General features: G+C 41.4%; 1 protein-coding gene across 1 annotated transcript; it reads left to right on the forward strand.

Annotated features, from left to right (window-relative positions):
* Positions 1-8,360: 8,360 nt before the first annotated feature.
* GYPC (glycophorin C (Gerbich blood group)) lies at positions 8,361-53,576 on the forward strand. Its single transcript, XM_089520321.1, has 3 exons — positions 8,361-8,628; positions 47,011-47,061; positions 51,732-53,576. Exons 1-3 carry the CDS (start codon positions 8,595-8,597, stop codon positions 51,926-51,928), a joined length of 282 nt encoding a protein of 93 aa, XP_089376447.1. The 5' UTR covers positions 8,361-8,594; the 3' UTR covers positions 51,929-53,576.
* The last annotated feature ends 18,513 nt before the right edge of the window (positions 53,577-72,089 follow it).

Here is a 72,089-nt window from a genome sequence, read left to right on the forward strand (position 1 = left end):
CATTTTCCTTAATGAACAAAGAAGGCCCTTGAATTTGAGTTGTTTGTGGGGAAAGTGACATGGGGAACAGAGGTCCCGAACCAGCAGAGATTAGAATGCATCTGAATGCTATGCCAGAGCTCAATACCAGCTCTAAGGATGAGGTGTTTAAAAAAATGCCGTGCCAAATATCAGATTTCCTTCAACCTTCCTGCACAAACAATCTCTGATGTACAAGTAGCAGGGTTTTTTTTAATTTAAAAAAAATTAAAGGAAGATTGGAAAGAGAGACAGATGAATTCAGGAACAGTCACAAATTCTAACCCATTTGCAGAAGGAAGAAGAGTGATAACTGTTTCTTGGAACACTATATATATTAATATGTGAGTCTTCATGACTAAACATACAACAAAAGAATTACTCTCAGATAAGTTTCCACCTTCAAGAAAACTGTACATTTATTGCTATCACACTTCAGTTCTAACAGACCTGAAAGACCTGAATCATTTTACAAACCTGTTTGAAAATGTATGGCCAGGGTTGCAATTTGCATCTTTCAGTATCCTATTGTACTCTGTTGTCACTCCCACAGTGCTTAAATCAGTGGTTCCCAACCTTTGGTCCTCCAGGTGTTTTGGACTTCAACTCCCGGAGGCCCCAGCCAGTTTAGCCAGTAGTAAGGCATTATGGGAGAAGAAGTTCAAAACATATGAAGAACCAAATGTTGGGAACCACTGGCTTAAATACCTGTAGCTATTGTAATCTTGTACTCTTATCGGTTCATCTGAAGAAATGAATTGCTATTCATGAAAGTGCATGCTGAAATAGATCAGTTAGTTTTAAAGGTGCTACTAAATTGCTCATACACCCTATTTTCATTTTTATTCAGATCTGTGTAGAAGCTTCTAACATTTTTCATTTAAAATATTTCCATTTTCAGCAAGCTAAATAGAAACCCATTGATGTCAGGGTTTGGGAATGGCAGTGACCACACACAACTCAAGAGAACAAAACATGGATGTCACTGTAGGTGATTTCCTGGCAGTTTCAAGGCAGTGAAAGATAACTGCCAAATAACTAAATATGAGAAAGGTGGGAGTTAGCAGAAAAAGGTAAATGTAAATTGCATCTTTCAAAAGATACATATCTGAATTCTCTATGCAGTAATACTAGATTTCCCTATCTCAACAATTGTATTGCTAATGTCACATGATGTACACATGGGTTTCCTGTGAGAATGGCTATCAGTATTGGTTGGTTTAAAACAATACTCATGCTTGACAAAAGAATGTTGATAACTGTGATAATGAGTTTCCCTTGGTAACAAAGAAGGCTAAATGATTATCAGATGGTCAGTAGTACTCATCCAGGACACACATGCAAACTAGCCAAGGAAGGAATACAGGGGTGTAGCTACAGGGAAGGGCAAAATAGAGACATTGCTCCTGTGCTCCTGAAATAAGAATTATGCACTGTCGAATTATTATTTTTCTCCTCCCCCCCCCCCCCCCACCAAACCTATTGCATTGCAGTAACTTAAAATTTCAGTTGAGCATTTTGAAATACAGTTTAGGTATCCAGAGAAAAAGATCAGGCAAAGTGACTTTGGGCCTGAACAGACTGACAATAAACACCGGTCTCAGGGAAGTGGGGCATGGTGTCCACATGACGCACACCCTGATGCTGCCCTGATGCTGCTGTCATGCCGTGCACCCAGCCACACAGCAGGCAATATGTTCAATGATGCAGCACCAAAAGGAGTACCAGAAGGTGCTGCCACCACAGCAAAGGCACCCTTTCAGAAGTGCAAAAAGGAACCACTTTTTGCATCGCGGAAATGCCAGACCGGGGCCGCAGCATGTAGTTGGAACAGCCCCAATCCGGCGCTAAAAGAGGTGGCTGCAGGCCACCCTTTAGGGGTGGTCTATTCATCCCCTTAGACACAGAGGAAGCAGGGGTGAAGATTGGAGGAAGGAACATCAACAAGCTGATATGCAGATGACACCATACTACTAGTGGAAAACAAGGAACAATTGCTTTTAAAAACTGCTAAAGTTAGCTTAACAATGAACATTAAGAAAACAAACCTGATGACTACAGAAGATCTACATGAATTCATCCTAGATGACAAGGTAATCAAAACAGTCAAAGATTTCCCATAGGGAGATTGCAGTCAAGAAATCAGAAGAATACTAAGATTGGTTCTAGTTCTAGTTCTGGGTGATTTTCAGTGCCCATTCTGCAATGCTAGTAATTTGGAGACTACAGGAAAATTGGCCTCCTGGTGAACAATGTTAGTTTGGGAAATACTGGAACCTCAAAAAGTTCCTTTTTAGGATGACAGCTCCTGGGTTTCCCACTGGCCATGTGGCTGGGGGATTGTGGAAGCTCTAATACAAAAATCCAAGCTCTATCAAATACTAGGGAGTGACTTCCTCCTTGTTGATACATGTTTGTCTCTGTATTCCTATTACAGCCATGCCATTCTTTTTCAACCTGTCCAGGTTTTGCCAGTTCCTTCCTTGGAAATATAGCCAAAATACCTGGTATTCATTGGCACTCTCCCATCCAAGTATTAATCAGGGCTGACCCTGCTTAGCTTCAAAAAGCAGACAGGATCAGGTGCCTTTAGGATATTTAAGCCATAGAGATAGTATTAATGTAGTCATCTCACATCCTGTGCAATTGAATTATGTTTGTTGTTGTGTACCTTCAAGTCATTTCTGACTTATGGCAATCCTCAGGCAAACCTATCACAGGGTTTTCTAGGCCTGAGAGTGTGTGACTCACCCAAAGGCACCCAGTAGGTTTCCATGGCTGAGTGGAAAATTGAACCCTGATCTCTAGAGTCATAATTCAATGCTCAAACCACTACACCATACTGGCTCTCTTAGGGCAAGTTACCCCTTGAATATTTTATTTCCCAAAGGTTTTAACTTTTGTTGTTGTTGTTGTTTAACTCTAAATCTTGGGACTGTCCTGGTTTGCTGTGAGTTTCCTTTTGACCTTGATCATGGAAAGATATAAAATTGTTGTTGCCGTCAAGTTGGCTTCGGCATATGACAACCAAACCCTAAGAATGAGAGACCTCCAAGACACCCTGTGATCAATAGCCTTGCTCAGGTCTTGTAGTCTGGGACTTCCTTGATTGAGTTTATCCATTTGGAATATAGTCTTCCTCTTCTCCTATTGCTTCCACTTCACCAAGAATTATTGCACTTACTAATGAGTCCTGTTCTCTCATGATATGTCCAAAGTACAATAGCCTCAGTGTAGCCATTTGAGATTCTAGAGAGTTCAATTCATTTATTCTCAGACCCATTTATTTGTCTTTTGTGTTGTCCATGGTATCCATAGAACTCTCTTCCAGCACCACATTTCAAATGATTCAGTTCTCTTCTGGTCAGCTTTCTTCACTGTCTACTTTTCACAAGCATAGCATAAATTATTCTAAGTTTGGCAACATTACATATTAGAAGTATGCAAAAGGCTTTTAAAAAAAAACTCCATCTTTGTTATTAAGTACTTGAGTTTCCAGAGTTGCTCACTGAATTCATGTTCTTTCATAATATATTGATTGTACTCACATATTGTTTTGCCATTGCTCCACCATATGGAAGAAAACAATGGATACATTTAACAAATTAAATACATGTATTAAGCTTATTTGGGTGTGTGGATTTTTTCTCTTTAAAACATTTTTGTTTTAAAAATAAAACTTTTGAAGATGATATTTTAACTTCACTTCTTGTATTTTACTTTTCACTTTTTTATTTTTTGGAGCTGTTTATCATTTGGTTGAAAGAGCAGGGTGTGTTCAGACTCTACGCAGACAAGACAGAAGTGGCTCTGTCTGACTGGTTATGTGGTGTTCAGCTTGTCTTGAAGGGTGCTGCAAGCTCTTTAAAACAACACCAGGAAGTCAGAGGGCCCATTTTGTACTCAGGACCCTTCAAATAAGGCACACAGACTTCCAAAAATGCAAAATAAGCAATAATCCAGAAGGAGCCAGACATCTGTGTATGGCCTAGAAAGGCAGGTGTGTGCACGCCTGCACTGTGTGCACTGAAAGTAATGGTAAGAATTGTGATATAAACAACTAGCAAAATTAAAATCATACTTTTAAATTGCAATATCATACTCACAGTCTAAATATATTTAGATATACATAGTTTCATATGGTTTACATGAAAATTCACTAAGATATTATTTTTGAAAGGTTTTTAAAATTATTTTTAAATTAAATTTAAATTTTTATTTTTTTTAAAAAAAAACTGTTGTCTTTCTTTTCTCCTCCCACTGAGCTTTGCCCCATTCCCACTCTCTCTTCAGTGTTTTAAAGAGACACAGGTGAAGGCCACAGCCCATTTGTGCTCAAAAGCAGATGTTTGGGGAGCAGAGGTGTCACTTCACCTTAGGGTGTCACCTGGTGCAGTCTGTACCCCCTTCACCCCCTAGTGACGCTTGTGTGTGTGTGTGTTTTAATCTTAAACACTTTCTAAAAAAAGTGGATACTTCCAGCTCTTTGGACTTCTTATCCTAATTTGGACAGAGAATTGTGTGTGCTCTCTGGTAATGACTCAGTGTGGTATTGTTCATGGGAGCCAGTGTGCCATTGTGGTTTGAGTGCTGGATTAGGTCTGCTGGAGACCATTCTTTGAATATCTCTTCAGCTATGGAAACCCACTAGATGCCCTTGGACAAATCACATTCTCTTGGCCTCAAAGGAAGATAATGGCACACTTTATCTGACTAAGTCTTGCCCAAGAAAACCCTATCAAAGGGTCACTATAGGTAAGAATTGACTAGAAAACACACTGCAACTACAACAACATTTCTGACATATCTTGTAAGCCTGGACTAGAAATGGAAGCAAAGCAAGAACCCTTGATAACATGAGCTCTCTTTTTGTGATTTTAAACTTCCCACAACCTCAAACTTCCCGTGTAAACATTGGTCTGTATAAATCTGTAGTGGTTGTACCTTGTTGATTTCCCTTTTTTATGGAGCTACATTTTTCCATATAATACTCCCCTGAAGAAACGCCATGCAGTTTGAAATGAACTGAGAAAAACCTTGGATACAGTTATCTGCCTTATATCAGAACAGGAGTCAATAGTGTGATGCGGCAGCTAACAAGGCCAATGCGATTTTAGGCTGCATCAATAAAAGTATAGTGTCTAGATCAAGAGAAGTAATAGTACCACTATATTCTGCTTTGGTCAGGCCCCACCTGGAATACTGTGTCCAGTTCTGGGCACCACAATTAAAAAAGGACATTGAGAAACTAGAGCGTGTCCAAAGGAGGGTGACCAAAATGGTGAAAGGTCTGGAAACCATGCCCTATGAGGAACGACTTAGAAGTTTATCGCATAGGGGTTAAACCGCTCCCCAGCGCGTTCTAACGGGGGCGAGCGGGGGCGCGCACGGAACGCGATGGGCACCGGATGGGGCCCAAAACATGACTTTATCGCACGGGGGGGCCGCCGCTGCCGCCGCCACATGTTCCCATCGCGTCCCAATTCGGTTCCAGAGGGCGCCATTTCTGGGAACTGTTTCAAAGCATCCCCAGAAATGGCGCCCTCTGGAACCGAATTGGGACGCAATGGGAACGCACGGCGGCGGCGTCCCCCCGTGCGATAAAGTCGCGTTTTGGGCCCCTTCCGGTGCCCATCGTATTCCGTGTGCGCCCCCGCTCGCCCCCGTTAGAATGCGCTGGGGAGTGGTTTAACCCCCATGCGATAAACTCTTTAGGGAGCTGGGGATGTTTAGCCTGGAGAAGAGAAGGCTAAGAGGTGATATGATAAATACTTGAAGGGATGTCATATTGAGGAGGGAGCAAGCTTGTTTTCTGCTGCTCCAGAGAATAGGACCCGGAGTAATGGATGCAAGCTCCAGGAAAAGAGATTCCACCTCAACATCAGGAGGAACTTCCTGACAGTAAGGGCTGTTCGACAGTGGAACAAACTCCCTCGGAGTGTAGTGGAGTCTCCTTCTTTGGAGGTCTTTAAGCAGAGGCTAGATGGCCATCTGTTGGGATGCTTTGAGTGAGAGTTCCTACATGGCAGGGGGTTGGACTGGATGGCCCTTGCGGTCTCTTCCAACTCTATGATTCTAAGTAAGATGATTGGTTTACCTAGCTCAAGATTCTCTAGAGTAACTGGCTTTGTTTCTCCACTGTTCTAAGACATAGAGGTCTTTCCCAATCCTACCCTGAAATGCCAAGAAGTGATCTTGGTATAAATGAGCTCCAGTCAATCCACATTCTCCCCACTTCAAGGAGAGGTTTGGGTTGAAGGGTCAAAAGGTGCTTTCCACAGGGTGAAGGACATTCCTTTTGAGATCCAAAAAAGTGGGCAGCACCTGTCTCTATCCTACCAGCATGATTTGGGCCCAAGTCCTAGGGGCTGGAACCCCAACATGCTGCCCTTACCTTCATTCACTCCACAGCAGGGAATGGGACCAATGCAGGTGATAAATGCTGCAGACTCTAAAGCAGTGGTTCCCAGTCTCTGGCCTTCCAGGTGTTTTGGATTTTGGCTCAGAATTGTCCACAATGGCTGAGGCTTCTGGGATCTAAAATCCCAAACACCTGGAGGACCAGAGTTTGAGGATCACTGATTTAGATGAAGGTATGGGGATAGATGTCTACTGTCCTCCTCTTTCTATGGACAACCTAAAAAGATAAGTAGCTTGTTTGTTATGTGTATGGCAGCAGTGTGGGACTCCCAGCCACTGAATTCTGGGACCCCTTATTTCAAGCACATCATTAATAATCCAGCCTTGACCACTATCATTGACCTGTCCTTCTTCCACTCTGTACATTTCTTGTACATTTTCTGAAGTCATTTTGCTATTTTAACAATGAGATAGTGTGGAGTGGCTGCAGTGTGGACTTTGTTAGTGGAAACCAGAGGCTCAAATCTTACTTGGCTGGACACTGGGTTTCCTTTGACAAGCCAATCCATCAGGTTAATTTATATCACAGGGTTGTTGGGGAGATGAAATAGTTTTCTGAACTTCTTAGACCAGGGTGAGAAGCCTCACGCCCTCCTTGGTCTAACCCTAGGTGTTACATAGATGACCATGCTCCTTTCCCCATGACATCTTTCTTTGGTAGTTTTCTAAGGTTTGTATGCTTTTTCACCATTGAAAATGTTTGAAATGAATCTCCTAATGGCTTAGTAATTAACAGAAAGAGATGTGAAGCACCATGCATTCTAACCTAAATTCAATGAAGAACAGGTAGGACAGAAGTGAAACTAATAACTGCATGCCATAGAAGGTACAAGGAATGATGCCCCAAAGGGAGAACACAAGGAACAAATGCTATCATCATCTTTAATTACTTGTAGAGAACTGAGACAAATGTTAAACTGGGTGGCTAAGACTACAGGCAGGGATATATTAACCCTCATCGACCCAGGTAAAAGTGATTTCTGATGTATTTTCTGACCTATTGGAATGACAATGTACAGTTATCCCTTCCAATTCATGGGGGATCCGTTCTGCCTCCCCCATGCATGAATCAGTAAAATCACCAATATTAGGGTCTCATTGATTTCAAGGGCCGCATGCACCATTTTGTTCCCTCCCCCTTGCCATCCATGAATAAGCAAGACCGCAGATCCCAAGTCTGAGAACACGGGGGATGACTGTATTTTATAGAATAAAAATATTTCACATTCACAGGAGCACCAATGGGTGTAGTATGAATGGTATTTCACAGTTTCCAAGGACTCAGAGCCAAGAGACATATTTTCTCATGAGGTGGAACACCTGGATGGAGTAGCTAATAGACCTTCCTTTCTGATTTCATAGTACAGGAGTTTAGAACAGAGAACATCTCTTTATGAATATGAACCTCTAAATTGCACTAGTGCACCCAGCCATTTCTTTGTCCTCACTCTCTCCCAACCAAACCTATGAAACCTGTTTAATTGAATGAGGACCCAAGCATCCTTCCAGCTCTCTCAACACAAAACCAAATACAGTGGTATATCCTCAGTCCCTCTCTGCAGAAAGCCTGCTGCCATAAAGCCAAAGAAATCAAATCAAATGAAATAGTAAACATCCCATTGTTAATTCTTCTCCTTGATTTGACCAAAGCAACATCCCTTCCCCCTTCAACTTCCCTCTTGCTTATGTTCTGATCTGTTCAATTTTGTTCTATACATTGCTGGCATGTGATGCATGTAGCTGTTCAGTTTGGCAGAAAGCTCCTTTTGCCTCAACTTGTTGCTTCCTGGAGGTGGAAAGGTCCGCTGGCTGGAGGACAGGAAAAAGAAATGTAAAAAACAAAAACAAAAAACCCACACACCAGTGAGTGCTTATCTAAAAAACCAGAGCCCCTCCCCTCCTACTGTTGAGTTGGAGAGGCCAAGCGACATGACACATTGGGCTGCTTCCTTTTCCAGGGGTAAATGGTCAAGAACCAGAGCAAGAGCCTCTGAACAAGAGCTGCTTTCTCCTGCTTTCTCCCCAGCCCTTCCAGCTGTTCTGCTTCATCCATCTTTGGACTGCGCCTAGGGGAGCAAATTCTCTGTACAAAAACAAAAAAGGGGGAACATATTTTTTTTTAATTTTTAATTTATTTTTTTATGAATGCATAAAGGATGAATTCCTATAACAGTTCAACATCTGCTCCGCGTGAGTATTGACTTTCAATCCCCCCCCCCCCTTTTCCTCTGTGCAGCTCTTAAGGTGAATGTTCAGTTTCTGAAAAGAGAAGAGAGATCCAAAGCACCCCTCCTTCTCTCTCTCTCTCTTTCTCTGAAGGGATCTCCTTGCTACAGTGGGTTTTTGAAACTTTCTGCCTCCTTTTCTTTCCTGCCTTTTGCAAAAGGAGGGCAAAAAAAGAAAGAAAGAAAGAAAGAAAGAAAAGTCAAGAAAAACTGTAAGCATGAGTGCAGAAGTCAAGGCAGGAACTGAAAGGCAAAAGTCATTTCCGTTGATCTGAATGCTTGGGTGAAAAGTTTTCAAGCTTTTAAGAAAGAAAGTGCAACTAGAAGTAGAAAAGGATTGATTGCATTTATTTCTTTGCTTATTTATTTTACTGTTCAGTTGTTGTTTTTTCCCCTCTGCTTCTCTTCTGGGACATTTTCCTACTCCACTCATATACAGTCAGGGAACTGTCTCTGTGTAACATGAGAACCAAGCCCTAAACTGTCAGTCTATATTTAGCCACAATGCATTTTTGTTTTCCGAACCTTAGCAAACCAGGGATTGGGGGGGGGGGGGGGAGAGGAGAGGCATGTTTCCTGTTTTCATAGTTCCATATATATAGTGAGATTTTATACCAAAGAAAGAAGTTTAATCAGGGATACTAGTGTGGGCAAACATTGCAGCAGAAACTTTGTTAATGCATACATACATACATACACACACATATATATTACAGCACAAACTTTGTTGGGGTGTGTGTGCGCGTACATATATATATATATATATATAAAAAGTTTCTGCTGCAGTCTGTATATATATTGTAGCAGAAACGTTGTTGATTCTCAACATAGTTTCTACTACTGCTACTACTTCTCTCTCTCTATCTATCTATCTATCTATCTATCTATCTATCTATCTATATCCACAAAGTTTCTGCTGCAATGTTTGTGAATTCTCAGTGACTCTTTCGAGAACTGAGAAGGAGCTCTGTGTACCAGTTTCCAGCAAGGGTCGCTGAAGTAGATTCCAAGTTAGAGATGGAATTACGAATATGGGCAAGCCTGGAATTCAGCTGGAACCCATTTGGTAATATTACAGCACATCTAGAATCAAGGATGGATAGCTTGATTGCATAATCATATTGTTTATTCATTTTGCATGGTGCCATCAATATATTGCTGCATTGTGTCAAAGGTCCCATACACACTGCAGAAATAATCCAGTTTGAGACCACTTTAACTGCCCTGGCTCTGTGCTAGGGAATCTTGGGAAATGTAGTTTATTGTAGCCTCTGACAGAGAAGGCTAAATGTCTCACAAAACTAATGTTCCCAGAATTCCCTAGCATCAAGCCAGGACAGTTAAAGTAGTCTCAAACTGGATTATTTCTGCAGTGTGTTTTCTACCAATGTCTCATGAGTAAAAATTGCCCTGCCAAGGTGCTTACAATCTAAAACCATGATGAAAATAAGCAAAGAGAAGGAAGGAAGGAAGTGAGCAAGGAGCAAGGCAAGAATGTGATCATCACTCATTCATTGTGTATCCTATACAAACTACATGGCTGTCCCTTAACCAGCAGCCTTTGTACCAAAGTCCTGGCATAAAGCAATTCTTAGAAATTTGGGGCAATCAGTTTTTAAATAATTGGTAAAATCTGAGAACATGCATTCTAGATACAAAAGGGGAATGTAGACATAACCATGCTTCTTTCTTTTCCTACTTTTCTTTTAAGGAAGCTTCTGTATGGTAGGTTGCCAAAAACATAAGGTGTGCATAAATGGCCTACACTGGGAAACGATGAGTCATATTTTCCAAAAGAAGTCTATGTAGAAGTAACATTCTCTCTAATTTTGCTTGGTGAGTTTTCCAAATGTAATCAATTTTTACCAAAATGCAGACCCAGAAAGAATTCCCTCTTTCTTTGACCGTTTTAATTATTGTAAAACACGGCTCCATCTTACATGCCCTTGAGGTTTTCTACATGTGACCAAGAATGCAGAAAATGCTTGAATGTGCCACTGATGGCCTTTGTGCTGATTAGCTATATCTGCATGGACAGATGGTGTCATACTCATGTGCTATGGTTAGGACCTTAAAAGCAGACCTTGGAACAGTCACTTCTTCTTTGGTCTCAGTCGCTCACTTTTTGTATTACAGCTTCTAGAATTCCCCAGCCATCATGGCCACCAGCTGGGAGGTTCTGGAAGTTGCAATAATAAAAAAGGTCACTTTTCCAAACTCTACTTAAAATTATTGAATGGAAGGAAGTGTGTGCTGGAGGGTCAAAAGGAAAGTGGAAAGTGGAGGGAATAGGAGAATCATCGCCATTCCACCATATTTTCAGGAGGCACAGATTGTTCCTGGGGCAAAGTGAGAGAAGGGAAACATTCTCTGAACTTCAGCCTATGTTCTTAGTGTCCACAGCAATAAAACCAGACCTAAGTATTCCTCACTTCAGAAACCTTAAGTATTCTCCACTTAAGAAAACCTTATGAAATTCCTGGGGTCACCATAAGTTGACAGGTGGCTTGAAGGTTCACACACACACACACCCCTCTTCTGGGGTCAGTGTAGTGACTGAGACAGATGTAGAGGGTGGGATGTTAATCAACCTAATGCAAATGTTTTTGCATTCACAATGTAAAATAAGGCTGCCTCTGCACTGCAGAAATAATCCAATTTAACACCACTTAAACTGCCACAGCTCAATGCTATGGAATTCTGGGAAATGTAGCTTGCTGGGGCATCAGAGATGTTACATGCAGTGTGTGGTGCACAGACCACCCGGCTAACCAATCAGAAGGCAGCTGAGGACCAGCCAATAGAATGTGGGCTGGGACTTTTAAAAATTCCAAGCTGACAGTTGGGAGTCAGTTGGAATTGGGACAGTTTAGAACTTCAGTTAGGGTTTGGAATCTTGAGGGAGGAAGCTGGTGTTCAGTTGGAGAACAGTAGAGTCCAAGAGAGGACTGTGTTCCAGACGTTCTTGAGGGAACACCATTTTGTTAAAGAGGGGCGTTGATCATAGACCAAGGAATGGTCTGATAGGTCCAGAGAGGGACAATATTAGTTTGGGAGTCTAGAGAAGAGAGACTCAGTGTGGCCAGACTCTGGAAGAGGGGTTTTGGTTACAGAATTTCCTGAGGGATATTATAGCCTGTGGGGCTGAGTTATTATTTGATATTTTAAACCAAACCTGTATATATTCAACCAAGAAAGACACAGTAACAACTTCACATCCAAGTTACCTTTTTCCATCCTGTTGTAAAATAAACTTTTATTCTTGTTTAAATATCCACTTGGCCTGTGTTTTGAAATCAAACCACGCTACTGATATATATAAACACAGGGGTGTTGGGCCATCATAGGAGAATATATTGGGGCCCTTCACATAAACTGGTGGCAGAGGTGGGATAACCAATAATAAAATAATAATAACAATAAAAACTTTATTTCTAGCCCGCCTTTCCAAAGATCAAGGTGGGTTACAACAGATGCTCCAATACATTACAATTCAATACAGTGCCTGCCATCATAGAAAAGGACTGTGTTGTGGTAGGGGATCGTTACACAGTCCCCTTGCCAAGGTTTTTTTCCCCAGCACTTAGCCCCCTGCCTGACTGTTTTGTTGTACATTTTCACAAAAATGGGGAATGTGACTTGCTTATCCTCAAAGTATCCTGAAAGTATCCTAAAATCACCTTTTAGACTGCAGTGTCATTTTTCATATGCTGTCTTTTTTTCAGTCTGGAACCCAAGGTGGCTTACAACCATTAAAAGAAACATAGGTAAACAATATACCAAATACAATAGTTAAAAAACTAGCTGTAATATTGAAACCATTTAAAATATAGGTATTAAAACAACAAATAAAAAATACAGATAGTACTGCACAATTCTTCAATGCCCACTCCCCTTGAGCAGTAACATTATTATATATTTTTTATTATGGGCTTCAAGCTATTGTTTAACATGGAAAACTACCTATTTTTCAAATAAGTATTACACAAGGAAGCAAATAGGTGTGTCACCCAAAGAGAAAGAAGAATGATTTGTGGAATGACTTATTTACAACTAGGAACTTGACAGACACCACTAGTGATACATCTGCCATGCTTAACCAACAGACAGCAAACTAGAAATCCATATTAATGAAGTTCCTCCAAGAAACCTCTGTAATTACTGTCATTGAATATATACTCAGTGGTGATCACATATCAATTAGGTCAGATGCCTGTTTATTGGATGACAGTATGTGGACTTTCAGGAAAAACAGTGGGCTTTGAGTAATCTCTAGAGTAGACAAATCTCTCACATTATTTGTTCTCCATCATATGTTACACCACAGGGGCCCACTAAATTAAAATGAACAATTCTGCCATAAAAGATTGCTGGTTCAACATTTTTGTACAGATAGAACCTTAGCATTGTAAAGTGATTTCCACTGCTGCCACGTACCTTTCTTAATGCTTATTTCTGGAAAGTGTAGTTCCCCGGTAAGTTTTGAAGTTGTCTTGTTGTTGTGTGCCTCCAAGTCATTTCTGTCTTAAGGCATCTCTAAGGTGAACCTATCATAAGGTTTTCTTGGTAAATTTCTACACAGGCAGAAAAAAAAATCATACTCACTTTGTTTTCAGATCTTTCAAAAATTTAGGATTTGGGTTCTAGGAAGATGTCTTAAGAAATCTCAGCCAGAGAGCTACTCTGCTCCTTCAAAAGATTGCAAACCCCAAGATTACATAGAATGCAGCCATGGCAGTTAATCATAGTGCTGTGATTGCAGAGTGTGAAAGGGCCCCAGTAAAATGGTTCCACTGGCAGAACTGCTTTCATCAGCAGAAATGGGTGACTCCTCAACAGCATGTCATGGGGTTGGACTGAATGGCCCTTGTGGTCTCTTCCAACTCTATGATTCTATGAATAGCAAGTACCTTTCTACACCACTTCCCAATGTACTAAGCGGTTTACAAAGTGTAAGCTAATTGACCCCAACAAGCTGGGTATTCACTTTAGCGACCTATGGAAGGATGCCAGGCTGAGTTGATTCAGAGCCCCTGGCTGGTATTGAACTCACAACCTTGTGGTTTGTGAGTGAGTGGCTGCAGTACAGGAATTTAACCACTGTGCCACTAGGGCTCTTTGTTCTGCAGCAATGCATGGATCCCTAAACATCCAGATCTGGCTGGGAAACTCTTTTCCCCTGGTTAATTTTCAAAGAGGAAGGCATGCAACTGAAGTCCTGTTGAGCTAGTTGTCAGATGTTATTGAAATTTAAGCGTATAGAATATAGGAATGTTGAGTTATACTGAGTGAAGACTATTGCTTCATGCAGCCAGGATTGTAAATTCTGATTGGGAGAGTTTCATCAAGGGAGTAGCAAATTGGGCAGCAAAATGAGAGAATCCTCCAAATAAGAATTCTACCTCTTTCAAATTACCCCAAATTTCTGATGGTAAGAGCTATTCAACAGTGGAATATACTGCCTCAAAATGTGATGGAGTCCCCTCCTGGGAAGGTTTTCAAACAGGCTGCTTGGCTATCTACCCAGAATACTTTGATTGTGTATCCCTGCATTGCAGAGGGGTGAACTGGATGGCCCCTATGGTCTAGATGGCTGTCAGACATCTAGCCTAATAAGCAGCCTATATTTGTATTTTCTGTAATGCCCAGACATATACATATAGACAAACAGACACACACACACATATACACACACATCACTATGATGTGTGTGTGTGGGGGGGGGGGAGTAAACTAATGAAGTCATTACCCTTCAATCAAGAATTCTGCTCCCCACAATGATTTTTTTTTTATTCTGCCCCCCAAAATGAAATTTCTGGCATTGCAGTAACTGAGATATTGAAAATTATTCACATTCAGAAGTCTTCTATTGGTTGTGTTCACCTTCTCTTCATGATTTTGTATGTTCCTTTTCTTTGGATGCCCATGGCACTGTACAGACGGGCCCTACGGGCGCTGTCGTTACGTGTGAGGGGCAGCGCTTCCAGACATGACTCAACCCTCGCAAGTGACAAAGGCGTCAAAATGGCGGCACCCTGTACATACGGGCGTCGCCATTTTGATGTGATGGACGCATAGCATCCACATGTCCTGCCGCCTTTGTGACGCCACAAGTGCGCCCTTGGTGCCTTGCGGCATCACAAAGGCACCACAAGGAGAACCTGCTTTTTGCGGGTTCTTTTTGCTCCGTGACGGAGCTGCTCGGTTTGTCCGCTGCGGCTCCCTCGCGGAGCAAACCAGCAGGAGACCACCCTTTTTGGGCGGTCTGTATCCCGCCCATATTGTATTTCTGAATGGTAAATTGCAGTTATTGAAATGCTAGAAATTTGGGGAGTGAAGGAAAGTTTCATTTAGCAAAATAGTTGTTTTGGTGAGGCAATGCCTATATTTTGCACAACCACCATTCCCAATAGTTGCACCCCTGCACATAAATCCTCAAGAGGTATTGTAAATTGCATTGTGAAATACTCTTGTCTGTTTTTGTGAGAGACTCCAAATTCACCAGACATTGCGTGTATACAAAATTGTGTCTGATAACCAAAAACAGCAAGCAGACTCTGGTCAGGCTGTCATCAACCTGTGTGGGTGGTAGTGTGCATGGAGGCAGATGGGCATGCTATTAGTACAGAATAATACTAGGATTGACTGCAAACTCCTGAGCTTTAGATGGGGTTTCTCCTGAAAATGAGATGGTACAGAAGCTGCAATTGGTGCAGATTGCTACCATGCTCCTTCAGATGGTTATGATAAGGTAAAAAGGAGATCCAAATAGTTTTCTGGCAGCATTACCAACTATGAGTTTCTGCACCTAATTGGAGATGCTGCTAATTACCTTTAACATCCTTCTAAAACCCTGGAAGAGCATACTGGCTAATGCACTGTATATATTCATGCATAAGTTGACCATACATATAAGCTGAGGTCAGGTTTTGGGACCAAATTAAAGATTTTGATAATAACCTATGGGCGAGTCAGTATGGCATAGTAGTTTGAGTGATGGACTAAAACTGGACTGGACTGGAGACCAGGGTTCAATTTTGGGTCAGCAATGAAACCCACTGGATGATCTTGGGCAGCCTCAAGCGGAGGCAATGACAAATTTCTTGTGAACAAATCTTGCCTTAAAAATTCCATGATAGGTTCTCCTTAGGGTTGCCATAAATTGGAAATGACTTGAAGACATACACAACTATCACCATGATCTGTGGGTCAAGGTAAACCATAGGGATATATAACAAAGGATGAAAAGGATGAAGCAAAGGAAAATGTGCTCACTCTATAAATGTCATAGACGAGGAGGGAACTGTAGTAAATGGTGGCTGTGCAATGTGCTGGGGAGACGACCAGTGCAGATGGGGCTAAGGAAAAGTGCACCTATCAAAAAGGATGTAAAGACAAGAGTTATGGAACCGTATGAATACTTATTAAAAAGCACCCTCTTCTCTGAGTAGTGTGGTAAAAGGCAAGAGCTTAGTCAATTCTGAGAAAACCCACTGAGTCCCTCTACCCCCCAGCACTCTTTTAAGGAAAAGTGCCAAAGAGACAATACCTCCATTCCTTTCCCACCAGACATTTCAAAAGATCAGAAACTGCACAGCAATGAGAGAGTAGAGTCAGGGAGGGAGGATGTCAGTGCTTCTCCTAGGTTCTTGTGGGATGGACCAACCTCTCACCTTTCACCAGTCTGCTCAGAGAAGAGGATGGTTTCATTTTTGATAAAAATTCAGTACTTATGTTGATCTATGGATAAACTGACCCAGGTTTTGGGGGTCAATTTTTTGACTAAAATTTCTAGACTTATACAGTAAGCATAAGAATCAGATAATTAGGCTCAGCAAAATATAGCTATATGAAGAGAACAAGTGCACTAAAATATAGCAGGGGGACAAGTATTTCATTATTTTGTCCAAGATGTTTAATACTAGTTGCAGTCTTATTTATGAGCTCAATGGCCCATACCATTATGTGGTATGATTAAATAGAAAGATAATGAAAATGCTGGAGTGTTGGAGAGGGCCTCTTGGTTGGTGAGCTTTAGGTCAGTATACATTACTTTTCCTTTAGGTGTCAGTACTCATCATGTGACTGCTCAGATGTATGCAGGATCTGATTTTGAGTCTCCTCTATCTGAAAGGGATGTGCTTTAGCAAGACTGCATCAGATGTTGAGATTTTCCTGTATATGACTGTTATTTAATCTCCAAGCAATGCCAATGGCTTTACTTAATGACCTCAAGCTTGCCACCACACAGCAAACTGGAGAATTGATAAAGTTTATCATCTTAGGGGGGAAACAGACAGCCGCTTTGCAGCAGCTTCCCAACAACTTGAGGGCACATCATTTAGATGACATATGCCCCCCAAGCCAGCAGGAAGTTGTCATGAAACCGCCCACCTGACCAGATAGCAGCCAGCTTTGCAGCGCTTTGGCAATGTGGCATTCACACGCTGCACACTGCCAGAGCACTACAAAGCTGCTACGGCAGCGGAAAGGGTGGCCGTTTGCCAGCTCAAAAAGGAGTGGCATTTTGCTGCTCCTTTTTGAGCTGGCAAAAAGCTGAATTGAGGCTGCAGAGTACGGTTGCCACAGCCCCAATCCAGCTTTCTTTAGGGTGGCTTCAATCCACCCATCAGGGCCATCTGTTTCAGCTCTTAGTTTTCTCCATCGCTAATTGTTCATTTTTCTAAACAGCAGCTCTATCTTCTTGTAACACTGAAAGGATGAGGTGATGGTAGGCTTATCATTCAGCAGAGTGCTCTGAAAGTTGTGGCCTCAGTGATAATATGAAATAGTAATTAATGTTCTACAATTGGGTGTGTGGGAGGCAAGGAAAAGTATTCACAATCTGGATATTTCTTACTAAATCCTTATGGGATGCTGTTTTTAACATTGCATGCACTTCTTTTTTGCATCTCATTTTCTCTCAGGGTATTTTAGAAGCTTTGTCAGCAGGAAGGAAGGGAAGAGACAGGAAAGGAAGGAAGGAAAGAAGTTATGGCCACAGGGCAGAAAAAACATAAATCTTTCCTTTTCACCTTATGGCCTGGAGTGCTTTGTGTGTATGTATGTGTATAAGGGGAATCTTTTTTCCTGTTCAGAAGTCACTTCCTTTCTAAAAAGATCTCTTGCCCTTCACACTCCCTGTCTACAGCTCTCATTTTTGAAGTTGCAAGAAATGGATTGCTTTCCCTTCCATTTTAGGAAAACTCTGGGGGGTGGGAAAACTCTCCTTAAAAGAGTTTATCTATCTCTTTTTAATGTTTTATTTGCTATTTGAATTGTAGATGAACATAGGGACTTAAGTCTCATGCACCTTGCTTCATGTTCTGTGCATCTGAATAGGAATGTGGAGTGAATATTTGTGTGCTATGTGCATGTTGACTTGCCACTAAAGATTTGCCTTTAGTATTTGGACACATACTGTCCTTACCAGTGGCATCTCTGTGCTGCTCATTTGCTAGGGAATGGGGTAACTTTTACAGCCTAGAGCACAGACAGTTCTAGAGCCCAGTGGAGAAGGCATTAAAGGCAAAAGCTTCCATAGGGGATAGGTTGCTTCACCTTTTTGTAAAAACTGGCTTCCTTCCTATTGTGTGCTTAGCTCAGCAGTCACTAAAATTCTTACATGTAACAAAATCAGATGGAAGAGAGCCATAAGTTGCAATCCTTCATCCAGTGCTACATCTGTTTGATCCCGACACAATTCCACTCCTTTCCCCAGAAGCTGAAACATTCGTTTGAGCCCTGCTTCAACACAACAACACATTTCCTCTTTTTTTTAACATACTGAATGTTATTTTTCCTATCAACTGGGGGGGGGGGGGGGCTAAATATTGATGTAATACTTTAAAGAATCTGTATACTGACAATTTTCTTACTGAGATATTAGATTTCTTCAGTAATTTCTGTTAACAGAATCTTTGTGCTTATCAGGATATCTGTCCCCATAAAGAAGAGTGATGGGGATGAAATGTTCTATATGGATATTAGAGTCCTGGATAGGTGCTTTGTTGAATTTGGAAGCCAAGGTTTATGAAGCCACTGGGGAATACAGGTTGAGAATCTCTTAAGTCCAAAATGCTCCAAAATCCAAAATGAGTGACTGAGATAGTGATACCTTTAATAAACCTATTTAAAGTATTGTATAGAATTACCATCATGATATGTGTATAAGGTGCATATGAAACATAAATCAATTTCATGTTTAGACTTGGGTCCCATTGCTAAGATATCTTATGAAGTACTGTATATGGAAATATTCAAAAATCGGGAGGAAAAATATCCAAAATCTAAAACACTTCTGGTCCCAAGCATTTTGGATAAGGAATTCTCAACCTGTACCTCCTTTTCAGAAGAATTCTTGAGATACAGAGAACCTTTTTCTGAAGGCTGTTGGTTATGCTATCAAAGACAGGGGGCTGTGAAAAACAAGGACATTTTTTTTGCTCAGAAAGGAGTAGGAACATAGACCAGGAGACTCAGGGAGAAGTTAAGGATCTGCTGGGACTAAGAGTAAGGCAGGCCTGCTTAGACCACAGGGGAACCATCACAGTAGGATATAAACTAAATAAGTAAATGAATAAATAGCTCTTGTTCATATTCCATGTGTTCATATTCATTTCTCTTCTCCTTTTTCTTTTTCTTTTTTTCCTGTGTACTTTTCTCTATTTCTTTCTTCTCTTTTGTAATCATACCTTTAAAATGCAATTAAAAAAGAAAGTGTGGCAGCGAGGTCTTCAGGTCGTAGATTTGATTACAGTTTCCTTCTCTGAGATGGTTGACCTTGCAGGGTTAGACGAGCACCATCTGCCCAGGTTTGGGATTAGAGTTTTTCTTCTCCTAGGATGGTTGCCATAAGGCTAGAGAGCCCATCCTGCCCTTTGGCGCTCTTGGTCAGACCCTTCGGTTGTGACCTGTCTGGCATGGGAGGCCCTGCCGGTGGCTATTATACCACCGCCAGCATAGTGCACAGCTTCATTAGGGTACACAAGCCTCTCCCCCATGTCAAGAGGGCGTCAATGGAGAGGCTTGCGTACCCTGCCACTGCCACTGTCCATGCTTGTCAAGGCCTCAGCAGACGAACCTCTGGTTTAAAGGGTGAGGCCAGTTCTGTGCACGCTGCGCTCCACCAGAAAAATCCATTGCACAGGCTCGAAGGACACATCCAATCTCCGAAAAAGCCCTGTAATGATAGGCGAGGGACAAAACGGCAGGTGTAAAGTTGCACTGGAAGCTGCAGACCCAACCCTGCATGCAGGCGGTTCAGGACTTTGGTCGCTCGAGACGGACTGGGGATGACAGTCTTGTTCGGCAGCATCCTGAATGACCAAGCAGCCTTTTTTAAGGAGAGTACTGCTTGCTCCATATGGAGAGGGGCCTAGAAAAGGTGGCCTAAAGAAAGCTCATCCCCAACAACCCGGTTGGCTATCCGCGGCCAACGGGAATCTTCTGATGCGGTCGAACAAAGACAAAGAGACAAAGGCACACACCAGCCTCCAAAGGTGCAAACAGACTAACGCTTGCATGCTGGAACATCAGAACCATGCAAGATTCTGCAGACAGTGGACGTCCTGAGCGTCGTTCTGCTCTAATAGCCCACGAATTGTCACGACTTAACATCGACATTGCTGCTCTTAGTGAAGTTCGTCTCCACAAGGAAGGCAGCCTTAAAGAACACAGTGCCGGCTACACACTCTATTGGTCTGGCAAACCCAAAACTGAAAAACATCTTTCAGGTGTAGGCTTCATGATCAAAAACTCCATCGCCTCCAAACTCGAAACCTTGCCAACAGGACACTCTGATCGCATTATCTCCTTACGCCTCCCACATGTTGTTCTCTTCAGTATATATGCCCCAACTATGCAAGCCGACCCTGCGGAGAAAGACAAATTCTACTCAGACCTACGCCACCTTATACAAAAAGTCCCTGCAGAAGACAAAATCATTATCCTAGGTGACTTCAATGCCAGAGTAGGAAAGAACTTTGAAGCCTGGGAAGGTGTTTTAGGCAAGCATGGTGTTGGAAACTGTAACGATAACGGACGTCTCCTGCTAGAATTTTGTGCAGAACAGCAGCTGACTATTACAAACACCATCTTTCAGCAGAAAGACAGCCTGAAGACAACCTGGATGCACCCCAGATCCAAACACTGGCACCTCATTGACTACATCCTAGTGCGCCAGAGAAATATTCACGATGTCCGTCATACCCGAGTGATGCCCAGTGCAGAATGTCAAACAGATCATCGCCTCATAAGATGTAAACTAAATCTTCATTTTAAGTTTAAACCTAAGAGAGGTGGCATCCTAAAGAGGAGACTCCAAGTCAACAATCTTCAACAAGCTGCCATGAGAGACAACTTTCAGGCAAATCTGCAAACAAAACTTGAAGACCACCCTATAGACTCTTCTCCTACAGTGCTTTGGCAACTTATCAAAAAAAGCATCCTGCAGTCTGCGGAAGAATCCTTGGGGTTCTCCCTCAAGAAAAACCAAGACTGGTTTGATGAAAACAACGAAGAGATCCAGGAGCTGTTGGCAAAGAAGAGAACTGCTCACCAGACCATCGCCTACCCAAAATAGTATTCTACAGTGAACTCACCATGGGTCAGCGTAAGAGGGACGCCCCAAAGAAGAGATATGGACTCCCTGAAACAACATCTCAGGCTTGGCCAGATAGATCACCAACAATGGTCCTCCCTGACCTCGCATTGGGAGGCATGGAGACGCACTATCCATGACGCTGCAGCCTTCTTCGAAAGCTCACGCCGAACGAGCCTCAAAGAGAAACGACAACGCAGAAATTACCACAACCTGGAAACATCACCCAAGGAGACTTTCTGTTGTGCTTTCTGCAACCGGACCTGTTTATCCCGAATTGGCCTTTTTAGTCACCAACATGCTTGTACAAAGCGTGGGATGTGTCCTTCCTGAATCTTCGTTCGCGAAGCAAAGCCAGAGAGAGAAAAAAGAAATCCAAGTGCTCTCAAGACCTTGTGTAGATGCTGTACAACCTATAAATGACAGTATAGGAAACACTGTCTGGAAAAACACTGGACAGAACCAGTAGAAAAATAATTCTGCCACACTGTGAGGATTATTCAGGAAGATCAATCCCAGGCTACCACTCACCTCAGTGACTGTTTACTTATATCCTAAACCCAGGCTGGCTCCAGACTGATGAGTAAGCCTCCTTAGTTACTTGTCTTTAGCCACTCTGAAGCTAAGCTCATTGGCACTGTGCTGTTGGTCACAAAGAACACAAAAGAATCAAATTTAGTTGGAAACAATTGTGTCTGGAGTTGTGCTGGAAGGATTTCTGTCAGACAGTCAGAAATTAGACTATCCTTGTGTTGTTTTTTATTTGTCATCAACTTCAGTGAACTATGGTGAACATACAAATGAGACACCTCCAGAAGTTCAGGTCATCAACTGCTCTGATCAGCTCTTGCAAACTCAGGGCTATGGCTTCCTTAATTCAGTCAACCTACCCATACTGCAGTTTTCCTCTTTTTCTGCTGCCTTCCACTGTACTGTGTATGGTCATATTTTCCAATGAGTTATATCATCTCATGAGGTGTCAAACATACGACAGTTTCAGTTTAGTCATCTTGGCTTCAAGTGAGAGTTCAGGTCTGATTTGCTTTAGGATCATCCACTTGTCTTTTTAGCAGTCCATGGTATTTGTGAAACTCTCCTCCACCACTACATTTCAAATGGCTTGATTCTTTTCCCCTGTCAGTTTTCTTCAATGGCCAGCTTTCACACCCATACACAGAAATCAGGCATAAAGTATTACCATACCCACCTTGGCACTACGTTTCCATGGTGGTTATGTTGCATGCTTGAATATAGTATAGATAGTAGCAATACAGCTGGTAGGGTCTCCCACATCTGACAGGGTTTTGCAGAGGAGCCAGACTACATGTGACAAACTAATGGGCAATAGCAGTGGTGGTGGGTGACACTGGGAGAGGATTTGTCAGAGACAACAGTAGTAGAACTTCAATTAACTCTGAAAGAGTTAGTACTGTGCAGAAGGCAGCAATGGTACTCCACTCCTGATTGTCTTTTACCTTGAAAATCCTATGATGAGACTGCCCTCTTAATTGTCAACAAGAACAAATTAGAAGATGCTTGTGTATAAGTCAGCCTCATGTATAAATCAAGGGGAGATTGAGAAGGTGGGGAACTATAGATTTTTATATGACCCATGCATAAGTCAAGGGGGAAACTTGTAGAAAGGATGTAAAGGATGGAGCAAAGGAAAATGATGCCAAAGAACATACAAAATTCCAGCAGGCATAACTGTTTGTGCTCACCATAAAGGCTGGGTGGATAAAGAGGGAACTATGATAAACAGTGGCTATGAGATGTGTGAGGGAGACAACTAGTTATGTCTGGGACTAAGAAAACATGCAGATGTCTATTCCCTCAGTAGTCCTTTCAGGAGACGTTCCAAAGAGCAGCTGATTGTCAAACAGACCACAAGCAGCACTGTGGCAGAGAATAGAGGTAGGTGGTGCTTCTCCCAGGACAGACTAAGCTCTCACCTTTTGCCACTCTACTCAGAGAAGGAGATGGTTCAGTAGTCCTTTCAGAGTTAAGGTACAATACGTACATTGATCCATGGAAAGTCGATGGTTTGGGGGAGTCTTTTTTTTACTAAACTTTCTAGACTTATACATGAATATAAATAGTAACTGCAGAATAGTTTATTTTTTAATGAAGTTATCATAGTAGCCATTCCCATATCTGTTTTTGCTGTTGAAGCCAGTGGGTCCTTGGTATCCACTGGGTTTTGGTTTCAGGACCCCCTATAGATACCAAAATCTGTGGATGGTCAAGTCCCATTAAATACAATGGCATAGTAAAATGGTGTCCCTTATATAAGATGGCAAAATCAAGATTTCCTCTTTAGAATTTATGTATTTTTTAAATATTTTCAAACCGTGGATGCTTGAAAGTGTGGATAAAAAAATCTGTGGCTCTGGAGGGCCAGTGGTACTACTACTCAGACGGTAGCTTCATTGATTTCATGGATAGATGCATATAGGATTGCAGCCCTTTTTGCTCATTATGTAAGCATGTGGAATCAAAATGGGAAGAGGGAACTGTGTTAGCCCCATCCATTCTGTCTGTAACTCTGGTATTCTCATCACATGGAGAGTGACAAATCTGAATGGAAGAACTTCCCATCCATGTGGATGTTTTTTCACACAATCAAGGTCCCAAATAATCATGGTGCCCAATCAACATAATACATCTGTGTTCATCTATGTTCATATGAGACTTCTGGGGACAGGAATAATAATAATAATAATAATAATAATAATAATAATAATAATAATAATAATAACTAAAAAAAACCTAACAGCAAAAGGGCCTGTTCTTCACTGCAAGCCATTTGACAGAATGATGAAGCTTTGTGGTGCTAACTTCCCCCTCTTCTTAATTTGAATCCCTCAGCCATCAAATCTGCTTTTATTCATGTTTCTTGCTAGATTTCTTGGCAATTTGGCTAATGCAAAATAAAGCTAGAACCAGATGGAGAGAATATATTTTACCAGAGCTCATGGTTTAGAATGCTGATGGTTCACTTTAAACCAGTAAACAGCTGGGAATCTGGGTAGTAGGCACAGGAAGGACCAGCTTTTACTACTGGAGCCAGATCCAGTCCTATATAAGTATGAAAGCCTTCATACATAGAGTAAAGCATGGTTCTTCTTGAAGTTTATATTTTTTCAGGCAGACTTCCCTTGTTTATTCAGGCCTTTCAGCATGCTTTGCATTTCAACTCTTGTTTTATTGATCTGCTGGATAGTATTGATATGTCATGTCCCTCTGCACTCTGCAGTTTTAATTATGGAGTTTTATTATTTGCTTAATAGGTGTGCCACCCTGGAGGTTTTATATTGAATAGCAGTATATGAATTCATAAAATGAAAAAAAAAAAAAAACCTACATAAATCGGTCTGCCTGTTTACTACGCATTATGGTTCTTTATGCAAATACTCTACTGTTCAATTTCTTGTGTAGCTTAGTCTGGCCACCTGTTAGACAGAGGACATTCTCTGAATATTCTGAATATGTCAATGAAATTTACTACTGTAGGAGGGCAGTACACTAATGGTTCATAAAAGTACTACTCAAAAGTGGTGGTCTCAGGAAAAGCACTGGTCTCCGAACCAGTGGTTGCCAGTCCCTGGCAAGTTTCCAGGAAAGAAAGAAACAACTGTACCCAATGGGCACAAGTTTAGCGCTGAACTTTGATACGGGGGGGGGGGGGGGCGGTAATAATCATTGGTCCCCCAGATTGAATATTTTGAGAACCACTGGTTCATAACACTAGAAATGAGAGAGAGAGAGAGAGAGAGAGAGAGAGAGAGATCATTGACCCCTCATAATACTGAAAAGAGGGGAAAACACCTTAGGAATAGTAATGATAGTTGGCAATACACTGCTTTCTCTTTATTCTGTTACAAGTTTTCCAGCCCTGCACTATCTGTCTCAAGGACTGTCTAGTTCAAGTCTGTTGTGAAGATAAAGTTGTATAAAACAGAGGGAGCAGGGACCTTGAAATTGCTCTTCAACAATCAGTATCTGGATGCCAGGCTAAACAGGCACACCAGCCACTTGGCCAGTCTTCTAGAAGATGGTGACAGAGATTACATATTTCTGTTGAAACTATTATTTCTAAATAGTCTTCAAATACTTTGAGACCCAGTGTGGTGTAGTGGTTTAAGCACTGGACTGGAGACCAGGGCTCAATTACCTGTTTGGCCATGAAACCCACTGGGTGACCTTGGGCAAGTCACATGCTCTCAGCCTCAGGGGAAGACAATGCAAACCCCCTCTGAACAAATCTTGCCAAGAAATCTTGCCATAGGTTCGCCTTAGGGTCCCCATATGTCAGAAACAACTTAAGGCACACAACATCCTTCAAATAAATTAGCTTGTGTGGATGTTATGCAACTCTCTGGCTTCCTTTGGCTTTTTTTCTTTTCTGGATGATGCAGTTCTTTCTTTTTGGCAATGCGCTCGTGTCCATTTCTAGATTCATCCCACCCCACCCCATTCCTTTCTGCCTTCAGAGCTTCGTAATCCATGCATCCTGTTTATGGAGTATATAAGCCAAGGGTGATTCCAGCTGAACTGTTTTACTTGTTAGGAACAAATCAAGCCTTTGGACTTTAGTAGCATCTGATTTTTGGTCACAGGATGTGTGATTGACCCTAGTGCTAATAACAATCTTGATGGAATGCTTGCTTGAAGAGCTTCCTGTCTGGGCAAAGACATGATGGATGAGGCTTAGGCAGGGGACCAACCAAAGAACAGATAGAGAGTTGATGTGAGAGAATGGTTTAAATGAAAGAAAGCAGCCTAAGGCAAAAGTCTCTCCCCTTCTCTTAGAGGCTTGACTTTCCCTGAAAGAGGAGGGATGTGTTTTCTGTCTTGTACTGTTAACAACATTATTCAAGCAGGAAGTGAATCTTGTGTTATGTTTTGCCACCTCCCTGCTATCCTGCCCTGGGCAGTAATTGAGTCGATGAAATTATAAATTCCACATGTCTTCTCCATGGCATTGCTTCTCAGGGAAGGCTTTTCCTCAATCAATGAGGTAGCATATACTAGACACACTTTGCCCCCTCTCCTCTTTTTAAACAGTGCACAGACCGATGCTGTGACTTACACGTCCTGACAGCTGCCTTGAGGTGACCAATCAGTGCATGGAGAGGTGAAACAGTAGCTTGCCTGTCTGAAGCGCGACATGACTATTTTTGTCAGATGGGTAATTGTAGCTATCTCCGGGCGTCTGCTGCACATGTCCTGTAATTAAAGATCCTGCTGTTTATTAATTCCACCAGAACTATTCTCTTTTCCCCTTGTAGCACAGAAGAAACTTTACTTTATTCTGCCAAGGAAAAGAAAAGTCCAACCAGTGTTAGACTAGTGCAGTGAAAAAGAGTATCTGGAAAGGTCAGAATCGTGTGTGTGTCCATCCTTCTTTCTTAACAAATGAATACAGTTAGTCCTGTATATTTTGCATCCATGGATTCAACTGACTATGGCTCAATTATTTTAAATTCCAAATAGCAAACTTTTGAATTGTTCTCTATTTTATATAAGGGATGCCATTTTACTAAAGGTAAAGGTTTTCCCTTTGACAAAGTTGTCTAGTAGTGACTGACTGTAGGGGGTGGTGCTAATCTCAGTTACTAAGCCGAGGGAGCCAGCGTTGTCAAAGACAACTCTGTGATCATGTAGCCAGCATGACTGTACAGAATGCTGTTACCTTTCCACTGAAGTGGTACGTCTTTGCACTTTTACATGCTTTCCAACTGCTAGGTTGGCAGAAGCTGGGACTAGTGATGGATGGTCACTATGTAATGCGGCACTTGGGCCTTGAACTACCAGCCTGCCAATCTTGCAGTCATCAGAGTTAATGTCTGTACTGCTGACTCACCATGTTCCGCCATTTTACAACACTACTGTATATGGTTGGACCTGAACATCCACAGATATTAATATCTGTGGGGACAGGTCCCGGAACCAAACTTCAGCAGATACCAAGGGCCTACTGTATTTCCAAGTGACTTAATTCATTACAAAGTAAACTGTAATAAAAACATAAAAAGAGCAAGAGTGATAGAACCAAAGGGCCATCTAGTCCAACATTGTATTCACACAGTGGCCAGCTGCTTTCCTGCGTGAAGCCCATAGGCAGGGTATGAATGCAAAACAGCACATTTCCACAAGCATTTCCAAGAAGTCGTTATAAAGCCTGTCCATCTGGACTCTATTCAATAACCCAGAGTACTGGTACTGGTATTGCATATCCTCCAGATGTCTTGATTTGGCAGGGATGGTTCTTATTAATTCTCTGTCATTCCACTTTTTCAGTCCTAAAATGTCCCAGATTTCTCCTACTACTCAGTTTACTTCTAACTAAGTTTAAAGTTCCAAATTAGTTTGCACTCAGTTAAATCAACAGGGAAGAGAGGAGAGGTGGGAGCAGAATCTTGCCCTTCCCAATAGGCTCAGGCAAAAGCAAACTGCTGCAGCCTTTTCTAGTTTCCACAACAATGACTTCTGCCATCCTGAGCAGACTCTAGTGTTGTGTGTGTTCTAGTTTTCATCTTTGAAATATTATAAGGTTTAGTATTGAATGGCATTAGCTTGGCATATATTTTGTATTGAAATATGAATTTTGTAATCACTTACTGTTTTAAAATATTGTTGCCCTGGAGATAATGTGAGCTATTAAATGAAATAAAAACAACAACAATGCTAATTATACACTGTGAAAAGGGGGCATTAATAGTGACTTAGCAAGTGACAATTCTAATTAAAATCAATTTCAAATCTATAGTTTCAAACTGTGATTGTTGTTGCATACTATAAGCAGCAAAAGTCCTTTGCCCCAACCTTTCTATTTCATCAAAAGCTCTCAAAAGGCTCATTTGATTTTGACCTGTTAGATGTGTTTCAAAACATTTTAGTATGAGATGGTATTTTCCTGGCATTTTATTGATTCTGGGGAATTTCAAATGTTACCTTGTGAGTACAAATCAACCAAATTTTTTTCAGAATCTTCATAGAGTATTTTACAATGTAGGGCCAAACAGTCAGCTGCTAAGAGGAAATGGATGCACATTAGAATTTGATTTGCATGGTTAATAAGACCCATTCATATATTGAATTAATTAAACAGAAGTTCCTTATGATCTCAGCAACCAAAGCCCTGTAAGACATGGCCCTAGGCTGCCAGATTCTTCTATAATATCACTGAAAGTTAAACTAATAGCAGCTAGATAAAGCATGACACTTGTACTGTATCTGTCACTTAAAAGAGCCCTGGTGGCACAGTGGTTAAATGCCTGTACTGCTGCCACTCACTCACAAACCATAAGGTTGCAAGTTCAGTACCAGCCAAGGGCTCAAGCTCAACTCAGGCTTGCATCCTTCCGAGGTCACTAAAATGAGTACCCAGCTTGTTGGTGGTAATTAACTTACAGTTGTAAACTGCTTAGAGATTGCTTAGGCATTATGAAGCAATATATAAATGAAGCTGCTATTGCTACTATTGCCAAGGCCCTTTATAAAATCAGAAGAGGTTAGCAACAACTTAATGTCATTCAGCATGTCAGTTTGATAACTAATTGTTGCTACTGAATAACTGAGTGTTCTCCATACCTCCCCATTCACAGACTTGGAATTACTTATGGACAGCAAGCGGGGAGGGAACAAAGTGGGGCATGCACCCACAGGAGCGTGCAGCCACTGAAATCAATAGGACCCCAATAGCAATGATGTTTCTGATTTTGGTATGTGTGTGTCCAGAACGAATCTCCCACAAATTGGAAGGGATGCCTGTAATTGTTTTGCTCGTAATGTACCATCAAGCCTGGTGTAGTGGTTTCAGTATTGGACTATGACTCTAGAACACCAGGATTTGAATCCTGGCACTGGATGACCTTGGACAAGTCACACTCTCTCAGCATCAAATTATGCAAAGGCAAAGTGCCTCTGAAGAAACTTGCCAAGAAAACACCATTAAAAGTTCTCCTTGGGGTCTCATAAATCAGGAACAACTGGATGACACACAACATAGGGACTTATGGTGTCCCTATGACTGAGATATCTCCAAGAACTCCAGTCATTAATTGGCCTGCTCAGGTCTTGCAAACTCAGGGTCATGTCTTCTTTGATTAAGATTCTCCATCTGTAATGTGGTCTTTCTCTTTTTCTATTCTTGTTTTTGTGTGCCTTCAAGTTGTTTCTGACTTATGATGACACTAAGGCAGTGGTTCTCAACCTGTGGGTCACAACCTCTTTGGGGGTTAAACAATTTCCATAGGTCACCTAAGACCATCAGAAAACACATACAGTCATCCCTCCATATTCACAGGGGGTGGGGCAAAGGACGCCCATGAATATGGAAAAATCATGAATAACCTCTCCCCACATGAGAGGGCCCACAGAAATCCCCTCCAGACCCCTGCCATGCTTGGATCACCTGTTCCAGTCATGGCGGGAGGGAGAAAGACCCCACAGGCCCCCTCCAGACCCCTTCCGTGCTTGGATTCTTAATGATTCATAACAGCAGTTATGAAGTAGCAACGAAAATAATTTTATGGTTGGGGGTCACCACAACATGAAGAACTCTATTAAATGGTTATGGAATTAGGAAGGTTGAGTCTAAGGCAAACGTGTCATGGGATTTTCTTGGGAAAAAAATTTCAGAGGATTTTGCCTTTGCCTTCCTCTGAGGATGAGAAAATACCACTTGCCCGAGATCACTATAGTGGGCTCTTGGTATCTGCTTGGGTTTGGTTGCAGGAGGCCCTGTGGATACCAAAATCTGTGGATGTTTAAAGTCCCATTAAATACAGTGGCATCGTAAAATGATGACTCTTATATAAAATGGCAAAATCAAAGTTTGCTATTTAGAATCCATACATTTTTGAATATTTTCAAGCCATGGATGCTTGAATCTGTAGATAAAGAATCCATGGATTTTGAGGACCAGCTGTACTACTTTCCACTTTACAAGCATTATCATCTTTTCCAATGAGTCATGTCTTGGATCTGATTTTGGGAGAAAAGTGGGGGTATTCGATGGGTGGGTGGGTGGGTGGGAAGGCAGGCTGGCTGGCTGGCTGGCCGGCCGGCCGGCCGGCTGGCCGGCAAGCAGGCAGGCAGACAGGCCGGCCAACATATGAAAGTCTCAATTTAGTCATCTTTCCTTCTAATGCGAGTTAAGGCTTGATTTGCTCCAATACCCATATCTGTGTCCTTTTTGCAGTCCTTCATGTCCATACAGCTCTCAGATGAATTGATATTCCTGCAGCTTTCTTCTCTGTCCTGCTTTCATAACTATACATAGAAACTGGAAATACTATGGCCTGAATTATTCTAACTTTGGTATTTAAAAATATGCCATTACAGCTGAGATTCGTACCTAGTTCCTTCATGACTTCCTACCTAGTTCTTTTTGAGAACTGATACTATTTCACTTGTATTGGAGAAAGAACAATTCAGTTAATCTTGATTTAAAGAAACAGATGAACATAATACTTATAGTGCATAATTAATTGCTGACACATATGGCAGTAATTTAATAGCTGACACATAGGGCAAGAAACAATATTTTGAAGCAATATGAGTTTATTTAAATCACAATTAAAATATAATCTATGTCAAGTTAAAATTGCTCAGTACTAGATTATTTTGGAGGATTAAATGGAAAAACCTTATGATAATTTCTAGGAAATACCTAAGTAAGGGTATTTCATAACTGTGGGCTGAGCAACAATAATTCCTGCCTACATATGCATGTTATATAGATTTGATGCAAAGATGGTGTAATCAATAATGGTCCTGTACTGTTTGTAAGCCAAATCGCACATGCAACTCAATGATAATAGTGGCTGGCATGATGTTTGACAACTCTCTGTGTTTTACAGACCCACACATGTAGTCTATTATGTATTGTTTGGCTCATGATATGGGGTAACTAGGCAGTGTTGAGCTTCATGGAATTCAGGTTGTGCAAGCCTTAACAAAAAGAATCTCTTATCTGTTCAGAATCCAATTGTTACTTCTCATCGAGTTGGTTTTGACTTATAGCAACCCTATGAATGAGAGACTTTCTGTCATCAACAGTCCTGCTCAGATTTTGCAAATTCAGGGATGTGGCTTCCTTTATTGAGTCAATCCATTTGTTTTGTAGACTTCCTCTTTCCCTGCTGCCTTCCACTTTAACAATCCTGTATTGTTGTCTTTTCCAGTGAGTCATGTTATCTTGTGATATGGTTGAAGTGAAGTGGGAAACAGATTGTATAATCTTTAGTTATAGAAGCCATCATTTCAGAACTTCAGTCATGGATCCTTTTTAGGTGCATTGAATATTCCACACTCATCCTGAATAAATTGGTAGGGTTTGACTTGACTGGGTGTGGAGTTTCTCACCTGTCAAATGGCTGTCATACTATCATAAAGCTTAACAAATCTCATCATTCCATCCATGTAGAATTCCAAGTGTGCTATCTTTAGCCTGCTCTAATCAACTGGAAAGGACTTTTGCAAGCTTTGATTCCTCTGTGTCATCCAGAATACTTCACAGGTCAGCTGGAGTCTACAGAGCCATGCTGTGGGTCTAGTTGACTAGACTTTCACCAGCAAGCACTTTCACGTTAACTCAGAAATGAAAGGTAAATGATGGAAGGATGAAAAAGCACCCCACTTAAAAGACTAAGACTGCAGTCCTGAAGCTACTTACATGGGAGGAAACACACTGAACTCAGTAGGATTTACGTCTGAGTAGATACATGTGGAATTGAAGTGTCAGATCATTTTCAAGCTGTGCTGCTCAGGCTTCTATATGAACATCTTGCCAAGATGGCCTGAAAATATCTACCCATGTCCTGCTGTGACAGCAATATTTCCATGGAGTGACAGAAAGGAAGTTACTCCTCTTATACCCTTCCTCTTTCCCCTCTTGTTGAAACTCCACAGGGTTTACTGCTACTTTTACTTTTTCACTCTGCTTAGCTTCTAGTGCCATCAGGGTATTAGGCAAAAGCAGAAAAAAGGAGCATGAAAATATAATACTTCATCCTGCCTTTCACCTCCCTAGTCTTATCTGCACTACAGGAATTATGCAGTTTGACAACACTTTAACTGCCATAACTCAATTCTATGGAATTCTGGGAATTATAGTTTTGTGAGATATTTAGCCTTCTCAGCCTGAGATCTCTGGTGCCACAACAAATTGCAAATCCCAGGATTCCATAAGCATTGAGCAATGGCAGTTAAAGTAGTGTCAAAATGATAATTTCTTCAGTGTAGATGCAGTTCTTCTCATTGAAGCTACCTTAAAATATTTTTCAGCAGAAAAGCAGGTGTCCTTGTCACTGTTGAAATGATTCTGTTTAATATACCAGGGAGGGAAAACTGGATTCCTCTTAAATCCAGTTCTGTCCTCATCATCCTTCCTTTTAGTGGTAAACAGACAATTACTTCTTTTCTCACTAGAGATATGAAAGGCTTTCACTCTTGGTTTGCGGCTTTTCCCTGCATTCTTCTCCAGACCTTTGAGTCAGATTACTTTTGTTTTTCTCTTCCTGTATTGAAAATCATGCACATTTCCCCAACTATAAGCATTTTGTTTGCATTTTCACCTATGGGCTAAAGTGTATTTTAGTGTATTTTTCAGCAGCATATACTTCAGTTAATCATATTTGTAAAGATACACACTAGAAGTCTCACAAATATGCAGATTCCCAAGGCAAGGTGCACTATATCCTTCAGTGGGTATTGGTAGATACAAAGTAGGCACTTTGGTCAAGCATTTCTACTGTGACAAAATTCTTTTCTATTCCATCCTCTTCTCATCATTCTAAAATTCATCCCCTGTTCTCTGTCTTCATGATCTTCCCTCCATTGTTCAGCCACATCACTGTTCATATTTTACCTCCTCCAATGAGTCTTTCAGTGGCCATCCACTTCTTTACCCAGCCTCAGTGAAGAAAGATAATGTCAAAAAGATCTTGTATATAGCCTGACCTTTCCTTTCTGAACATTGTGGGCCAGGACCAAAATGTGCAACAGTCTTTCGTTGCCAGTGAAAGGTTGCAGGATGGAAGAGTGAGGGGCTGTGCACACCAGCTGTAAAGACCAGCCTGGGGGTGGAGTTAGGGCATGGCATCCACCAACTCTGCCCCCAGGGCAGCATGATGCCACAGACCACTCCATACACCATCACAGCACTCTTTTGGTGCTGCATCCACACAATGCAGTGCCAAAGGAGCTCCTTAAGGCTGTGGTGCTGTGGCTATTGCACCCTTTCCAGGACACAAAAAGAAGACACTTTTTGCAGCTCCTTTTTGTGCCCTGGAAAGTCCAGTTCGGGGCCGCAGCATGCGGTTGCTGTGGCCCCTATCCAGAGCAGCTGGAGGCAACTGCAGGCTGCCCCTACAGCCTCTGAGTCTCCAGAGAATTTGTTGTTGTTGTTGTTAACTGTCCTTGAGTCTACCCAATTCATGTCAACTCTGTGAGACATCCCCCAAAACCCCTGCCCTCCATAGCTTTGCATAGGTTCCGTAAATTCAGGACTGTGATCTCCTTAATTGAGTCTATCCATCTGGTATGTGGTCTACCTCTCTTTCTTCTGCCTTCTACCTTTCTGAGCATTATTGTCTTTTCTAGTGATTCATGCTTCCTCATAATGTGGCCAAATAGTGCCAGCCTCAATTTGATCATTATTATTATTATTATTATTATTATTATTATTATTATTAACCTTTATTTATAAAGCGCTGTAAATTTACACAGTGCTGTACATAAAACCTTTTAGTTAGACGGTTCCCTGCCCACAGGCTTACAATCTAAAAAGACACGACACAAAAGGAGAAGGGAGAGGTGGTGGGGAAGGGGATCAGGTCCAGCAGTCCTTCTCTACCTCCGAGGCCTGGACCAAGGCAGATGGCATGGAGGAAGGGCTTAGGTTCTTAATGGATGGTCAAAAGGAGAAGGGAATGACAGTAGGGATGGGGGAAAGTTAACTGCCTTTAAGTGACCCTATGAATGAGAGACCTCCACATCACTCTGTCCTCAACCGCCTTGCTGTGATCTTGCAGATTCATGACTGTGGCTTCTCTGATTGAATCTACCCATCTAGTATATATTCTTCCTCTTTTCCTATTGCCCCCAACTTTACTAAGAATTATTGTCTTTTCTTGTGAGTGATTATCTTCTCATGATATGGCAGTTTATCATCCTGGCTTCCAGAGAAATTTCAGGCTTGATCTGTTCAAGGACCCTTTCTTTGTCCTTTTGGCTGTTCATGGTACCTTCAGCATTCTTCTCCAACACCACATCTTACATGAGTTCTAGAGAATGTGTCCTGGAGAATTAGTGCAGTTTGGCTCCACTTGAACAGCCATGGATGCATCCTATGGGATCTTGGGATTTGTACTTTGTTGTGGCACCAGAGGTCTCTGACAGGGAAGGCTAAATATCTCACAAAACTACAGATCCTAGAATTTCATACCATTGAGCCATGGCAGTTAAAGCGGTGTCAAACTGCATTAACTTTGCAGTGTAGATGCAGCCAGAATCCCTCCCCCTTCAATCAAACTAAGCCTGTCTTTGATAGGGAAAGGATCAGCAGGAAGAGGACGCCTTTAGGTACCTTGTTACATTTTGTTCTACCTTCGCCCACCTTTACTTTCTTACACTCTACCATTTCCCCGTGGGGAAAGTGTCAAGCTACTGAAAGCTGTTGATTGCAATTGCCTGGTGGCATGCATCCTAAAAACCCATCCCACTCCACCAGAGTGGATGGGGAGCATGAAAGTCCAGGAAGAACCAGCCAGAGCAGATTTGTCTGTTTGAACTTTGTGGCAAGCAAAGTGTCTTCCACCCCCGATCCCAAAGTTTGTTGCTCTATGCTGCCACCTGCTGTTGGTAGTTCCTAGAAGCAGAAGGGAAGACCTTCTCCGGATTCTTTTTACAGGGTTGGCAGCCCATTTCTTTCCTGTGGGGCACTGACATGCACTGTTCTTCCCTCTATTATGTTTTCTTGAAGGCTGCACAGAGGCCTTCAACTTTACTAATATAGCAAAGTTCCAACTTGAGCAATATTCATCATGTCTAGATCCTTTGGGCTTGTGGAGGTTAGGAGAGCAACATCCATTTCTCTCCTGTGATCTGGAGTAGAGATGATGCCTTGCTATTTTCTTCTCAGATAAGAGTGTTGTTGATTTTTTTTTTTTTTTTTTAGTCCTATCTTCAAAAGACAGGGAGCTTGTAGAAAGATAAAACACTTCCTGTGTGGTGCTGCATTTCACAGGGGATATAAAATTCTCCACAGGATTGTAGAGTCTTGTTTCCAAAGCATGAATCATCCCCCAAGACTGAGAGGAAGTTTTCAACAACATTTCTAAGTACTCTTGTGGCACTGAGCAGTCAGTCTAGAAATATGTGGAGCACTTCCCCATGAGCAGTTAAATAGCTGTTCCATCAGGACATAAAAGCAAGTGATATAGAGAGCACAAATGTTTCCACAGAGCAACCCGTATGTGTATATGTGTTTGTGTGTATGTCTGTCTGCATGTGGGTGTGCACCAACTCTTTATGTGTACATGTTATGAGGGCTCAGCACCGTGTGAATTTCTCCAATAAATAATCCATGGGAACTTGAGGGATCTTTTATGCAGACCTAAGTGTGTTTATGTGACGCACAGTAACTGGAGCGTGAGCAAATGGTGAAGGGTCCAGAAACCATGCCGTATGAGGAACAACTTAGGGAGCTGGGAATGTTTAGCCTGGAGAAGAGAAGGTTAAGAGGTGATATGATAGCCTTGTTTAAATATTTGAAGGGATGTCATATTGAGGAAGGAGCAAGCTTGTTTTCTGCTGCTCCAGAGACTAGGACCCGGAACAATGGATGCAAGCTACAGGAAAGGAGATTCCACCTCAACATTAGGAGGAACTTCTGACAGTAAGAGCTGTTTGACACCCTCCCTTGGATAATGGTGGAGTCTCCCTCCTTGGAAATCTTTAAATAGAGGCTGATGGCCATCTGTCGGGGATGCTTTGATTGAGAGTTCCTGCATGGAAGGGGGTTGTACTGGATGGCCCTAGTGGTCTCTTCCAACTCTAGGATTCTATGATTCTCTATGACTCGTTCTCAGGAAACTGTAGTTTTACTTTTGGTTGGTGTGGTTTTATATTGTGTTTTAATTTTTGATGCTTTTATTTGTTTTAAATTTTAATTGCATTTGCACTATTTAATTGTAAGCCAGCTTTAATGCCACCATTTATCATGTCAGTAATAATGTGCAAAATGGCAGCTTCCTCTCACATCCTGGGAAAATCTGATTCATAACAGATAGCAAAATGGCTGATGGTCAAAATAGTTGGTGAAAGGGTTAGACTGATATATTGGGCCAATATATGTGGTAACCTCCAGACTGGATTACTGAAACATAAGGATGGGTAACTGGAATCTGATAAAGGTGCCAGGTTTTCTGTGACACCAGAGCAGCCAATCCAGTACCAGGTTGACAGACAATGATGGCTTTGTGTGAAAAGCACCACTGTGATATCAGAGGTAGCTGATGTAATAGCATTAAGGCTGTACATACTTACTTGGAAGAAAATCCCACTGAAAGCAAAAGGGTTTACTTCTGCATTTTATAGGATTATACTGTAAAAGATACAGGCCAAGAGAGAAAGCTAGGGGTCAAAAAGAAGACCATAAGGTTGAAATGGTAAGAGGACCAGGAGAAACTGATTGGGAGGAATGCCATAGACAGACAGACAGACTCATTTTGCTTATTTGCCTAGTTCCTTGAGATTCATAATAATGCATATAATAATGGGACATTTTCATGCAATTTGAAAATGTTCTTTGCAAACAAAAGTAGTTGTACTCTTTGTGTGTGCGCGCGTGTGTGCGCGCGCACAATACATAATTCCAAGAGTAGTAAGCTACTTCTTTTGTTTGAAAAAGCATTTTGAAATTTCATGAAAATGCCCCTTATTACATACTAGAAGCTCACATAAGAAAAGAACCTTTGACAGCATTCTGTATAGTTCAAGAATGTTGTGTGCTTTGAAGGGAATCTCTCTCTTTTTACATTGCCTGTAATCTATATCCCTTGCCCCTTCAGCTATAGTTCATGCCATGCCGTTGTTCCTTTAAAAAAAACCTTTCTGTCACCTTCTGCTAAAAAATAATGCCATTGTTTGCAGAGTTTCCAAAATCCCAAGTAATACCATGACAGGGTGTCATTCAAATTAAGCAATTTTGTACACATGTGTATAACATATTATAAATCTTGGATTTCTGTAAACCTAGTCAAGAATTTTAAGTTAGGGAGAATATGTGAAAGTACTCTAACCCCTAGTTGTTTGGGTGTATAGTATCAATTTCAAGGAACCATAAGAATAAGCAAAATGATGCACTGTCACTGGATTTCATTTGGTTTGTCTTTTAGAAAAAATGTGAACAACGAACTGCTGTTGTTTTCCTTGCCACAATATTTGATCTTTGTTCAGAGTGCCTTTAGAACATTGAAACAAAAGAGCATCTATGCTCTGGGAGCTGTATACCAAAGTGTATCATCCCGCCTTGATCAATAAGCAATGGTACCATGTGGGTAAGAGTGTTGTGGCTCATAGGGAATATTGTCTTTCTTTCATTTGTAGAAAGCATTAAGGAAACTGTAAATCTCTAGGTTAATTAATCTTCTCTTTCATTTTTTGGATGTGCCAGTCATAGCACTGCAGGCTTCAGGCATAAACTGAGCCAGCTCCACTGTATTTTAAAGCCAAAGGTGGGCTGCTCAGATTATATGGAGTCTATTAACATAATGAAATTAATTTATCAAACACTCTACAGTTTAACTGTGTTACTTTGTGGAAAAACATTCAGCAAATGCTGAAGGTCTGTAATTTTATTTGGTACCGATGCAATTAAATATTTGCATTTGAATGCAATTCGAGATCCAATCCCATTCGCTCTGAATGGCCATTAGTTGTAGCATGATGAACACTGGGCCTTAAGTGTTTTGATTTCAAAGCAATTGGTGTGTTTATTTGCATTTTTCTTTAACCTCACCTTTTGAAGACAAGCCATTTACAGTCACCAAAATGATCAGTGTGGTTGTTATTTTCCCCCCACCTACTCACCATTATTATCCTTGTAATAATTTAGCATATAAATGGAGGCCAAATTATTCTGTCTCCTGTCCAGATTGACAGATGAGGAACTGTTCCTTAATTTTCAGAGAGCAGGGCTGATGAGTTTCCCCATCTCAGGAAAGAGGAGATGGGTTTTTTCAGCAGAAAGAGTGTCAGATTGATGAATTTGCTCTGATGACCCCTTCAGAAGAGTAGATGCCAACTCCAGTGGGGCACCAGAGTTAGCAGCAAGTATTTAAATAGATAATGGATAAAGATTTAACTCTACAGAGGCATGTGTATTTTGAACAGAATGCTCCCAATATACCTGGGGGTGGAGAATGTTGTAGGTTTTCTCCTTTGATGTAAGATTTCAAGGTCATTTCACACATTATGCCACGGTGAATTTATTTTTTCCACTGTTTCTTCACTTTATGAAAACCCACAGCCTCTCATAACTCCCCCTTAAATGTAAGAGCACGAGACCCATGTTTATCATTTTTGCAAATTCTATTTTTTATTTGTACCCTTAAAACATCCAAATGAGTCAATGCAAGGTGTAGTGGTTCAGGTGGTCGGCTCGGACTTAAAAGACTCAGGTTCCACTCCTCTCTGAGCTGTGAAACTCACTGGGTGACCTACTTCACAGAGCTGTTCTGAGGGAAATGCAGGGGAATTGGTGAGAAACATAGCTTTTGGAGGAAGGACAGAGCAGAAATGTAAATTATTAATATAATATCATTAATCAAATATAAGAGAGTCATAATGATTTGAGGGTTGGGCTAGGATTCCAGGAGACTAAGGGTTGAGCCCTCAACCATAGAAACCCAGTGGATGACCTTGGGTAAATCACACTTTCTCAGACTTACAGAATGTTAATGGTAAACCTCCTCTGAATAAATCTTGATAAGAAAACCCTACAATAGGGTTGGCATGAATCAGAGTCAATTTGAAGGCATGTAACAACAACAAAGAAATATAATACAAAAGTAAAGGTAAAGGTACTCCCTTGACATGAATGTCTAGCCATAACCGACTGTAGGAGGTGGTGCTCATCTCCATTTCTAAGACAAAGAGCCAGCATTGTCTGAGGACTGCTCTGGTGGTCGTGTGGCCAGCATGACTGTGCTGAACTCTGTTACCTTCCCACCACATTGCTACCCATTTATCTACTTGCATTTGCATACTTTCAAACTGCTAGGTTGGGAGAAGCTGGGAATAGTGATAGGAGCTCACCCCATCATGAAGCACTTGGGCCTCAAACTGTCAACCTTCTGATCTTCTGATCATCAAAGCTGGCATTTTAACCACTAAACCACCGCATCCCTTACAATATACAATATACAATGTGATATTATATTATACTGTAATAGCTTTTTGAAAGCCTATCTAACATAACCTGGTCTCTAGGTTGAGAATTAAATCTACAGTATATAGGTTACACAACGTAAAAAGGACAGATGGCAAGTGTGTAAGCAGTTTGTTGGATAATTTAACTTTTCTAAACCAGAAATGCAAACTTCAGGCCCTAGTCCTATTTTTACCACTAATCCTCTTCTCCTCTTGTGTGGTCTATATTGACAGGTCATTGCAAAAAGGTATACAGTACTATTGCCAAATTTTATAACATGAGTAGTGGAGAAGCTGGATCTCACTTCTGAGAACTGACATGTCTATACACAAGGAAAGGCAGTGGACAGGTACATATGTCTGCCACAAGATGATCTCCATACAGCCTATATATATTGACTGTATACACATCCTGAAGACTAAAGAAATGAAAATCAGAGCAGGAAGCTAGACTATGGTGTGGGACAGACCACCAAGAAACAGCAGTCTGCTGGCACCCATTTTTGCTCCTCAAGGATGGTGCAGCCCCCAAACAATGTGCCACCACTTCAGAGCAAAAAGAACCCAGAATTTCTGGTTTCTTTGTGTGACGTCACAGTGATGTCGCAAGTGTGCCGATGGCACACTCATGATGTAAGTGACACACGGTGCCATGTGGATGCCATGCAGCATTTACATCACAATGGCAGCACTCGTGTACACAGGGCACCGCCATTCTTGCACCGCCACCATGTAGTAGGGTTGCGGGGCATACGGTCGCTCCACCCCCAGGCAACCCTACTATGTGTCCAGGCTGGCGCAAAGCGCCAGTCTGGATCAGGCCTGTGTTATAATAGGCTTCTACCATTATCTGGGCAACAAAGCTGTGAAGATGGTTCTCTTTCCAGCTAACCAAAAAGTTAACCAAAAGTTAATGATGTGATAGCATTACATTGAAATTATTGGGCCAATGTCACTGGAGTCAATCACCCAAAGAGAATGTCCAGTGGACTGAAGTGCAAAGCTGCAAGAGGCTTCCCAGGCAAAGTTCTAAAAAGCCTGAGAGTACCACAAGGCACTGAGTCTAACAAAGAACAAAAGGGATGCTTTGGGACTGAGGGCTCCTAAGCACCCTCATAAAGCTCCAGGACCCCAAATCCCATCAGTAGTCATGATTAGGTGGGATATGTCCAATTTTGTCATGTCAATGAAAATGTGTCAATTTTGGTGACTTTGGCTGGCATGGCATTGACTATTTTGTAATTTGTAAGTTCTAGTAAGTATGGCTGAATGGAAAGTGCTCTTCATGTCAGAGATATCCTTTTGCTAATGCAGATGTCTTTCTTAGAATAAAGCCTTTCCTTTAATGATCTTTTCCTCTCTCACACTCTTCATGGGCTTTCCCTCAGTCTGTATGTTACCTCTCCAGAGGCAAGGTTGGAAGCACAGTGCAGGCATCATCCCATTGTATTGCTATGCAAGAAGAATTCAAATCAAATCAACCGCTAGGTTTCATCCAGTACAGGCAGAAGTATGAGGGGACTGCAAGGCCTTAATAGGCTGTTTGTGACTTTGACTGCAATACTCTAACCTATGAATTCTGGCACAGGCCTCACTTATTCTTATACAATTTCTGTAGGGTAAATGGATTCTGGGTGACACCCATTACAACAGATAGAAAAAGAGAAGGCATGAGAAGGGACAGACTAAGGGAATATGAGTCTCTCAGTTTACTGATGCATTAAGTATGCTATCAGATGACAGTAAAGAAAAAAGGAAATGTCTGAAATTTCCCCCCTGAAAAATGATTTTGCTTTTTTATTAGTCTGGGGGTTTTTTTCTTTCCTAGGAAAGACTATAATTAAGGTGGAGATTTCATGCCTACTTTTTTCAGCCTCTCATAACTCTCACAAAGCAGTTTCTTATCAAGACTCTTAAAAGGCTGTGGTTGGTTTTTTCATGTGGTTTTAAATTGCAAAATAATCTATTCTGCCTTTATTATAATCCAAGAGAGAATGTAACTGAGGTTCCAGAAGCCAAATTCACCTCGCTGTTAAAAAAAAGAAAAAGGGAAAAAAAGTGTCACTTGACAAGCTTTGTCTTACTTATGGCAGAAGACCAGATAGAAATCTTTGCTCCTCCTTCTGTATGCAATTGAAGTAAAATCCCATAATTCCATTTTAACTCAGCCTTATGGAATTGATAGTTTGGTCAGAGCCTCTGGCGTTCTCTGTCTGAGAACTCTAAATGCCCCTCTCTAAACTGCAAATCCCAGGATTCAACAGGATGGAGCCCTGGCAGTTTAACTGGAATCATGGTGATATAATTATGTAATGTAAAAGGACCCACTAGGCCATATTGACTCCCAAATAGATATTCATGCACATTTATTTGCTGCATTTGTAATGTGATTCCCCAAAGATGTGATTCAGGGCCTCTCACACTAATACAGTGCACCCTTTGTTTACGCGGGGATCCGTTCTGGACTCCCCTGGGTAAAACAAATACTGCCTATGCTCGACCTCCATTTAAATGAACGGGGCTCGTGCAGCGGCGGTGTAGTGGTGCAGCAGCACACACACACCATAGGTGTGCGCCCCATTCATCCCTATGGGATGCGCCACCCCTTCCTCCCCACGCAGCTTTCAGAATATGCTAAAAACCGCATGAAGTGAGCCCGCGTATGACGCAGACACACCATATTAAATTAAAAAACACACACAAATAAATGACAAAGTAGATTGAAAGTTTACCAGCAAACAGAAGAGTAGAGCCCTTTCCATAGCAGTGCAGCTTTGGAGCTAGAGGCCTGTCTGGATATATAACATCCACTACATTGCATTTATCCACATGCCCCATATTTTTAGCAACTATTCTGGATTTGAGAGAAGGTGCTTCTATTCCTCCACATGCAGTATGGAAATGCAACTGGTTGCAGGGAGACAATAAGCCACCCTTCTTCCCCACTTGGCACCAATACACAGAAGGAACATGTACTAATGAACATGCTGTCCATTTTACTATGGTGTTTCTTAAAGGATGACTGGAGATTTGAAAGGGAAGTTAGTAGCTTTGTGGCACATATTCCAGTCTTCTTGTGCTGAAGGAGGAACTTTATGAAGCAAAGCAGCAGCAAAGAAAACTCATGCTGCAGCTGCATTTTCACTATTAAAAAGGTCATAGAGACTAATTTACTGCAAGTAATAACATTATGTATCGCATATTATGTTGGATGGTAACAAGACTTACCTTATTAGTTACCATAGGCAAGATACAGACCACCCAAAAAAGGGTGGTCTCCTGCTGCCCTGGTTTGCTCCGCAAGGGAGCCGCAGCGGACAAACTGCAAAAAGTGGGTTCTTCTTGTGGTGCCTTTGTGATGCCACAAGGCGCCAGTGGCGCACTTGCGGTGTCACAAAGGTGCCGGGACGTGCGGACGCTACATGGCCATCATGTCAAAATGGCAGTGCCCGTATGTACAAGGCACCACCATTTTGATGCCTTCATCACGTGAGAGGGGCGAGTCACGTCTGGAAGCGCCACCCCTCACACAGAACGACGGCACTCCGTAGGGCCTGTCTGTACAGTGCCATAGTGTCCCTTTTACAAACAACCCAACAAATACTAACATTATCATTTGGTTTTTGTATAACGAGTAATGTTCACACATTGTTTTTGTGGGGCTAAAATATTTTCATGAGACCTCTGTATGTTTCATGAGGCATCAGGAATGTTTGTTCATATTTTGCATCATTTACTTAATTATTAAGATTGTGCAAAAGAAGTTGTAGCATAAGATTTCATAGACTTGGTCTTGCAGAAAGCTTATGCTGCAACTTTATTCACACAGTTAGTCTCAAGGTGCTACAAGATCCCTTTGCACACTGATATTCCAGAGTAACACAACATGCCTCTCAATTTTAAGATTGGTTTTTTTGTTTGTTTGTTTGTTTTTTGTTATTGTGTGCCTTTGAGTTGTCTCTCACCTATGGTGAACTTAAGTCAAATCTATCATGGAATTTTCTTCGCAAGATTTAGTCGGAGTAAGTTTACCATTGCCTTCCCTGAGGCTGAGAGCATGTGACTTGCCCAAGGGCACCCAGTGGGTTTCATGGCTGAGGTGAGAATCAAACCCTGGTCTCCAGAATCATAGTCCAACACTAAAACCACTACACCATGTTGTCCCTATGCATTTTAATATAGATTTGTTTAAAAAACAAAAGGAATGAATATTTATCAAGGCACACAAGCTGTTACAATCTTTCAATTTGAGAGGATGTTTCTGTGTTAACTATAAAAAGTAACAATGAGGGAGAGTGTTGGAATGAGTTGGTTAACAGATGACATTTAAAAAAATAACTTCCCATTTGTATGTATACAAGTCCTCTATCCAGTTGTAAACCCTGGCCATTCAAGGTCTTCGTATTGGGTAGAGGAGCCCTACACATATACAGCTGAGCACATGAAAGTCTCTTTCTTCAGAATGCCAAATTCTGGGACACACAATGGTGGTACAGACAAGAAGACACTGAAGATCGTCTCTGGATCATTGCCGTAGCAAACGCACGGCTGCAGCAATGATCAGGCTCAAAAGGGATCTCCGACACACAGCTCCTTTTTTGTGCTGTCATAAAGGCTGCAATGCAGCCCTTATGACGGTGCTTCTGGCTAGAGTCGTTTGGATGTTTTGGCGCCCTTACGTCACGAGGCTGCACCCCATGTGGACGGGGCCACAGCCTTATGATGTAACAGCACTGATAGTAGGGCTCGGCGAATGTGAACACTGAGCCACACCGAGCCCTTATATCGCCACCTCCACACCACTTTGCACCGGTATGTACTGGCCCTTGGTCACCAGACTCAGCATTGTGTGATAGATATAGTCATCAGGGGCATTCCCATCCCCACCCCCCATAATTTGAACATGCCTTCCATTCTGCCTGAGAGTTAGCAAATTTTGCTTGCCTGTAGAATTCAGTTGACTGCATTTATATGGCATAATTAATGCAGTTTGACACCACTTTAACTGCCATGGCCCAATGCTATGGAATTCTGGGATTTGTAGTTTTGTGACATATTTAGCTTTCTCTGCCAGAGGGCTCAGGTGTAAACAAACTACAAATCCCAGGATTTCATAGGATGGAGTTATGACAGTTAGAGCAGTGTCAAACTGCATTAAATCTGCAGCGTTCCAGCAGCCATAGCCACATTAGTCTGGAATATCAGTATGCAAAGGGTTCTTGTAGCACCTTTGAGACTATGGGGCTATACAAACAGGCACTTTGTGCCAGCCTATAAGCGTGGTGAGGGCTGAGTGTCTGCATGCTCGAAGCCCTTACCATGACACCCAGGTGCCATTTTGGTGCGTGCTCGTACACACAATGTATGCCATGATGATGTACGCTGGGCACAGTGCCCAAACAGTGAAGCGTGAAGAGGCGTCATCATGGCATGCCAGCGCACCTTTGGCACCCCTGCTCCTTCTGGAGGCTGCGGCATGTGGTTGCTGTGGTCTAAATCTGGGACAGACAGGGGCGGTGTCCCATCCCGTGTCTCTGCAGCCCCTCACTGAGCAAAAGACATTGTAGCATAAGCTTGCATAGATTTATTGGTTTACTTCCTCAGATGCAGGCCTATAGTCACTCATTTCTGGATTACACGTAATTGTCTGGGAGTTTAGCCAAAACAAATATAGATTGTGATTTCCTATTGGTTCAGTTTTTTCTACATCCATACTCTTCCTTCATGACTCCAAACTGGATCCATTTTTTCTTCCCTCTCTCTCCACCATACACCATGTGTTTGACTACGCACATGTATTATTAAGTTAATTTATAAGTTTTACAGAGAAGATTAAGCTTTGGCCTTTTCTCTTAGACCTTAGGGAGTGGAGCTGGATCTGGTTGTTGTTCAGTTTCTGTCTTTAACTGTCATGGCTCAATGCTATGGAATTCTGGGATTTGTACTTTTGTGAGATATTTAGCCTTCTCTGTCAGAGCTCTCTGGTACCACAACAAGCTACAAATTCCAGGATTCTGTAGGATGGGGCCATGTCAGTTAAAGTGGTGTCACACTGCATGAATTCTACAGTGTGGCAGCAGCCTATGTCTCTGAGGATTACTACAAGCAGCTTTTCAATAGCAATTATATTGAGGAAAAACTCAACTTTGGTAATACTTACAGAATCACACCTCTGACCCATAGCTGCTGCATCCCCAAACTATGATTAGGGTGTGCCTTTTCATTGATGGGGGAAACCCTTCAATGCACTGTCAATACCACAAGTGTCCAGGTGTGAAATCTCACTGCCAGGGAGTTGCGAGATTGCCAGTCAGGTAGTGCCAGTGTCCTCTCCTCTGTCCCCCTTCCGCTTCACTATTCCCAAGAAGACTGATTTCGTTTCTTTTTCCTATTTCTTTTCTTTCTTTCTTTTTCCAAGATTTTAATGGACTGCTGCAGCATGGCTCCGGAATTTTGTGAGTTTAAGCAAAAAATTTTTTAAAATACTGAAATGACGCAGGGGGCATGGTTAAAGTGGACTCATGAAGAGAGTGCAATGGCAGTAGCAACTCCCGTTGTGCAATTCTGAAAATGTGAGATATTGGGGCTCTGTTTCCTTTTCCTCCCCCCAACGCAATTGCTAAGAAAGTGGGGCTTGTGCAGTAAAGCCCTCTGTGTTTCTGTCTATGTCTGTCTGTCTGTCTGTCTGTCTGTCTGTCTGTCTCTCTCTCTCTCTCTCTCTCTCTCTCTCTCTCTCTCTCTCACACACACACACACACACACACACACATATTTAGGCTCTATAACTCCATGAATCTGATTGTAACAAGTACAGGACTTTCCTTGTCCCTTCCCTCAGCTTTTGGTTTGGTTAACTTCTGCCATTTCAGAGATTCCACTATTTTAGTATTTCAAGGGTGTCTTCTGCCATTCAGATTAAACAATGCAAGTTTATTTAATGGATTTCCTCCTTGTGAGAAAAAAGGAAGAAAAGAATTTTCTTGATTTTGAATATGTTCATGTAAAGATATTGCTGGAAAATGTTTGTAATGTTCCCAGGACATTTCCTTGTGTCACAGGGCTACTAACTGAAGTGTGCCAGTGATTTTCCTGTGTGTACAGCATCATGCTGTCAGAACTCATTGTTTGAATTAATAGTGTTATGACCACTCTTTGCAGTTCAGATTCTTCATATGCTTAACTACATGGGAAGAAGAGGAAGGAAAGCGTTAAAAAAATCCCTTCTCCATTCAGTGCAATGGCTCTGATGATTTATTACCTAAGATCTCCTGTCTAATTAGATTTTGTATATTCTGTTTCTAGCCGCAAATATTGGAAGTTCTCCAACAGGAGCTGATATTGCAGTCATTGGAGGTAAGAATATGTTATCCCTAGAAGGAAAACCATATTTTGTATAAACTTTTTGAAGAAACAAAAGAGCATCCTTGATAATGGGGAAAAAGTACTCTCTGTCTGGTCAGCATTTTGCAGAATAATAATAATAATAATAATAATAATAATAATAATAATAGTGTGGTATTACCAAACAGAGTTATCTCTGCTCTCCTCTTTCATATCTGAAAATGAGAACAAGGAGAGTTGATAGTCCAGGAAAAACTGATAAGCCACTCAGGCCCAATCTGAGGAGTCATCACATGAAATGAGAGTTTTCCTAGGCAGTTTGCAGTACCAACTGAACAGCAGAAGAAAATGTATACTCCATATCTGTAATGTGCCTCTATAAAATGGCAACATATAGTTTCCTGTTATTACAAGTTTCCTAATGTTAAAAGTTCCAACCCATGTTATAGAACCCTACTCAACCCCTACTCCTCATACATATGCAGAGATGTTTTGGATTGCTTCCAAGAAAAATTGAGGTCAAGAGGACAAGTTCTTTTCTAATCCAACCTTGTGTTCAGAAAGTAGACCTACCATCGTTCTTGCCAGCTATCCTGCATCCCCAAACACTCTGTCATCTCCCTAAATACTCAAAAAGACGTGTTCTTTCCTTTAAAGTCTCACTGGCAAGTAGGGATGTAAATCTTCCCTTACTGTAAATACTTGACTATATGCCAACTTCACATATAGATTGAAGACAAGTTTGGGGGCCAAAATTACGGATTTTGATATGACCTGTGGATAAGTCAAGGGTAAAACTTAGAGGCATACAACAAAGGATATAAAGGATTAAACAAAGAACCTACAAAGTTCCAGCAAGTATAACAGTTTGTGCTCACTTTAAAGACTGGATGGAAGGGGGGGGGGGTATGCTTCCAGGACAGATTACACTCTCTCCTGTCACCAGGGGATGGTTCCTTTTTAAATAGAAGGTAAAGTACAGTACTTACATTGATTGGTTGGAAGATAAGTTGATTCTGGTTTCTTTCATTATTATTTTTTATTTTTAAGAGTCTGGAGGTCGTGCCAAAGCCACACTCCATTCCTAAGCACTGGAGTGCAGCTTTGGTGCAGCTTCTGGATTCTTAGGGTGCATGCATCATTTAAACAGCATACCTCCAAAGAGACCCGAAGCAGCTTTATTTTGGCAGTCTGTAACAGGCTTAAGATTTCTAAACTCATACACACGTATGTACAGTACTCTGTTTTTGTATTTAAAAAAATAAAAATGATGGGAAGTTGATATCCCACTGCACAAAATCACGATACATTTTGCACATAAAAATATTTTTGGGTTTCTGCAAAAAATTCATGCACTAAAAACACCATATTAATTTTGTCCCAAAATAATTTGGCACAAAATATGATGGCCTGTTTTACACAATAAACAATGTGTTTCTGCCAAAAAAGGAAAAAGAAAACAAGAATCCTTAGCAAAATAAAATCATTGCAAATTCCCAAAATGTGAAAAATCTTATAGAGGCTAATGTATATGTTTTCAATGGGTTGAGACACCCTTTCTTATTAAAGACAAGAAAGTTCAAAACTATTATTTTACATCCCTGTTGGCCAGTGAGGGGGATAGTGCATAGAAGTAGGTCTATTATATCCCCTACCATGTTAACATGATGTATTTCATGATCCATGAGCAGTATAGCCAAGACAATGGAGAAAGGTGGGGGGAAGAGCACACTTATCCCTACTTGCCACTGCTCATGATAGCTGGTAAGGCTTTAACAGGAAGGGTAAGGGATTAGAAACAGGAGTGAGTGGGAAGTAGGAGATGAAAGTAGGGAGTGACAGATTACTGTGTCTATAATCTTTTTCAGTTTTGCATATGTTCAATCCTTAAAGTTTGTTCTGTCTCATTTTCTGCCAATTAAAAATGAACATAAATGTACATTTAAATTGTACATATTTCTCCCCACAAAACACACATTTCTTCATTTTTGAGCTAAAATCTGCATCTGGTATTACACAGCACATTTTTGGTCTTGTGTGATAACAAATGATAATCTAAAGCCTCAGTATATAAGGCTTCTCTCCTTTATGCTCAGTTTGCCCTTTCCCTACAAGTTTAGGCATGGTGGGTGACAAGAGGGGCATGCACAAAGCCAGCTTTGATTGTCAGCTGGTGATAAAACGTTTATTCCTTCAATGGGATTTTCTACTGATGAGAACCAAGCATGACAGAAACTTGCAACAGAAGTTTATCTCAAGTCCCATTAGAACACTGTTATGCTAGTTCACTTGAATTACTGTAGTTCCCAAAAGAACAATCCTTAAATGTTACGATGTATTCTTTGGGTCTTAGCATTGCTCTTGTGCTCACTCACTTCCCTGCTATACCTCCTAATTTGAGTAATTCACCAGGTGGATTCCATGTCATTAGTACAAATTAGCAAAGTTTTGCTGTATTTCCCTTTGGTTCCATCTCCTGTAACTTTAATCTCAGCTTCCTGAATGTTCGCAGGATGAAAATTGAATTGTGCTGAGTCCCTTAGGCTTATTAATACTGTACAACATCTAAAGAGCATTAAAGCCTATTGTGTTTTGGGAGTCCATTGTGATCCTTAAAAATTGATGAATCCCCTATTGGGGTCACGTTATTACAGTAGATACAACATCTTAACAGGAGCAATTTTCTTGTTCATAGCAGCAACTTTAGTTCCTGGAATAGGCAGCATAAAAGCTCTGAGGGTTTCTTAATGCTTTGGATTCAAGTAGTAAAGTGGTTTTTAATGCCAGTGCAAAGGAATTGTGAGTCTGTTTCAACATCCAAATGAAAGGAATTGGTGTAGAACAAGAGTGGAAACCTTTGGCATTTCTGATTGTATGGACAAAATTTTTATAATCCTTACCTCTGGTTATGAAGGCTGGACAGAGTGGGACATAGTCATAAGTCAAAACTTCTGGAGGACCAAATATATGTCACCCCTCATGTAGTGCCAAGCAGTCATGCACTTATACTACAGTCTTATACCAAGCCAGGCTGCAGTGTCTTCACTGGTGCACATCAGATCCAGAACTACACAGGAAGCAGAGACTCAAACCAAAATGCTGGGTTTGTATTCAAATAGACAGTAGAACGCTGTGGCTTAGCAGCATCCACAACCAGACATTTCATTAGGGAGAATGAGGCAGAGGGTTGCCATAATTGTCCACTATTACCAGGGACAAAATGTGGAACAAATTCTAGACCAAACTGTAGGACAACTACAGGACAAAACTCAGCCCAAAATGTAGGACATTTAAGAAAAATGGAGGACCTTAAATGTCCTATATTTTGGGCTGAGCTTTGTCCTGCAGTTGTCCTACAGTTTGGTCTAGAATTTGTCCTACATTTTGTCCCTGGTAATAGTAGACAATTATGGCAACAAGGGCAAGGAGCATTGGCCAAGCTTTGTATGCCATATTGCTTTGTTGTGGCCAATCAGCTAGTTTATACATGTATTTATGCATGTATTACAAGGGATGCTGTCACATTTCCAGTATTAAAATAACATTAAACTCATAGCTTGGGTGACCTGGGGAAGAGCTTACAGTTATTTTGTCCTTTGCCTCCAATGCCATAATATATTTTGAGTAAAGTCTGAGAGCATATGAGAGGAAGGGGTGACCATACTCTTAAGTTACTTGGCAAGAGGGCTGAGGTATGGATGTTGAATATTGAATGTTGAACAATTAGAGATGTAATTTACTAAGTTTCTTCTTGAAAGAAGCAATAATTAATTTTAACAATTTTTAACAATGTTAATTTTTTGAGCAAAATAAGTGCTGAACTACAAAGATTCTCATCCCTTCAGGATTCTCTTTGTCAGGGTTTTCAGAAATCCCCTTTTCATCTGGCATTTGAATATTTATGAATATTCCAGAGGAGGGTGACTAAAATTGTAAAATGTCTATGCCCTATGAGGAGCGGCTTAGGAAGCTGTCTATGTTTAGCCTGGAGAAGATAATGTTAAGGGGCCACATAATACTCATATTTAAATATTTGAAGAGATGTCATATTGAGGACAGAGCAAGCTTGTCTGCTTCTGCTCCAGAGACTAGGACATGGAGCAATGGATTCAAACTACAGGAAAAGAGATTCCACCTAAGTATTAGGAAGAACTTTCTGACTGTATGAGCTGTTCTACAGTGGAATATGCTGCCTCAGAATGTGGAGATTTTTAAGCAGATGCTGGATAGCTATCTGTCACAGGAGCTCACAATCAGTGATTTCCTGCGTGACAGGGAGTTGGAATGGATGGTCTTCTTCCAACTCTATGAGTCTATGAAGAGTTTTTTCTTCCCTAATCCAGAGGTGTTTAGGGTCCTGTCATCTTTGGAAAGCCAAGGGTTCCTGAAGTGGTTAGCACTATGAAAATCTGGATCTGTGCAACAGTTAGTAATTTGAGTGCTTACAAGTTGACCAGAATTTTAAATAGAGGAATATTTCCTTGTTGTTGATTTGTGTTTGTTATTTCCCTGGGCCTAGGCTTCATTATCACAATGTCAAAGTGTTTTTCTTAACTCTTTCACTTTGAAAGACCTAATGGAATGCCACCCGTCTATGTAAAGCAAAACAACAACAACAACACAGGCTATTAGAAATGGTAATGAAAAGGAATAAAAATGCAAATGTTTCTTCCTCCCCATAGGTGTTATTGCAGCAGTGGCTTTTGTCTTGATTTGCCTCTTGGTGGTGATGCTGAGATACATGTACCGGCACAAGGGCACCTACCACACCAATGAAGCAAAGGGAACTGAGTTTGCTGAAAGCGCAGATGCTGCTTTGAAAAATGACCCTACCCTTCAAGATGCCATGGATGAGAGCCGAAAAGAATACTTCATCTGAGCGCAAAGGCAGCCCCACTGAGACAAGCTTAGTCATTCTCTTCTTCCCAAGGGAATCAATCAGATATTACATCAAATAGCACTGGAAATGTGGAGACTGCACAGAAGAGAACAAGGGGACTAATTGAAATATTGATGTATGTCCCCAAGAACTAAACACCAGATCTGTTGCTGTTTAGTTGATTACCAATACAGCTCAGTTCAATATCAGAACCGGAAAAACAAAAATCTTAGGATGAATGAGTGATTAACTGATAGCAGATAATAGCATCAAATGTCAAACCTTGACATTTAGCAAAAATAGCAAGTATCAATGGAATGCTTCATCATCAACTCCTTGAACTCTCCTGCACCAATATGATACCTGAAAATGAATTTTAAGTGGCAACCCAAGCGGCAAAATGCATAAAACAAGGAGGCTCCTGAGCCCAAAACTGCTTTTTGTAGTACAGACATTTTGTTTTCTTTAACATAGTAAGCTTGCCTGTGTGAATAATATATAGTTTTTGTTGTTTTGTTACTCTTTTCTTTTCTTTTTTTAATGTACTGAAGTTTAAATCAAGAAGCAAAACCAATGACTAGATTCTGACAGGAAAACACTGAAGAAACTTTTTTAAATGAAGGATTTTAAGTATAGATATTCCACATGGTATTATGTTTTCTGTGCTGGGAAACTACGTTGCTTTCTTTAGGGCCTGTATTGGCTCATTGTTTTTAGTTCCATATCCATGAGCATACACTTTTTCTCACTGCTTCCTAAATTTTACGACTGTCTCTATCTGTATCCCTGTTCCAGTTGCTTCATTTTCAAGGATTCATAATGTCTGTTTATGTTTACAGAAGCGATTGTGTCACTGCAGAGGATAACCTGCAGTAAAAATGAGAATATACAAACCAAAGTAAAAAAACCATAGTTTGTTGCTAACAGTAGGAATCCTGTTCCTACCACTTCAATGTGAAAGTGGGTACATTTTAAGTAGAGTGCTGACTCTGTCTTAGAGCCATTCTATACAAAACCAATGCATGATCAATATGTTTTTTGAAAACTGGTTTTGATTAGGCTTACCTAAGACATTTTGCTGCCTAAAATATAGGACAAAATCCCTCTTCCCTCCCATTATAAAACAGCTAGACAAAATCCCCCTTTGCTCCCATTATAAAATAGTTGAATCTTAATTGATTTGGTAAGAAGACAATGACCTCCACTGGACTAGAGTGCAGTAGACCTAATAAGGGTTCAGACAAGGCCACATGGTAATCACACATCTGTTTCCCAAAACCATGCTGCTGCTTTAGGGTTGAACCTGTTTGTCATGTTTTCATTTTCATAGAAGAAATAGTAGTAATTTGTCCCAGAGTTGAAATTATAAGGGAGCTAAAGAGGAAATACCCATACCTTTTGAGACTGCCCACTTTCTCTACTATTTTTGGATGAATGCAGCCATACCATGATGTTGCTAAAGCTGAAGGGAATGTAGGGTTGTGGACCATACACTTCCTTTGGTCCTCATACATTTCCACTCACAATGTGAACAGTAATTTATTTAGTTTTCTACCCCCCTTTCCCATGTTTTGTATACTTTCACTTACTTTTAATGCACTTGTCATGATCTTCAACTGTCACAATAAACTCATTTAATAGACATTTATTTACTGCCTGCTCATCTTAAAATTGTATGGGTTTGCAATATCCCATCAGAGACCACTTTTGCATGATAATTTGTTATGCCCTTGCTGAAAATCTCGAACATGGAGATCCTCCAGTCACAAAAAGAATTTTCATGGCAGCACAATTTATGCTTGAGTGCCTACTGCTGGTGCAAAAGATTTCAAAGGCGGGATACAGACGGGCAAAAAGGGGTGTGTTCATGACATCATGAAGGTAGAGCCTTCAGACGGCCCTTACCTGAATGCCGCCATGAACACACTGCCCCCACGCCCCAAGCGGGAAGAAGCGGCATTAAAAAGGTGCTGCTTTTCCCCGCTTCTTTTCTGTATGATGTGCAGCTGCGCAGCTCCGTCTGTAAGCTGCTGCACCGGTACGCCAGAATTGCTACGCTGCTAATTTAAGTTGCCCATTTAAAAGCTCCGTGTCTGCTGCGTCACATAATGAGTCGGGGTCCTGGAACATGCGTAGTTTGCAGTCAGGCTTTAATTGCAGCGTCAGCTGCCATGCAGGTGTGGAAGCTGCAGCACAGCTGCAGCGCATTTTAAGACTCGTAACCCTAACCCTAACCCTAACCCTAGAGCAACATGTACGCATGCGCTGCTAGAATTGGGGAAAGTTTGGAATTTAAAGTGAACCCCTACACACATTCCTGTGCCATTTTCACCTAACAATAAAAAACCCCTAAAACTTTAAATATTTACATATGTACAAGGGAGGTGATGGGGGATGGCAGGGGGACAGCGGTGGCAGTGGCGACAGCTGTGGCTGTGCATTGCAGATTCAGCAAGAGCACGGGGACCAAAGGAGAGGAGGCATCCATGATGCTGGTGACATTGGCAACGTGCAAGCGGGCAAGGATGCCAACACCAGCTGATCACCAGCTGGCAGGAGACCACTATTGTTCTTGGGCAGGGCGAGGGAAAAAGTTTTAAAGGGGCTTGGGCGCTTTAAATGTGCACATAAGCTTTCTGCCGCCGCTGCTGAGCGCCGCAGCTGCGCAGCTGCTCATCCGCCAGCCGGCAAAAGGAAAAAAAAAGCCCCGTTTTTGGCCGCCCGTGCAGAAGCTGCCTCTCTCTTTGCAGAGTCCTCCGAGGCGGCGGTTTGGAAACTGCGGGTCAGAAATGGCCCCAGGTGAGGCATCTTCACTGCCCCCCATGTGGAAGCCCCATCACCTGAGCCACGCCCCCGGGGTGGGCGGTTTGGAGGCTCCGTATTCAGCAGAATACACCTCCAAGACGTCTTCCCCTGCCCATCTGTATCCCGCCAAAGTAACCAGGAAGCTCCACATGATAAATCATGCTTAGATATTTGCCATGATCAAATCTCTCCACGACAATTTAACCTTGTTTATGTTCACATTACCATTTGTATTGATTTAAAATGGAGCCACCATATCGAACGTGTTCAATTGTTCTCGTTTTTTTAAAGCTGTCAATCAAATGATGCACATCTGCATCATTCTATTTGCACTGTCATAGTAGGTAATGTGACTCTTCGTCAGGATATGGGGAGATCCTGAAGTACTGGCAATGGTGAGGGGAGCTTTCCAGGAAAGGGGTAGAGGGATGAAGAATTGGAAGGAAAGGGGCCAAACACCACCCTCTATTTACTTCCCCTGCCAACCCCCAGGAGGTTGTGGCTGAGAATCGCAGGAGCCTTCCTCCATGGAGCTGGTCAGGAGAAAAAGCAGGGGGGAATGAGGTGGCTGCAGGGGAATTTTTACCAGGAGACCACCTGCTCCCTCCCTCCAGTGTCTGTCTGTGGCTTCCAGCGGTCCGACTGCAGAGAAGAGCCCAGCCAAAAGACTGCTCCTTCTCCCTAGCCTGTCTCAGCCTCAGAGGATGGTGATGGCAAGTCCTTCTGAACAACCCTTGCCTAGAACCCCCCCCCCACAGACTCCCCCTTGAATCCACGCAAATGCAACAGTGTGCATATACTGTCAGACTTAAAAAAAACAAGAACAAGCCACACCATGTCCCCCCCCCCCATTCATTAGCAGAAGAGGTAAACGGCTGCATGATGGGTTAAAGGGACCACTTTACAATGTGGTAAATTTAAATCCTCTGGATTTAAAGAGTCAGTATCTTCACCTATCAACCGTGAGCACCAAGAGGAGAAAAACAACAGTGGCTTGCCACCAAGCCAAGACCTGTGAGATGGGCTGGGTATGTTCTGCTGCTCTGCCTACCCTTTGCCCATTACCCCTCCCTTCTGGGTGCCCTGAATGGAATCAGAAGCATGTTCCCATTGGCGGCTCCTCTAAAAAAACCTGGTGCTCTTCAAAAGACACAGAAAATGCCTTGATTTCAAAAGCACCAGGTTAAGGGGGATTTGTGCCCCCCTAAAAAAATTGGGTTAGGAAAACCTGGTGCAAGTATGAATATCCCCCTTTTAAACCAGTTTGCAGAGTGGTTTATAATGTAGTGTGAATGGGCCCCATGCTTTATAGGGACAAATAAACTGACAGTAAGGGCCAGGTTGGGGGCAGCATGTGAGCGCAGCATTTAGATGCCATATGCTCTGCTGCCCCTTCAGGCTGCTGGGAAGCCACATGGCTGGCTGCACATGTGTTTCAGTGGCATAGCATTTACATGCACCACATCACCGAAAAGCCATTGCAGAGGTGACAAGGGTGCCCTTTTTCTGCTCCAAAAAGGAGTGGCATTTTGCTGTTTCTTTTTGGGGCAAAAAAACATTGGATCAGGCCCCAATTTGGCACACAAAGGAGCAGCATAGAACCACCCCTTTACAGCCATCTGTTTTGACCCTTAGACTACATATATTGGTCTTTTAGCACCATCCATGCTGGCTAGGGCTTCAGAGAGTTGAATGTCAAAACATCTGGAAGGCCAAAGTTTCTTCACCCTACGTCCATATGTAATTAGCCTTGCAAAGGCACAAATTGATCCATATGCAGGACCTAATTTTTCAGCAAACCTAGGGACAGTGATGAGAAAATAGGAGAGTTAGTAAAAATTATCAGGGAACATATTTTTATTTGGATAGTCTGGATTCTTTTGATTTAGTGAGGAAAACAAGAAAAGTGTAGTGGGTGTGGGATACTTTTGATGAATGGGGTGAGGTGGTGATGTGAAAGTTTATATTCCAGTCTTGCTATGATATCTGGAAAGTAAAGGCATTCTAATTCCACTTTCCTTGCTAAAAACAAATCATCTTGTGCCTGAATTGTTCCTGAATCTTACTGTCAAGCAGCAATGGAAAATCCAATCATACATTTGGCCCCACACTGTATGCCTAGTAAGAACAAGCCTTCTGACAGCTTTCATTTTAATCCTGATTTATTTTCTATGTATTCCCCATACTCCAGTTTAGCTTCTAACAGAAAACATAAGGTGGCTATTGGAACAAGAGCTAGGGTATTTTGTTGGTTTGCATGTAGTCTTCATGATTACTTAAACGAGAGGAAAACCTGACTTAAGATTTCCATTATTTAGCCACAACAGCAATTAACTTTTGACTTGAGGTGCATCATCACTCTTATTTTTTGTTTTGTTTTGTTTTGTTTTCTAAGTAACAGTTTAAGCGCAACACCTCATTTTCCTTCCCTTTCACATCTGTAGTTATCATTGTTGGCTAAACCCCATCACCACCACCACCAATGGTAACTAAATTCCTATTGTTTTTCTTTTTGAATTCTTTTCAGTGACAGCTTCCTCCCCCTCCAAAAAGGCAGTAACGACTTGTATAATTTATGGGCCTTCAAGTCACCTGTTGACCTTTGATGACCCCATGAATTTCATGGGGGGGGTTTGACAAGGAATAGTCAGAGATTGTTTTGCTAATTCCTTCATCTGAAATAACAACATGGGGAAAAGTAATCATGATTGAGGCTGTATCATGGAGAGAAAGATTTGATACAAACAGATACCCCCAAAATATATGTCACAGTCCTGATCTCTCACTCACACACACTCATGTGTTTTGTTTTTTTAATAAACAAAAATAAAGCAACTTAAATGTATTAATGTGTGTAGAGCTTAGTAATCATATGAGCACATGAGTGTTTTCTTTCTTTCTTTCTTTGAATATATCTAGAAAATTTTAACACATCTTCAGCATATTTCTTTGGATTTCCTATCAAGATGTTTGTGTGCACACACTCACAATGACTAGAGTAACCTCATACATGCCATAAAATAAGAGAAACAAATAATCAAAAAGACAACAAACAAAGATACTGTTTTACCTTACATTTAGACATACTGCTTTCTGTGATACTACCCTGAGATACCATTTGATATAGGAAATTATATAGAAATTGATATGATGATGATGATGATGATGATGATGATGATGATGATGATGATGATGATATTAGCAGCTATGGTGTTAAGAGGAGGATCAGTCCTCTTCTGCTAGTTCAATCTAGAGTAGGCCTATTAAATCAATGGGATTTACCTATATATCGTCTCGCCATTCATCAGCTAATTCAATCAACATATTTTGCCATTGTTAAGAAGACCTGTGTGCCTGCTCAGTCACTGTGTTACAATTTCAAGACCCTGCTTTCCCTTCTTATTGTTATATTTAGACCAGACTTGGACTAGGTGGTTCTTCAAACAGAAAATCCCTCTAGAAAGTATAGAGTTTCCCATCCTAAGTACTCAGCTACTCTTTTTCGGCTCTCGGGGTAAGAGAATGTGATCTTAAAATTAGAGCACCACCTGGAAGAGTATGTGCACATTCTTTCCTCATTTGTTGGATCTGGGTTTTTTTATGAATAAAATACTCTGTGCAGTTGTGGTTGGTGTTTAAGGGATTATGCTTAATGGTATCACCAGAAACTGCCACTTGTGACACCATCAGGGCTCACCACTAAGGCATCGCAAACAGTCATCCCCCACAGTCACCAACTGTCCAAATTAATCCTCTACTGTCTCACTTTTTCTGCTGCTTTTGAAATGTCTCAGTTTCTCTCTTTTCCTCCCACTTTCCCCTTTTGCCCTCAATTTAGCTCAATAAGGCAAAACTGAGTTGAAAGCCCCAAAATAGTTTACACTCAATTAGCAAGGGGAGACAAGGGGGGGGGGGGGAGGCAGATTCTTGCCCTTCCCAGTATGTTCACCTAAAAGCAAACTGCTGCAGTCTACCCTTGCTTCTGTGCTCTTCCTTAATATCTTTTGCCAGCTTGACCAAACTTTGATGTCGCTTGACCACACATACCCCAGGTTTCATCTGAAATATTGGAGGGTATAGTCATCTCTGGTCTTAGGTTTTGTCATTGACACATCAAGGCATGAGCCAACCTTGGCCTGGCAATCTTAAGAAACAGGGTTTGTGGCTCAGTGATGCACATGCTACCCATCACTGTGACTGTGCTGAGAAACAAAATGTCCTGCTTATTTTTACAGATACCAGCAAAGAGGATACTGTGTGAAATATGTCTGGGATGAATATTGCACTGAATCCCTTGGCTTTAAGCAATTCAAGTCAGAGTACACTAAAGTTACTTTGTTTTTATTTCCTCCTTTCTTACTACACTGAACCAAACCATTTGGTGTCTGACTAGCACAACAGAAAATAACCTAAATGAACTTTCAATAAGACAAGGGGTCCCTTGGCACCTAACCTGCTCCTTTATTTTGTAGGAGCTAAACTTAAAACTGGATGAAGTATTCTAGACAATGTAAAAGGCATATCCAATCCAGATGTTTTCAACCTCAGGGAGTATTATAATTGAATGTCTAGGTACCTGTGTGGACTAATTTGTATACATAAAGCAGTCTGGATGGATTTTTGTTTAAATGGATTGTTTTTGTAGTGCTCATTTTCAGTGAACTAAGAAACCTGATGTCAGAGCCTCTGACATCAGTTTTTTGACTGCCCTGAAAATGCACATTGGAAAAGTAATACATTTAAACAAACAAAAGAAAAACAATACAGTGAAACATCTGTATGTATTTGGAGCATCAGAAAACTGCATTTCTTTATTAAACTGAGATACAGTGTTATGTGGTCCTTTCCTAGAAGTCTACATGTTTTAACCCAAAGAAGTCTAAATGCTCTGTGTGTCTGAAGCCTGTTCATGTTGGGAATTGAAAGAGACTGTAGAGAGTAACCAATCAACACAGCAGTGGATGAATAATACAGCCTCATACCCACCATCCTCCACATACTGTCTAACAATAAATAAATAAATACTCTTAGAGGCTTGACAGACCACCCCTTTTAGTGCTGGATCAGGGCCGTGGCAACTACATGCTGAAGCCTTGATCTCCTATTTTTGCATCCTGCAAAGGGTGCAATAGCCACTTGTGTGTGGCTTTTCCATGCTACTTTGGTGCTGCATCATGTACATGCAGCACCAGAGGAACGCTGTAATGCTGCGCACTGTGTGGTGTGGCATACAACATCACACAAGCCTGGGGGCAGAATTAGGGTATGCATCATGTGCATCCACACCCCGACTCCACCCCCAGGCTAGCCTTACTGGCCAGTTTGTACAGCCCCTTAGTCTTCTTTTTAAAACATTTAAAAGTAGCTTTGTCATTATTGTGTACCTTCAAGTCACTTCTGACTTACGGTGACCCTGAGGTGAACCTATCACAAGGTTTTCTTGGCTAGATTTGTTCAGAGTGGGGTTTGCCATTTCCTTGCTCTGAGGCTGAGAAAGTGTGAGTTCCCCAAGGTCACCCAGTGGGGCTGAGCTGAGCCGAGATTCAAACCCTGGTTTCCAGAGTCGTAGCTCAAACCACTATACCATGTTGGCTCTCAGGAGTAGCTTATCCATAATCAAATATATGGTCTAATGAGAGAGAGAGAGAAAAGAGAAGAGAAAATGGCTATATATTAGAGTGGGTATGGAAATGAGTGCTAGAAAAGAATGGGTATTTAAAAAGCAATGAAACATATGTTGTTCTTAAACTACTAGACAGTTACATACAAACTAGGAATTAAACTAGGCACACAAAGGTTGAAAAATCTAACAGATCTGCACATGCGTCAGATTGAGATATAACCATTCTGAGGTGATAAAATTGATTCTTTACTACTTCATATTGCAGGCATGACACCCCCAAAACATTTACCTTTATTTTATTTTTTCAAAAGTGTATATATTTGCAGGGAGCTGTTTGCCTAGAACAGCAATGTTAAGTGTGCATCCCCCAGAGGTTTTGAATTACATCTCCCAGCAGTTTTAACCAATATAGCCAATGTGAGAAATACTGACAACTTCAGTCAAAAAACTCACAATTCCCACTCCTGATGTAGAGCCTAAATAAATAACAGAAAAATAAACAAATAGACAACTTAGATAGGCATAAAGTAAACTGTGGCTTTTCTTCTTCATGTGTTTGCTTTTTCTTAGCAAAACCTTGTTTCCATAGGGGAATATGGTGCATTTTTTTTATCTCAGCACCAATCAAGGCTAAGACTGTGCATCCTGAAGTAGAAGGACTTATTCTGCCTTCACAACCCGGACCCTTTTTGTTTTTTAGATGATGTACCTTCTGCCTCAGTGTGAGGTATCTTTTCCATAGTGATGCATTGTAGAGAAGGTGGTAAAAACTTTTTAAAATTATTTTTAAATCTAAAGCAATGTTAAATTTAAAAGTCACTTTCAGCAGTATTTGCTGCCATTGTAGTATTTCCATAGGGGACCCAAAGGGACAATGGACTAGACTCCTTCAGAAGATGGTGCATTCTCCCTCCCTTGAACAGAGGTTGGATGGCCAACTTTCAGGAGTGCTTTAGTTGAGTATTAGTTATCTGTCATATGTTGGATAAGATAGTCCTTGTGGAGCGTCCCAGTTCTAAGATCCCATGATTCTAACAAGTTCCTGGTCTGAGGAAGGCAGCCTAGAAAGCCCTATTGCAGCAGAAACAGTGCTCTATGGTTGATGTTCAGGAGATGGGATATTCCATGGTCATGGTGGAAACAGACCATCCATGGTGGTGAGGTGCACAATCAACATTTTTCTCTCTCTGATGCCTGAGCTCAGCTTGGTTCACAGCAGATCTACTCCTGCTGTTACTTCATTATGCTGAATGTATAGAATGTTGACATGTGTGTTGAAGGACTTCTTAACTCCTTTCTTTCTCATGCTTTACCTCATAACATTTTCATTTGCAAGAATTTTTCTCTCTCTACAGTTGAAAAGGCAACTTGAAATGGGAAATTCTGGGTCGGGAGGGGAATGGACCAGAGAGAAAAGTGTCAAGTGGGCTTTCCTCTACCTGCCATTGTTTTTATTTGTGACACAGCCTACACAACCTTCTTTGCATTAGAAAACAGCAAAGCAAAGAAATATGGTATTTCAAATAATGCATATTTTAAGTTTAATGAGGAAGAACACACAAACTAGGAGAGGCCACAGCAGTTTACTTTTGTCTAAGCATAATGGAAAAGGCAAGATTCTGCCTCTTCCTCTCTTCTCCCCTACTGTTTTTACACTTTAAACTCAGTTTGCACCAGTGAAATAAACTTCAAGGGAGGAAGTTTTAAAATCAGCTGAAAAGGAACATTTGAAAATCAGCTGAAAAGGTAGGACAACAGGATTATTCAGGACTGTCCCTACCAAATTGGGACAGTTGGAGCTTTTGCAGGAGTGAATGGAAATCATGCTTCCCTCCAGACGTTGTTATACTGCATTTACTTGTATTCCTCACCATTGTCTATGCTAGCTAGGGTTTTGTGGAGCTGCAGTCTAACATTTTAAGAGCTACATAATTCAAGGGTTGGATGACAACTGCAAAAGAGATCACCATGTTAATGTCATTGTATTCATGTATGTTTGACACTCAGGACCAGTTGGGGAAACAGAAAGACTAAATGCATTGGGAGATAAATACGATCAATGCACAGATATTAACACATAGAAAGTCTGTTTCAGGAGATGTGAAGTATTAAGAACTGGTGAGATGATTCCAGCCATATGAAAAGTCATCCCAGTAAAGCAAATACCTACAGATAATTGTACTAAGCCAGAAAAAACATGGCTGCAGGACAGATGAAATGAAGGGGAAAAAAGGTTCTAGTTCTTTTGTACATATATGTTTAGAATGACAGTACATGAGGCTTATCCAAGAAGTCTCTGTCCAACAAGTTTAGTCATGTTCCAGAGCTTTGCTGAGGCCTGAGACAAATCATATTGGTTAAGGCTTTGGTAAGTCTTTATTCACCTCTCAGAATTCTTATGCCAGAATACAATATATGTGTTGTAACTGATTTCAGAATTTCCCCCATTATTCCAGACATGCCCAGTAATATGGCTTATTATATTAAGAATGATGCCCATATAATCTGAATAAAACCCATGTCTTTTAAAAACAGCAGCTACCAAATTATTTTGGAATTGTTACCTTAAACATTTCAATGGCAAAAAAGACATAAAGGAATCCAGTAGCACCTTTGAGACTAATTGGGAAGAAGACAATGTTAGCCTAAGCTTTTGTGGGTACTGTCCACTCCATCAGATCAAATTTTAATGGCTAATTTGTGTTTAGTTGCCCTTGGCTCCTAATTTGCAAAAAGGCAATTCAAAGAGAGGGAGGAAGACACTAAATTAATTAATTACAGATTCAAGTTCGGCCAGAATCACTTTGGCACCAAATAGGAATTATCCAAAGCACTATTTGTTGCCTGACTTAGAAATATTGGCAAGCTTCCTGTTTTCTATCCCCAGAACTGGCTGTGGAAATTATCCTGTTTATGTTTCTCCACATGAGATAACCAGGAATCACTTTTCATAGCTGCTTAATGGTATTTATCATGTTATGTACATTTGTAGTTTCATCATGGCAATGCAAGTACTATAAGGCCGCCAGCAGCAGAAGATGGGCATACCTTAAATGCCATCCTGTCACTCACATCAGTCACAAAATGCTGTTATTACTTGCATTCTGTCACCTTTGATTGCTGGACCTGGGTTTGATTTATATTATTGCAGGCATTTTTGCTCTGTTTGAACAATCTGTTTTCAAGTATCATTCAGACCATTCCAACAACCTGTCATTTGAGATTAGTCTACTCATCTCTATGCAGTTGCAGAAAAACCTCAAGTTGTGTTGTGTTCTCAGTTACCCATCAACAGATTAGTTTGCAAATTTTAAATAATATTTTCCTTTTGAAGTGGAAGTTGTAAACATCAATAATAGTTTGCTCACAAGAATAAACCAGCTACAGAAATAGCACGTTTCCACACTGTCCAGTTAAGTAATCTCTGTCCAAATAGCCTCTTGTCACATGATACTAAGTTTATTGTCAGAGGGTGACCAGAGATAGTGGCCAAGGACAGAGAAAATCCCGATTTCATTTTCTCTCATATTATTATCATTATTATTAAAATGATTTTTCTCTCTGATTTATAAATACTTTTTGGGATTTTAAAATTTCTTTTTGGTATATAAACTAAATGAATCACTGATCCATCTGCCAAGCCCATATGTACAGCAATTCCTAGCTGTCTCTGTCCAGTTGTTAAAAATGAGGAGCCAGTCAGGAAAAAGGGGAAGATGACAATTCTAATTAAGCTTACATATCAGACATATGGGCAATATTATTTTCCTAACAACTGATAATTGAAAGCATGGCACCTCTGTACCTGGATGTGGTATACAGTTATTATATCTAGTGCCGATTAATAGCCTTGGGAGAAAAAACTCAAGACATGACTCAAGATGTTCAAAATATTTTGTTGTACAATATTGGTAAGAAAAAGTCCAGGCTCCATTTTCTTCAGATTTTATTGGATGCTCCTCAGTTATTGATTCCTTCCTTGATAGCCAAATCCTCCATGAATCTGCCTGATCTCTCTTTTAAGCCACCTAAACTGCATCTGCACTGCAGAAACAATCCAGTTTGATACCATTATAACTGCCATGTCTCAGTGCTATGGAATCTTGGGATTTGTAGTTTGTTATGGCACCAGAGCTTTTTGGCAGAGAAGGTCAAATGTTTGATGAAACTACAATCCCTTGAATTCCATAGCACTGAGCCATGACAGTTAAAGTATGTCAAACTGGATTATTTCTGCAGTGTGAATTGATGACTGACACCATGGTATTTTCCAGTTTAACAAAAATGCTACTATTTCATCAACAGCTAAAACATGATAAAAACCAACAGCAGTAGCATCATTGAAGGGGGTGCGGGGGGTGCAGAATGCACCAGGTGACACCCCAGAAGGGGTTGAGACCCAAGAGGGACGTGGCACCAGGACAACTCCCCCCCACCGGCTGTGCTCAGCTCCTCAAGGGAGCTCTTAGGGGCCTTTCCAGGTCTCCTCAGGCCTGTGTGTGTGTGCTGCTTGGTGCCGCAAAGGTGCTCTAGGGGCTGGGCCGGGTCTTCCCAGCCCCTTGTGGGTCCTACTTGGGGCTTCAGGGGCAGCCCTCTGGCCCATCAGGGCACTCCCCACCCTGGAAACAATGCTGGAAGTCCAGGACTGGAAGTCCCACCTCCTAGAAGCCCCCCCCCCCCTTACCAGGTGTCACCAAAAGTAGGTGTGCTACTGACCCTCAGTACTCAAAAATATATGATTAAAAAGTCAAAATCAGTGTTAAGAACAGCAACCACCAGAGTTCCTCAGTGCTCAGGCACTTGAGACCACACCTGTAATGCTTAGCTATTTTTCCTTATGGCTCTTGCATTCTCTCATAGGTGTACATTATATATAGAACAAATTTCAAAGTGCTAGAATCCACCATACTGAAGAAGGACACTAGCATATTGTGGGGCATGTTTTGTTTGTTTTCCTGTCATCCTTTGCAAATGAACTTGTCAATTCTGGAAAGGACTTTCAAATGTTAGCTGTAAATATATATCTGAAATGCAAAAGTTTTCCAGGCTGCTAAACCATCATGTCTGTCCTCATCCATGCATGTATTAAAGGGCACCATCTGTTTTTCAAGCACTGACAAAAAACTATTCTCTACATGCCACAAATGAATAAGATATATTGCAAATAATGCATCATTGTAAGCAGCTGAAAGTGTATTTCGGGTCTGTCTTTCTTCTTAAGGATAACAGAGTTTGAAGGTCTTTCCAAATGGGGCTCTGACTGCAAAGATTTAGAAGGATTTGAGGAGGGCAACCAGTCAGGCCAAGACTGCAGCAAACAACCAGCTCAGTTGGATGAGATCAGCTGGTAGCATCTCAAAAAGAATAGCTTCAGGAAGAGAACAAGATGGTGCATCTCAATCCATTCCTATATATAAATGTTGACCACACTCACTGCTCAATCTTATACGGGGTCCAGCAAAATAACTGTGTCTTCTGCTGCACCTGAATCCAGTATCCTGGCCCATACTACTTTGTCTTCCAATGTTGCTGCCTGAGGAAGCTGCCTCAATTTTCCTTATGACAGAGCTGACAGTAAAGCTACTTCTGCAAACTTAAGGCACAGGGAAGCGTACATTAATCTCCTCTCTTTCAATGTGAACAGAAAAGGGGATTTGGACAAAGAAGCCCATCCTTCCTGTATCTCAACTACTCATTCCCCTGCACAAATGAGATTGAGCAGCTGAGATTTTTAAACGAATGGCTGTGCCAAGGCATCTCTTGCTGTTAGAGATAACAAGTTGATTGAAGAGAAAATGGCCTGTGTCGCAAAATGATTTGGAAAAATCTTGTTTTCAATTCCAAACTTCTTCTTCATTATCTGGGGAGCATGGATGTGTGTGTGTGTGTGTGTGTGAGAGAGAGAGAGAGAGAGAGAGAGAGAATTAAATTCTAAAGTTGTAACAGGAGCCTCTTGACTAGATCCTGTCTGATCTTGGAAGCTATGCATGGTCAGTCCTGGTTCGTACGTACATGGGGAACCACCAGGAGATACCTGATACTGTAGGGTATACAGCACAGAAAGGAAGTAACAAACTACTTCTAAGCATTCATTGGTGAAGAAATTCCTATGAAATTCATAGGGTTACCATAAGTCAGAGAGCCAGCCAAATTGTCAGAGGGAACAAGGCAAAGAGTGCAAGGACCCAACAGCGGGAAGCAAAAATCTTGCACAGGCAGCAAGTAAAGGGGACATATGGTCTTTGATGTCTCTACACTAATGCACACAGCATGGGAAATAAGTAAGATGAACTTGAACTCCTAGTACAACAAAGCAAATATGATATAATAGGCATCACTGAAACCTGGTGGGATGAGTCTCATGATTGGAATGTAGAAATAGAGGGGTATAACCTTTTAAAGAGAAACAGGCCAAACAGGAAAGGAGGAGGAATAGCATTATATGTCAGGGATATTTACACCAGTGAAGAGATCCAGAACAACAAAACTGGAAGGCTGGTGGAGAGCATCTGGATAAAAATTAAAGGGGAGGGAAACAACAGGGATGGTATTGTGGGAGTCTACTACAAACCTCCAAGTCAGATGGAGGAATTGGATGATGCCTTTCTAGAACAGATGACCACACACTCAGAAAAGAAAGATGTAGTAGTGATGGGTAACTTCAACTATCCTGATATTTGCTGAAATACAAAATCAGCAAAATCCTCAAGGGCTAGCAAATTCCTCACTTGCCTTGGAGACAATTTCATTGTCCAAAAGGTGGAAGAGGCAACAAGGGGGTCAGCTATTTTAGATCTGATCCTAACCAACAAGGATGACTTGGTTAATGGGGTGCATGTGGTTGGATCATTATGTGGAAGTGATCATGTTCTCCTGGAGTTTGTTATACAATGGTAAGGAAAAGCCAGGCATAGTCAGACACACATTCTGGACTTTAGGAGAACTGATTTCAGTAAACTTAGAGAAATACTGGGGGTGATCCCATGGTCAGGAACACTAAAAGAGAAGGGAGTTCAGGATGGATGGGACTTTCTCAAAAGGGAGATACTGAAGGCACAATTTCAAACAGTTCCAGTGAGGAAGAAAAATGGGAGGTTTCTCATGAAACCAGGATAGATGGCTAAGGAACTTTCAACTGAGCTAAATTTTAAATGGAACATGTATAAGAAATGAAAAAAAATGGGGAAATAACCAAAGGGGAATTCAAACAATGTGTAGGGGTATAGTCAGAAAAGCTAAAGTGTAGAATGAACTCAGGCTTGCTAGAGAGGTTAAGAACAATAAAAAGGGCTTTTATGGATATGTCCGCAGCAAAAGGAAGAAGAAGGAAATGATAGGGCCACTGAGTGGAGAAGATGGCAAAATGCTAACAGAAGACAGAGAAAAGGCAGAATTACTCAACACCTTCTTTGCCTCTTTCTTCTCAGAAAAGGAAAAGGGTGTTCAACCTGAGGATAATGGAGCAGAGGACAGAATAGGGGAATTTCAGTACAGAATAAATAAGGAGATAGTACAGGAATACCTTGTTAATCTAAATGAATATAAATCTCCAGGACCAGATGAACTACATCTAAGGGTATTAAAGAACTCGCAGGAGTAATATCGGAGCCATTGGCAATGATCTTTGAGAACTCCTGGAGAACAGGAGAAGTCCCAGCAGACCGGAGGAGGGCAAACGTTGTCCCCATCTTCAAAAAGGGGGTAAAAGAGGATCCCAACAATTATCGTCCAGTTAGTCTGACATCAATACCAGGAAAGATTCTGGAGCAGATCATTAAACAGAGAGTCTGTGAACATCTAGAAGGCAATTCCATAATCACAAAAAGTCAACATGGGTTTCAGAGAAACAACTCATGCCAGACAAATCTAATCCCTTTTTTGATAAAATTACCAGCTTGGTAGATGAAGGGAATGCTGTGGATATAGTATATCTTGATTTCAGTAAGGCCTTTGACAAGGTTCCCCATTACATTCTTGCAAAGAAGGTAGTAAAATGTGGGTTAGACAAGGTAACTGTTACATGGATTTGTAATTGGTTGACTGGCCAAACCCAAAGGGTGCTTAACAATGGTTCCTTTTCATCCTGGAGAGAAGTGACAAGTAGGGCTGTGTCCTGGGCCCAATGATATTCAACATCTTTATCAATGACTTGGATGACAGAATTGGGGGCATACCTATCAAATTTGCAGATGACACCAAACTAGGAGGAGTAGCTAATACCCCAGAGGACAGGATCAAAATTCAAAATGACCTGAATAGACTAGAAAGCTGGGCCAAAGTTAACAAAGTGAATTTAAACATGGAGAAATGTAAGGTACTGCACTTAGGGTGGAAAAATGAAATGCACCCATATAGGATGGGGGACACCTGGCTGAACGAGACTATGTGTGAAAGGGATCTGGGAATCCAAGTAGACCATAACTTGAACTAAAGTCAACAGTGCGATACGGAAGCTAAAAAGGCCAATGCAATTTTAGGCTGCATCAATAAAAGTATAGTGTCTAGATCAAGGGAAGTAATAGTGCCACTATATTCTGCTTTGGTCAGACCCCACCTGAAATATCGTGTCCAGTTCTGGGCACCACAATTCAAAAAGGCTGTTGAGAAACTGGAGCCTGTCCAGGGCAACTAAAATGGTGTGGGGTCTGGAAACCATGCCCTATGAGGAACGACTTAGGGAGTGGGGATGTTTAGCCTGCAGAAGAGAAGGTTAAGAGGTGATATGATAGCCCTGTTTAAATATCTGAAGGGATGTCATATTGAGGAGGGAACAAGCTTGTTTTCTGCTGCTCCAGAGAACAGGACCCGGAACACTGGATGCAAGCTCCAGGATAAGAGATTCCACCTCAACATTAGGAGGAACTTCCTGATGGTAAGGGCTATTCAACAGTGGAACACACTTTCTCGGAGTGTAGTAGAGGTCTTTAAACAGAGGCTTGATGGCCATCTGTCGGGGATGCTTTGAATGAGAGTTCCTGCATGGCAGGGAGTTTGGACTAGATGGCCCTTGTGGTCTCTTCCAACTCTACAATTCTATGATTCTATGGTATGAGTATTGGACTATGACTCTGGAGACCAGGGTTTGGTTCCACACTCGGCCATGAAACCCACTGAGTGACCTTGGGCAAGTCACATTCTATCTGCTTCAGAGAAAGGCAATGAGAAAACTCCTCTGAACAAATCTTGCCAAGAAAACCCCATCATAGGATTGTCAGAAATGGCTTGAAGGCACACAACAACAACAAACCATAAGTCATCAGGTGACCTGAGGGCACATACCACAAAGGGAGTGCCAAGTATATTCAATCTACTTATACTGTTCAAATACATACACACAAGTAGTAATACTTACAGGAACCACAGTGATTATGATGATGGTTGATGATGATATATCATTGCCTGTTACTACACACATTTGAATGCATGAAGCCCTTATCTGCAATGTGCACATATTTCCTGCATGCCCACACATTTTACAAATAGTGACGAATACCTGTTCTGTAATTCTGGCAGTCATTATTTTGCCCATCAGTGGTGTGTGAACTTATCCTCTGGAGCTAATAGGATAAATCAACACAGCATGAAGAAAACAAACCATGTTTCTTAGTCTTAGAGCTGTAAAAAGTAAAGCTTGAGCTCTCCATAGAACTGGGAAAGCAGGGAGGGGGTACAGAATTCATACAGAACAGAAGGTTAGACATACAGAGATACATGCTGGCTGTGGCACCTGTAAGCTTTTTCCCAGTAGAGCAAAACCTCTTACAAACACAAAGACAGATTCCCCTTTCACTAAGCAATGTTGAAACATGAATTTTAATTTCCTCTGTCCTTGGTGGTTAATTAATTGAAATACTTTTTTTCATGCCAGTGCACAAAGAAAACCACACTTCTGAGGTCTCCATCCAACTTCTAAAGCTAGTATTACAGCACAGCTGTTTAGACTGAAACAGAGCGGAAAGATGGTGACATTTCCAAAAACAGTACGTTTTACCCTGTGAGTAAATTGCCAGATGATCACAAAAAGAAGAGAAGAATACCAGTTTGTTCTGCTTCACAAACCAGTAACTTACAGTCACATATGTGTGCATGTGCATGTGCATTTCACAGACACACAAATACACAAAGAGAACCATGGAGGTGGAGCTATTCCACTAAGGGAAGGTTGCTGTAGTGGTACTTCAGTCAGAATAATTAGGAAATAAGATGCTGTGATCTCTAGGGCCTCTATTTTCATTGTCTCCTATAAATCAAATAATCCTATTTTTTATTAAAAGTTGTTTCCCTCAAGGAAAAAAAATATTTTGCAACATTTGAAATTCATGAGCAATGTGTTTGGAGGGAATGGGAAAATGAGGTAAAATCCTCGTCACACATGAATAACCTGAGCGAAGGGCTTACTTTCTGATTATGACTCTTCCCTTATTAAACATGTGAAACTGTGAAGACAACTGTGTTGCTGAAGATCAAGATCCCGAAGGCATTTTGAGTCTCCATTGAATCTTAGCCAAGTACACACGGGCAGAAAGGGGTGGCGAGATGCCGCCCCTTTCTGGCCCGGATTGGTACCATGGCAAACGCACACCGTGACATCGATCCAGCCTCCGCAGAGCACAAAAATTAGCCGTTTTTTTCCAGCTCCTTTTTGTTCCTGCAAAGAGGTGCCGCAGCTGTTGCCGGGTGGCTTGATCACGCCCCTTTGGCGCAGTGCCATTTGGGCACTGCATCAAAGGGACGTCATCATTGTGTGCGCCATCTGAACAGCTATGTGCCAAGGTGGCGCCCAGGCAGCCCTCATCCCACCCACAGGACAGCGCTTTTTGCCTGTCTGTACCGGGCCTATGTTTACAAATTCTGAGACTATTCTGCCTGGGAAAGGGCTGCTATTCAAACTCTAGAAAAAGGGCACAAGGCACACTTGGTTTTTCCTAGGCAAATTCTCTATTGTTATCAACAAGGTAACAGACATCCCCTCACACACTATTCAGCTGGTCTGGGACTTGCCCATAAATGCCCAGCCTTTTTCTGAATCTAATCTAATCATCATATTGTCTAATCAAAACTCACCAAATTGGCTGTGAGCACTGAGATGTTGTTTTTAAGTGATAAATCACTTAAGCCCACTATTCATTTTGTTAAGAAAAAGAAATATAGTCTTTTCCTTTTTCCCCCCTGTCAATCAATTTAAAATAAAATAAACTCATTCTGAATCTTCCATTACCCTTTCTGAAGTTCCTGATCTCCAGCTAGTGTCCATCTTGCACCAATGAATCATCTTCTACTTTGCTAATCAGACAGAAAATTAGGAATGTTCAGTAATAATTACTTTATTCTCTTCTTTAAAATTCTTATTTTTCTTCTAAGTCTCACTCCAGATTCCTGTCTCCTCAGAGCATAGCTGTATTGCATAGCTAAAACCATTTTTTGTTACTGTCACAAAGTAAAATTACACCCATCCCCAAATACCTTCCTTTTGCCATCTCCTTTCCTGGAGAACCTTTGGTGGTTATTATTTTGTAATATTTTTAAAATTAAATCCCATTCCTTGAAAATTTCTGATTTCAACTCTCCTGCTACTATGTGTGCCTTATGTGGTCATTTACTATCTAGATTATACAACAATAGTGTCGACCACGTTGGCTCTCTTTTTGGTTTCTTTCTGAGTTGGTCATAGAGGATCAGTTTCTAGAAAGAAAAACGGTTTAGTTTGCAGATATATTTAGAGGTGTTGTGTTG

Source organism: Sceloporus occidentalis, unplaced genomic scaffold (genome assembly GCF_023333645.1).
Source record: "Sceloporus occidentalis isolate IW3139 unplaced genomic scaffold, rSceOcc1.0.p SCAF_4, whole genome shotgun sequence".
Taxonomy (NCBI): domain Eukaryota; kingdom Metazoa; phylum Chordata; class Lepidosauria; order Squamata; family Phrynosomatidae; genus Sceloporus; species Sceloporus occidentalis.

Excerpts from the sequence above, each read along its gene's own strand:
- GYPC (XM_089520321.1), top strand. The coding sequence starts at position 8,595 with ATGAATTCCTATAACAGTTCAACATCTGCTCCGC. Across the intron at positions 8,629-47,010 it reads CAGTTCAACATCTGCTCCGC|CCGCAAATATTGGAAGTTCT; the intron begins GTGAGTATTGAC and ends TTCTGTTTCTAG. Across the intron at positions 47,062-51,731 it reads TGATATTGCAGTCATTGGAG|GTGTTATTGCAGCAGTGGCT; the intron begins GTAAGAATATGT and ends TCCTCCCCATAG.